This window comes from Rattus norvegicus, chromosome 7 (assembly GCF_021556685.1).
Source record: "Rattus norvegicus strain SHRSP/BbbUtx chromosome 7, alternate assembly SHRSP_T2T, whole genome shotgun sequence".
Lineage (NCBI taxonomy): Eukaryota > Metazoa > Chordata > Mammalia > Rodentia > Muridae > Rattus > Rattus norvegicus.
In genome coordinates, this window is record NC_141540.1 from 91,123,188 (window position 1) to 91,195,276 (window position 72,089).

The 72,089-nt window shown below is 37.0% G+C and overlaps 1 long non-coding RNA gene across 1 annotated transcript; it reads left to right on the forward strand.

Moving 5' to 3' along the window:
* Nucleotides 1–29,360: 29,360 nt before the first annotated feature.
* On the forward strand, nt 29,361–40,300 carry LOC134479603 (uncharacterized). The gene is made up of 5 exons (XR_015626148.1): nt 29,361–29,406; nt 35,342–35,490; nt 36,550–36,696; nt 38,602–38,798; nt 40,133–40,300. It is a non-coding gene; the product is annotated as an uncharacterized LOC134479603 (long non-coding RNA).
* Nucleotides 40,301–72,089: the final 31,789 nt, after the last annotated feature.

Below are 72,089 nucleotides of genomic sequence, written 5' to 3' on the forward strand. Positions count from 1 at the left end.
AACAGTATGGCTGAGTGTTCAAGCACACTGGTAATTGAGAACAAATGATCAGAATGAACTGACTTGAGCAATGTGACATTCTCTGAAACACAATACAGGCACATAAGTTTGCCAGGGGAAACTGTGGGAAGTGATGTGAACAACAGGTAATTCCAATTGTTAAGGTGTAACATGCTAGCAATATCATTCAACATGAAGGCAGGTATTCCACAGGCGTGCGAATATTATTTAAACATTTCTTCAAATGATTGAGCTTAAGAACAACATCCCTAAAATATACTTTGAAATTACCATTTACTAGGACTACTTTTAAGAGTGTGACTTTACAAATAATTGGTTGTCATTCTTGTTGCTCCAGTTACCCTGCCTTTCAAACTTCTCTCAAACTGAAATTTTATATTTTGGACATCAAAATACTCTCATGGATGAACAATCCTACCAAGATCCCATTTTATGTGTTTGAAAGACCTGTCAGGGTCTAAATTCTTCTTTCTTGACTGTGAATTACTTACTATTTAGGATTTTATGGAAGACATTTTTTTCTGAACATTATATGCAATACCTGAATAGATTTCTCTCTTCAATGAAGGCACATGAAAGAAGTGTGAAATACGAATATAAAAGAGTTTTAATGGAAGTCATCCAAAATTTTCCTGACTTTTGAAGATTTACTGGATTTGAAGCTAAAAAACATGCTGAATGTTACCAACAAATGATATGCAGAATATAGTTTCATACAAAATGAGAAATTGTGAAGGAAAATAGTTCATATGTAGTGTGTGCGATTGTGTGTGTATGTGTGTGTTTGTGTGTCTGTACTTATTTGTCATGATTTTATTTTCTGTTTTATCTATAATAAGGATCATGATTCCAAAGTTTTGGATATTGCTTGAGTATACACCATGAAAAAAATGTATAACGTAAGTGTGTAGCTAAATTTGCATAAGTACATTTTGATAATATATGAACCTCTCTTAAAATAAATTGAAGAATCAAAATTTGAGAAGAAAAGTTACATGGCAATGTATCTTGATTTACTCATTATCTCATGTTTTTAAGTATACTGGCGTTTTAAGCAGCAATTCAATGATAAATATTGAGTCGATAGTATGTTAGCTCCAGTGGAAAGAAAATGAGTAAGCCTAGACCCCTGCCAAAAACACCTTAAACTCATGTGTGTTGAGGTGTACAGGGAGCTAGTGGTCTGTAAAGATAAATGCACAAAGCATAACAAGATAAATATGCTGATGGGGGAGTGATACTGAAGTTGAGTCACCCTGGGGAAATAGTTCTGGAACAGTCTATGAAAACTGGAGGTCTAGCCATACATTCCAAAGGATTTACCTAATGGTCACACAGATGTTAGGTTTTATACAAAGGAGGGCAATAGATGACTATGAAGGAGGCAAAATATGCCAGGAAAAGACTTGGCTTGGGACTTGCCACATTCCTGCCTCTCTATGTCATAGGGGTTTATGTAAGTTCCTTAACTTGCAGAAGCTTCCACAGAAGGTACAGTTCTCTTCAATGACTCTAATTCTCAGTCAAGGTGTTCTTTAATTTTGTGTTTTCTATTTACACCTATAATGCATCAGACTGATTGGTTTTTAATATGATGTGAGTTTCTAGGTTCATTTCTTTCCTTGGGCTTTGTTGCTGTTGCTGCTGTTAGTTTTGTTTTTCATTTGAGTATCACGTCCACTTTAGATATGAAGGGCAAACTGACCTTTGGAAATTAGTGGATTCATCCACTATTGGATTTGTATCTGTCTGTTTTTCTCTAGGAACGTTTCTTTCCTTTCTCTCTAAAACAGCTATATCTACATTTGCCATGCCCTTATAGACCCATTGATATGTGTGTGTGTGAAAAGGGTTAGGACTCAATGTGTTTGGAAATTTTTTTGGATATGATGACTCTGTTTAATCTTCTTAGTTAATTCTTTCATGTTCATTATTCTAAACCACATGGTATTTCCTCCTTCATCTCACTAATACAGTAAATCAGTTGTTCTTGAAGGTAAAACTCTGAAGAAAACACATGCCAAGGAATTTCAAAGAACATATTTCTCCTTAATGAAGGTATACAAATTGTAAATAAACATTATAATTTGATGCCCAATTTGATATGGCATAGAGAAGTGAAAATTAAAAACACAGTGGTATATTAACACATGCTTACAAAATAGTTCAAAGAGACAAACAAACATAAAAAGCTTCAGTAAGTACTAAGAACCCAGAACAGTTGTTCAATCATTTTGCTATTGTTAATGGGAGTGAAAAAGACTTCAGACACTTTGATTGACAGTGTCTCATAAAAAACAAAGGTATAAGAATTTTCTAAAAATAGATGAAATAAAATTTACAATATTTTATACCCATCATTTTTTTATCCACTCATAAAGTTAAAGATAAATCCCTCCTAGAAAATATGAGCAAGAGGAAAGAGAGTGAGGAAGTGAGTGTCTCTGTGTATGTGTATGTCTCTGTGGGGTGAGAGGGAGGGAATAAAGGCATAAGTAGAGCAGCGACCTGTAGGAGGGCTTTGTGTGCTACCTTGAGAATGAGCTTCTACAAATATGCAGAAGGTGTCGAAGGAAATCACTGATTCCCAATAGCTCTTTCCCTGATGCCTTTTCCTATTATGCGTCTTGGATTTTGGGTATTATAAACAATCAGAAAAGGGAATGTTCTACATGGTATGCACTCATTGATAAGTGGCTATTAGCCCAAATGCTTGAATTACCCTAGATGCCTAGAACAAACGAAACTCAAGACGGAAGATCAAAATGTGAATGCTTCACTCCTTCTTTAAAAGGGGAACAAGAATACCCTTGGCAGGGAATAGAGAGGAAAAGATTAAAACAGACACAGAAGGAACACCCATTCAGAGCCTGCCCCACATGTGGCCCATACATATACAGCCACCCAATTAGACAAGATGGATGAAGCAAAGAAGTGCAGGCTGACAGGAGCCGGATGTAGATCGCTCTTGAGAGACACAGCCAGAATACAGCAAATACAGAGGCGAATGCCAGCAGCAAACCACTGAACTGAGAATAGGACCCCTGTTGAAGGAATCAGAGAAAGAACTGGAAGAGCTTGAAGGGGCTCGAGACCCCATATGTACAACAATGCCAAGCAACCAGAGCTTCCAGGGACTAAGCCACTACCTAAAGACTATACATGGACTGACCCTGGTCTCTGACCTCATAGGTAGCAATGAATATCCTAGTAAGAGCACCAGTGGAAGGGGAAGCCCTGGGTCCTGCTAAGACTGAACCCCCAGTGAACTAGACTGTTGGGGGGAGGGCGGCAATGGGGGGAGGGTTGGGAGGGGAACACCCATAGGGAAGGGGAGGGGGAGGGGGTGTTTGCCCGGAAACCGGGAAAGGGAATAACACTCGAAATGTATATAAGAAATACTCAAGTTAATAAAAAAAAGAATAATAAGAAAAGGGAATGTTCAGCATATGTGCTTTGGGTACTGTTTGTATACAATATTTGCCCACATACTACAATTATAATGATAGCATATTCTACGTTCTAGTTTTTGATCTACTGTGGTCCTAAGTTTTGGTAATTCATTCATTCATGCAAGATTTTATTTTATTTTTTGGATATAATAAGCAAAGGCGAGGTTTATTACGGAGATCTATTACGGAGATCTCCGGGCCAACACGTATCCCGCGCAGGAGACATAGGTGTCGACCTCATGCAAGATTTTAAAGAGTTATGAGTTATTATAACTTGATGTCACACCAGTTATGGTTATTAAGTATTCCATTGTGCATTTGACTATATTTTTCTCATTCACTGTGAACAAAACCTTTTTCTTCCAACTGGATGAGTCCCTCTCTCTATCACCTCTTTCTTTGTCCCTGTTTCTATATATCTATATATCTATCTGTCTGTCTGTCTGTCTCTGTGCATCATCTATCATCTACATTATCTATTACCTGTCTACCTAATGTCTATCTAACTCATCTCTATTTTCTCTGTCATCTCCCTTCGTTTTTGATGTCTCAGTCTTTCACATGACCACGAAATCTCCATGGACGCTGTCTCTCTTGGCAGTGAAATAAGAATGCTAAGTATTTCCAGGGTCCTCAATGTCATGGATTTTTCTCCCCTGTGGCCCAGTATCTGGTTAGCTGTGGTGAGAAGTTTTATGTATTAATAGACATATGTGCTTCCTTGTATAAAAAATGTTAGGAAATAAATATTTCTATGTCAATGCTCTTTTTATTTCATCTTATGTAATTTTATTCTTTTTATTGTTTTTGCTAGCTTGAATATATCTGGAAATTACAAAATTACAAAAAGAATGAAAAAATTACTTTATAATTTTATACAAGAATAAATGATTGTTTGACATACTACTAAATACATGATGAGAGTTTTAAAAAATTTTAAAAAATTACTAACTCTGGATTTGGAAGAAAATATTGTCAATTGGTGGGGTTTGACAACAAAAGTGTTATTTTTATTAATGAATCACAAATGCTTCTGAGCAGGTTTGTAGTAAAAGGCTACTTCACAAATGTCTGGAAAGGCATTCTAAAATCCAACTGGATAAGCATTCAGCATGTCAGAGCCAAAAGCCCAAATTCATTGCATATACATTCAATAGCATCAGAGTCAATTAATTTTATTTATTTATTATTCTATTTATTTACATTTCAAATGTGTCCTCCTTCCCAGTCTTTTCTCCCCAAATCTCTCCCTCCCTCCCTCTACCCTTTGCCTCTAAGAGGGAGCTCCTCCATCCATCCACCCATTCCCAGCTCTCCCATCCATCATTCTCTTTCTCTGAGGCAACAAGCCTCCACAGGATCAAGAACATGCCCTCCCACTGATGACAGATATAGCGGTCTTCTGTTACATACATAGCAGAAGGCATGAGCCCACCCATGTATACACTATGGTGGGTGGTTTAGTCCCTGGGAGCTCTGAAGGCTTTGGTTAGTAGATATTGTTTTGTTTTTCTTCCTAAAGGGTTGCAATCCTCCTCGACTACTTCAGTCCTTCCCCTAAGTCTTCCATTATGGTCCCCAGTTTCAGTCCAATGGTTGACTGTAAGTATCTGCATCTGTTTTAATCAGGCGCTGGCAGAGCCTCTCAGAAGACTGCCATATCAGTTTGATCTCTAAAAGCACTTCTTGGCATCAGCAATAGTGTAGGGCATTGGAGTCTGAATGTGGGATGGATCTCAAGGTGGGTCGGTCTTTGAATGGCCCTCCTTCAGTCAATGCTCCACATTTTGTTCCTGCGTAATTAATTTTACTTTTGAGAATATTATGTACAGCCAAGAAAGAATGTCTAAATATTGTTTTTCTTTAAGTACAAACACAGAAAGGATATTAAGTGAATAGACTGGCAATTTTTAAGAAAATAATCTAACATCAAACAATTTCACCACTAAAATCTAATCTGATATTTGAACATTCATTAAATGTGTTAATGGTATCATATACTTATGTATACCAGTGTGCAACTCTATCTCTGATATATTTATAATTTGGTTTGGTCATAATCCATGTTTAACTTTGGGGGATTAAAATACTGAAGTGTTTTATATGTAATAATGAATGTCCTAAAATATTTTATAATTATTATTAAATACTAAAATATACTTTGTATTTAAGGGAAAATGGATTTACTTCTGGTATCATTCTTTGTTGATTCATTTGATGTTGACTCATATTGCCAGCATTATTTTCATCTAAATCACCAATCTGATGAGAAATAGATATATTTTGTAATTGCATCTTATTTTACATCATCTGTTTTATAACATCTATATATCTTTTTCCATATTACACATTCCAACTGCAGCATCTCCTCATACACACACACCTCTCCTAGTTTCCCAACTCCACCTCCCTTTTCCTCCATATCTGCTGTGGCTCCTTCATTTTCCTTCAGAAAAAAGCAGGTCCCCAGTGATATCAACTGAACTCAGAATACCCACATGCTATTAAACTAGGCATATCGCCCTCGTCTGCACCACCACATGGCAGACAAATGTTAGTCATAGCTCCCCCATACACCCACCCTTGAGGTTGGCTCAACCACAGCCCCCACAACCATGGTCACCTCTTCTGTGCTGGCTAGGAGAGGTGCAGGGCCTGCTCTCCCAAGTGCTCTAGATGGTGAGGGGAAGGAAGAGCTCTCCCAACTTCCATAGATTGCAAGGGTTGAGGGAGGGCATCTATCTCTGGCCAACAAGACCACACAGAGGTATGTGAGAGTCGGGAAGCTGGCTCTTTTCCTTGCTGGCTGCAGCACTAGGGTAGTTAGCCAGGGTGGTGATGGAGAGCTTATCCTCCTGGTGTGGGTGCGAGTGAGCTGGTGGTCTGATCAGCTCAGCTACCTCTCAGCACCAGATTTAGGACTTGGAATTGGCCCGCCCCAACATCATCTACTCCATCCATCAATGGCTAGAGCACAAGAAGGCAGCAGTCCTATAGATCCAAAGCAGCAGGATCTCCATGGCACAGAGCAACAGCAGGCTATCTAAGAGAAGTCCAGGCAAAGAGCCATTATTGATAGTATGGCAGAAATTAGAGGACTTGAACCAGACTAATGAGTCATGGCAATGTACATTTGCAAGCAAGGAAGTGTAGATCAAAATGTGGACAAAAGGAGTATCCTCTTGGACACACTGTGACACACTACAGCTTCTATAGTGAGAATTTTTTGCCCTTTTGGGGGTGTGGTTGCAGGGCACTGGGCAGATACAAAGGGGAGAGAGATAAGTTGGATTGGGAGTGGAAGATTTGACTTCAGAAAAAAATCAATTAAAAAATTAAATAATTAATAAAAACAAAAAGTCTAGGCATATAACCTTATATCAATGCTGAATGTGGCAATCCAGTAGGAAGATAAAGATCCCAGGAGCAGACAAAATAGTCAGAGACATTTTTATTGGATATTTTATGTATTTACATTTCAAATGTTATCCCCTTTTCTTCCTCCCATACCCTCTCCTCCCCTCCCCCTGCTTTTATGAAAATGCTTCCACTCCCACCCATTCACTCCCACCTCAATGCCCTGGCATTCCCCTACACTGAAGAAACAGGCCTTCACAGGAACAAGGGCTTCTCCTCCTATTGATGCCAGACAATGCCAACCTCTGCTACATATCCGGTTGGAGTCATGGGTCCCTCCATGTGTACTCTTTGGTTAGGGGTTTAGTCCATGGAGTCTGGGGCGGGGGGGTCTGAGACAGTCTGGTTGGTTGATATTGTTGTTCTTCCTGTGAGGTTGCAAACCTCTTCAGCTCTTTCAGTCCTTTCTCAAACTCTTCCATTGGGGGTCCTCCTGCTCAGTCCGATGGTTAGCAGCAAGCGTCCTCACCTGTATCAGTAGGGCTCTAACAGAGTCTCTTAGGAGACACCCATATCTGGCTGCTGTCAGCAAGCACTTCATGGAATCAGCAATAGTGACTGGGTTTGGTGACTGCACATGGGATGGATCCCCAGGCGGGGCAGTCCCTGGAGGCCTTTCCTTCATGCCCTGCTCCACTCTTTGTTTCTGTCTTTCCTCCCATGAGTATTTTGTTCTCCCTTCTTAGAAGGACTAAAACATCCACATTCTGGTTTTCCATCTTCATTGTTACGAGTCCAACAAAAACTCCAAGCTAAAGAAATACAGCATACATGCACAGGGCCCGGTGCAGATCCATGCAGGCTCCATGATTGCCACTTCAATGACTGTGAGCCCCTACGAGGCCTGCTTAGTTGAGTCTGTGGGCAGTGTTCCCTAGTGTTCCTTGACCACTTGGCTCCTAGAATCCTTTCATCTCCTCTTTAGGTGAGTTTCCTGATCTCTGCCTAATGTTTAGATGCTGCTTTCTGTATTTCGTTATGTGCTTCCCTCAGTTGCTGGAAGAAGGCTAACTGATGAGGACTGGGCTAGCCACTGATATTAATATTAATATTAATATTAATATTGCAGAACATGATTAGGAATTATTTTGTTAATGATTTGCTTTTTTGGTTGGTTGGTTGGTTGTCAATCATGTTTGGTTCTACTCTTGGTCTCGGACCCATCCAGCTTCTAAATTCTGGCCACCTAGATGATGTCAGGCATGGGTTCCCTCATGTAGTGTGGGCCTCACGTTAGAGCAGAATTGATTTTTCACACCACAAACTCTAGACTACCATTGCCACAGCAAATCTTGCAGACAGGGCAGATTTTGACCAGATTTAAATATTTAATTTAAGGGGTTGGGGATTTAGCTCAGTGGTAGAGCGCTTGCCTAGGAAGCGCAAGGCCCTGGGTTCGGTCCCCAGCTCCAAAAAAAAGAACAACAACAACAACAACAACAAAAAAAAAGGTGAGTAAATATTTAATTTAATAAATATGAGAGTTATAAAATTTTCATAATATGGAATACATACATGCAGTTAGAAAATAAGACTCGCATAACAGGATATTCAGTGAACATTATATTATAAATTTATTTCCAGAAATTGCCATTCATGGCCAATTCAACTTTTCATGTTACTAAATAATTTTATGATTTTTAAGTGTGAAGCAGATAGAATATTTTGAATTGGGTTGCATTATTTAGGGTCCAAGGTTCTTAGAAAATTCAGATCTTTTCATTGAATGAAGCAGATCAAATAAACAGATTGTTTCTTCTAAATTGTATCTTTCCACATGAATTAAAACAGCACAAATTTTAGGTTTTTATATAATTCTTGGTTTTTATTAATCTCACTTCTATGAGTACTAATCAAATCTGAAATCTGTGTAATTGTGCATATATCAATACCAGTACAACATGAAGAACAAACAGTATAAATGGGGCTCTTCTCTGCAGCATGTCAGATTTTGCTGTTAAACAAACTTTGTAACACTTTGCAACAGCTTTGGGAAATAAAACCTTGTTCTGTGGGGCTCATATTTACATTTTGTTTTCATGGAGAGTGAAAGTCACCTGGAGGTATTTATTTCCAAAATTTTGTGCTTGACCTAATTTTGATTTTGTAATTGTACAGTTAACTGTGTTGATTCACAAAGGCAGCTTTACACTTAACTTTGGTAAAATACGGTGAATGACAGTACTTATCAAGTCTCCTTAACCTATGGAGAGCTTGGTAGCAGATAAGCAAGTGCTTTAAAACAGGAAGCTTATGGACTCAAGCATTGAAAATACAGCTTGACATTGGAGAAAGCAGGCAGCATGGCCAATGGAGAACACCTTCTCATAGAAGAACTTGTAAAAAAAAAAAACAAAGAAAGAAACAAACAGAAACGTGGAGGTGAAGACGTGTTCCTGCATTTAAAATTTTCTCTACTAGATCTGCCTGAGATTCCATGACTTACAGGGAAAAGTAGACACATGGAAGAGCCTTGATGAGAAAAAAAATACTAAAATATTAGTCCATGGAAAATGTATGTGAGCTGTATTTATTCGGCAGCCCAAGCAATTTCCTCTTCTAATAGTATTTGGAATTCTTCTTATGGAACTTCAGGCCAACAAAGAGAAGGATATAGAAATTAAGTATAAATTCACTTGGTTTGTGAACTGAATAGCTAGAGCCATATGGCTTGCACACATGCACACACACACACACACACACACACACACACAGAAGGTTGTTGGACAATAATACATGCACACACACAATGAGTGTTAATGGAACTGTAATATAAACATGGATAGATAAACAATGATGTTCATCACTGTGAATGATGTTTACAAGATCCATGTTTGGATTAGATTGATGTTTAACTTGGGTTGTCAAAGGAAGGAGGGTAGACTACGATAGAGGTGGTAGGAGAGGACTTTTCTAGTATAAAAGCCTTCTCTATATAGGCCTATGATTTAATTCATCTCTAAAATGCATAGATCTAAGAATCATGGCAATTATATCTAATGTTTGACAGCTAAAAACATGACCAACCGTAATGTTTTATGTTTCAAGATGAAATCAACAAAGATAAATAGATGTATTTACAGCTAAAAGATATAACTGCTATGGAAAAAAAAGTAAGAACGTTAGCTTCTTTCAGTCTGTGGACTGTAGTATGGGTGTACTACATGCATGTTCCTCTTGGTCTGGATTACCTCACTCAGATTGATATTTTCTAGTTACCTTTATTTGCCTACAAAACTCTTGATGTCCTTGTTTTTAATAGCTGAATAGTATTCCATTGTATAAATAGACCACATTTTCTTTATCCATTCTTTAGTTGAGAAACATCTGGGTTGTTTTCAGTTTCTGGCTATTACAAATAAAGCTGCTATGAACGTAGTGCAGCATGTGTCCTTATGGTATGATGGGATATCTTTTGGGTATATGTTCAGGCGCAGTATATCTGGGTCTCAGGTAAATAGAAAGGAAGACCCAAGAGAGGATGCTTGAATCTCATTTAGAAGGGGAAATAAAGTAGTCATAGGAGGCAGAGGAAGAGAAGGAACTGGATGGAAGAGAGGATGGTGAGGGGAATGTGGGAGTCAGGATCAACTCTGGTGAGAGACAGGAGAGAGCGTCAGAGGACCAGGAGAATGAATAGAAATCTGCATCTCCCAAGAGAGGGGATATAGGAAGAATCTCTAGGAAGTGCAGGAGACCTGGGATCTGGGAGGCTTCTAGGAGTCAATGCAGGTGACTTTAGCTGATTTGCATAGCAGCTGGGATATGAAAAGGCTAACTCTTGTAGCCAAGCAGGACTCCCAGTAGAGGGATAAGGACAGCAATCCACCCACAAAACTTTCAACTGAAAGCTTTTCCTGTCTAAAGAAAATGAAGGGACAAATGTGAAGCAAAGTCTGAGTGAACGGTCAACCAATAACCAGCCAAACCTGAGACCCATCTCATAGGCTAGCACCAATCCCTGACACTATTAATTATGATACTTTGTTATGCTTGAAGACAGGAGTCTAGCACAACTGTCCTCTGTGAGGCTCCCTCTAGCAGCTGATTGAAACATGGCAGAGACCCATAGCCAATCATTGGACAGAGGTCAGGGACTCCTATGAAAGTGTTTGAAGGATTGAGGGCCATGAAGGGGATAGGAACTCCACAGTTGACCAACAGAGTCAACTAACCTGGACCCTTGGGCTCTCAGAGACTGATTCACCAACAAAGGACCTACATGGACGGAACCTAGGCCCTGGGCACATATGTTGCAAATGGTCATCTCAATCTTGATGTGGGTCCTGAACAACTGGAATGGGGGCTGTCCCAAAGCTGCGGCCTGTCTGTGAATCCATACACTTAACTCTTTAGGTGGGAGAGGATGGACCTAACCCTGCAAAGACTTGATGTGCCAGGGTCAGGGTATACTCAGTGGGATCCTCTAAGAAGAGAATTGGAGTTAGAATGGGAAGGGTCTATGTGAGGGGGAGTTGGGAGGGGAGGCAGTGATCCAGATGTAAAATGAATGTATGAATGTATGAATGAATGAATGAGTAGGGGAAAAGGTAAGTACTTAAAATACAAAGTCAGCCTAAGTAGCCTTAATAATGATATCTCCATTAGAAATCACATAAACATGCACATAGAGGAACATATAATTCATAAAGTTGCTTCTCAAAAACATATAACTGGAAAAACAAAGGAACTGAATCTTGAGAAAAAGAAGAAAAAGAAAAAAGAGAACCCAATCAAAGAGTCAATACTTGCGAGATCCATTTCCAAATGGGTAAGGAAATGGAGGATTGTAAAGTCAAAGGAAAATTGGAGTTTCAATGATCCTCTATAAAGCATTTATAATGAAATTTCATTTATAATGAAATTTAATAATCTTTCCCTTATTGCAATTTTATAAAATTTAAAGTGAGTAGAAAATTCTTATTTGACTCTAATAGAAAGACTGAGAAATGAAATTTTTTACATTGATACACAAAACCTAACACTATGCAAGAAAAGTGGTTAATGTAGGGCTTTTAGTATTGAATCTAGAATCAGAGTAAATAACTGTGAATACAAGATTATACCCTTCAAATCGAGACATATATAAACACGTACACATGTATACCCATACACATGTATACATGAATATGTATAATGTAGGCTATACCTACATTAATATACCTTTACATACATAGACAACACAGGGAAGAGATTTAGAAACAACTATAAACTCCTGTGCGTGCGTGCGCACACACACACACACACACACACACACACACACACACACACACACGCACACTAGTTTTGTGTACTGAGAACATTAGTCGTAATGGTATCCCAGTAGCAACAAATGGGATTACGAAGGATATTATTCTCTAATGCTATCTTTCTGTAGAAGAACAAGAACCATTTCAGGGAAAAGAAGACTGGTTCTTTAAAAATGTAGCAAGGATAATGCAAATTGCCCCTGAACTTGTTTTTGGTGTCAGAAAGTGCACAAATCCAAAAGAAAAGGATGGAGAGCATCACAGTGCTGCTTAGCAAACCCAGAAGAAACTTAAAAGCCAAAGATTGGACAATTTAAGTAAAAGACTTATTTTTTGTAGTATAATATCAAGCACCAAGTTAATAAAATATTTATGATGTGACTTATCGTGTATATGAATAAGTGAAATATGAAGCAGAAAAGTCTTCCATAAATATCCTACTTTCATATATATATATATATATATATATATATATATATATATGAATTCTGTAGCTTTTGAGTATGAGATGTGCATGCACACCATTTGAGAAAGTAAAGAAGAAAGTGACTCTCTAAGAAATGACACTGATGGGGGTTGTATAATCCAGGTGACAATCAGTGTGATTGGACAGAAGACACTTGGCAAACTCCAGCTACAGAACAACCAAAATCGCACTTAGACCAAAGTCATGAACACATGAAGTCACTAGGAAATTGCCACAAATCAGAGAAACAGAGGTATAAGAAATTAAATGGAAACTAACTTCCTTAATCCTGACTTCCAGGATCCTTCCTGGAAAAAAAATACAACGTAAGGTGGAAATGTGATGAAACTGAATACAGGCTGTGATTCCGTTCACATCTGGGCAGCACTGTGGAATGCACTGTTTTGATAAATGCCGTAGAGTGGTGGTTAGGGAAAGCAGGTGAAGAATCCATTCAGACTCCCCTTAACATTTTCCAACTTTTCTCTAAAACTAATTTTCTTCCAATAAATACTTATAAAAAAAATACCTGGTTAGACAGAAGGAAATTTGGCAAAATTTCACACTTTTACTAGGTTTGAGTTAAAGAAATTTATACCCATGCAAAGATATTCCTGAATGATTCTCCATATTAGAAGTAAAAATATAAAGAATAATTACTTCTTGGGAGGCAGAAGTCACTGACCTAAGAAAGATAGAAGATGGCAAGTCAGGGGAAGCATAAAAATACTTGCTCTCAAGAAACTATAACTTGTCAATTCTCAGAGGAACCACTCAGAATAGTATGAATAAGACTGAAAATTGTAGAGTTTCTAGAAAGCTGGGAATGTGTGGAATCTGCAGATACAAAAAGATTTCTAATCTCTCCACAATTTCATAATTATAAACCAAATAAGAGTGTGGCAAACTTTCAGTTAAGTGTAGAGAAAAGGAACAGAGGGCTAATGTCAGCCTCCCAATAGAGAATTCATCACAGTGACACATGGGAACTTTAGCAGTTCATCAGGTTATTTGGTGATTTTGAATTGTGGCTTTCTTTAGAATGTTTCACATCTCTGTTTATTCACCACAAAATTTATTACAAGACGAGAAACTGTAGCCATGAATTAGATAATCTGTACTGTGCTCCTGGTTGGTCATGCTTTTAGCCATGCACCAGAGCAACCAATTCCTAAGAAGAAACTGAGTATACAACTTTCATAGAAGTATACTCATCTAGCTTGGAATATGTCATTCTAAATATAGATGAGACAGTAATGTGATAGATTAATGTGTCTATTGATCCATGGGATGTAAAACCACGACAAGAAGTTTGGTAAAGTAGAGCATGTCTAGACCTGGAGACTCGGTGGGCACACACCTGAGGCTTAGATGACTACCAGCTCCCTGCCAGACTCTTGACTTGGAACACGTGCCATGCTTCTCAGATAAAAGAGATGTGACCACAGGTCATGTAGGCTCGAAACAGAGTTCTCATTGCTAATGAGGTACCTAGAGGCCGGGAGGACTTAGTCAATAAGTTTCCCTTCCCATACACTCCTCCCTGCAAAAGGTATTTAATCTCAAGCCCGTGCTGAGAAGTGGGGTATCATTTTATGTATCCATTTTCTGTCCTGACAATAAACCATTGACTGTCTCTTTTCATCAAGATCCGCTGTGGGGAGTCATGAAGAAGGTCTTCGCCTATGGAGGTGCTGCCTAATCTCCTGGTAGAACTTCTCTGTGATCCCAGCTATAACCACCACCAAGTGTGCATCCAAGGACTATCCCAGCTGGAACAAACCAGAGCTCCCCAATTCCCCCGGCCCCTGGCTAGATGCTGTCCCCAGTCGACTGGACCTCCAACTCCATTTCTGTTCTTCTGCAACTCCCAGCAGCGCCTAGATACCCAAGAGCCTGAGAACACCACTCACTAACCTCTTCACAGGCCCAGGCACTTCTGAACCAGCTCTGTCTTTCCCACACCTCATAGTGCATTTTCCCACCCCTGGAGCAGTTTAGGTGGGCAATTATATCTTATCAATTGAATCAAAGGTTATTGTGTTGTATGTTCTTTCATGTAGGGATTTAATTGTAAGAGAGTGTGAGGCGACTAGAGACACTGGGCCGCCATGGAATTGGGATGTGTGCTTCTGACAAGAGATCTACCAGATATCTTCAGGCACTGTGGTGCCAGATTAGAGCAGGTAAAAAGACTGATTTTTTTTTAAATAATTCCCTATGATGGAGCAGATGTGGCCCTACAACCCTACGAAGATCCATGAATTCTTTAACAACATTTTCTGAGAATTACACAAAAAACTAAAAGGATTGTTAAGGTCTAGGTCTCTGTAGTGGTAAATAGGATACTGATAGGTCAGAGTGTACGTTTAACTTTTCAGGTAACCGTCACAGAGTTTTTGAATGTTTTATAATGAACCTGGAAATTCCAGTAAGGGGAGGGTTGTGTAGAAGGTATCAGTTAGCTTCTGAGAGTTCTGGTGAAGTCTAAACACTTTATTAGATTCACTGAAAAAAATGACTTGTAGTTCTTCCATGAAGAATGAAGTGCAGTGCACAAAAAAACCATCATACACTCCATTGTCCACTGGCTTCCCTGGAAAGAAGTTGAGTTACTCTAGCAACTACATAGAGAGTTCATTGCAATAACTCAATAGATTACACCCTTATTTATTCGTTTTCATATTTATATTTGCATCATGTTGAAATGAATGATCTTTGTATGTCTCTTTCAACCCTAATGTCAGTCTCTTTGGAACAACTATGGTCGGGGACATGCAACATTAACAATGCCGAAGGGGCTGACAGTGAAAGTTGTTCAATGGACTGTCCTCATTAAGTATAGTATGATCCTATCTTAGTGTTTCCACTGTTGCAACAAAACACCAACAAATAAACCAAGTTGGGAAGGAAAGGGTTTATTCGGCTTACAAATCTATGTTACTGTTCATCACTGAAGGAAGTCAGTACAAGAACTCAAACCGGGCAAGAACTGGGACAAAGGATATAGAGGCCATGGAGAGGTGCTCTTGCTTGCTTCCCCTGGCTTGCTCAGCTTGCTTTTCTATAGAGGCCAGGACTACCAGCCCAGGAAGGCACCACCCACAATGAACTGAAGCCTCCTGTTCCCTCATTGTTCACTAATTGATAAAAGTGACTTACAGCAGGATCTCGTGGAAGCATTTCTTTAACAGAGGCTTCTTTTCTGATGATTCTAGCTTATGTCACGTTGACACACTAAAGCAACCAGTACAGGGCCCTTTATCAAAAGAATAGGTTGAATTCTGTGTAAATTTGTGGAACAGCATTCTAAGGGTGTGGCAAAGAGCTCATGAGAAAAAGGTTCTCTATAAACTTTCCTAAAATGACAATACAGGAAGTAGATTTAGATAGTTATATCTACCAGAACAGTGGTACCATATTCTAGTAATTGCTTTTCTAAACTAATTCTCTCCTTTTAAGAAGAGGTAGCCTTAATCTACCTAACATCCCTGGAAAGACATGTACCTAATTTTTATAAACTTCATATTTACCTAATCAATACTCATTGTGTCAGACACTTGCCTGCAGTTTGGTGTTGCTTTGTCACTTTAAGCATGCCAGACTGATGCTGTATGACAGGCTATTCCTTCATTTCTCTCTGGTGCTTACAACAGTGCAACGGAACTCAATAACTCTCTATGCAAAATAGCACAATGGACGGGATATCAAAATTCAGGCGAAACATTTAAATTGTGGGGTGTAAGTGGCAAACTTTGTTTTCACTGTTGCTTGAATGATTTTTCTTATCATACCTTTCCTATTTCCTTTGCAGAGAATTATGTCAGTAATTCTACAGTGGAATAAAAAGCACTTATGGAGATTCTCCTAACTAAGGCTATGAGTTTTATTTTTTAATTGAGTAACTAAAACAATAATTAGTTTTAAATATCACCTTTTGTGCAATACAGGAAATAAATAAATGGTAAGTAATTTTAATACAGTAGAGACAGGGAGCAGGGGGATATTTTTCTTGTTTCACTATTATAATCTAGTGCATCCTCATAGGTCTACTCTATATATGACCTACGATGCCAGTCATTATAGGATCAACATAGTCACTTGTGCACTTGTTAAAAAACTATGTATGTAAATTGAATGACATGCTTAAGGAAATCATTAACTGAAGTCAAGAGTCAGAGGCAGATGCATGTGGGAGCTTCAGGTTCATAAAGTGCATAGTAATCTCCTAGCCAGACAGATTTGAGAACCTGTCTCAATTTTTTCCTCATTGAGGACTGAATTTTATTTAGTTCAGGGGCTTAGAACTTCTTTGGCATGGACAAAACCTTGGGATTAATTCACAAAATAAAATGTTGAGCCCCCCCCCCCCCCGTAAGCCAAGCAATCATCATGTCCCTGGCAGTAGAGTAATGAATAGAGTAGTCAACTTTTGATTCAAGTGTAACTGACAACCTCATTTAAGCATGCATTTAGTGTAATGGTATATTAGTAAGATACAAGAATGACAGATAAATTGGATATCGACAACATCTAAGAAGAAAACAATCGCATAGATGCGCGTAAGTACACACTTGAGCTGAAAAGAAGCAAATAGACTTCAGTAAAAGAATCATAGAGTTCTATTTGAATTGTATGCATCATGGAAAAATTCTACCCTTATAGAAAAGAACAGAGGGTCTAGAGTGGATTCTCAATAGCTATTCCTCTTCTAAATAGAAGTTAAATAGAGAAAAGTTTTAATAATCCCTATAAAGTCTTGAATTAATTTCTCATGGCTATGCTGAAACAGTTAACAAAAATAACTTAGGGAAGGTTTGTTTGGGCTGTGTTTTACAGTAAAACACTGTGTCAAGTTACAAAAGCCATGGGGCTAGGGAAATGGGGGGCCTGCTTACCTTGACTCTGTAGTCTTGTGCTTTTTTTATTCAAAATGGAACTACAGGCCAGGGTGTAATACATGTTCAAGATGTATCTTTACTATTTAATTAAAGCTCTTTGCAAACACCACAATAGATATATTCAGAAGCATGTGCCTTAAGTACTTTAAATTTAATCAGATTGAATATAAAAATGAGCCACTCCAAGTATAATGGCCGTTTTTTTTAAATTGGAAGAAAATATTTCAAAGAGATATAGTGTTTATTCTTCAAAAATGTAGGAAATGGGAAAATAAGCCATTTACTTGGAGAATTCATAAATGAAATATTTTATCTTTTATTTTGTTTTTTAATTTAAATTTACTTACTTTACCTAATAAATAAAAATGATTCATGTCTACGAAGAGATATGGAGAAAAAGTTTGGGGCAGACACTAAAGGAATGGCCATTTAGAGCCTGCCCCACCTGGAGATCCAGGCAATATACATACAGCCACCAAACCCAGACAATATTGCTGATGCCAAGAAGTTCATGCTGACAGGAACCTGACATAGCTATCTCCTCAGAGGCTCCGCTAGAGCATGATAAATATGGAGGCTGATGCTAGCAGCCAACTATTGAACTGAGAATGAGGTTCTTTTTGGAGGAGTTAGAAAAAGGATTGAAGGAGCTGAAGGGGTTTGCCACCCCATAAGAACAACAGTACCAACCAACCAGAGCTCCTGGGGACTAAACCACCATCCAAAGAGGACACATGTACAAACCCATTGGTCCAGCTGCAAATGTAACAGAGGATGGCCTTGTTGTGCACCAATGGGAGGAGAGGCCTTTGGTCCTACCAAGGCTGGTCCCTCAATGTAGGGGAATGTCAGGGCAGGGAGGCAGGAAGGTGTGGGTGGTTGGATGGGGGAACACCCTTATAGAAGAAGGGGAGGGAGATGGGATAGGAGACTTATGGATGGGAAACCAGGAAAGGGGATAACAATTGAATTGTAAACTTAAAAATATCCAACAAAAAAGAAGTTAAAAAAGATGATTTATGTAATCAAAATGTTATGTAATGAGTTAAGATTCTTTCATGATAACATATGATTATGCATACCTAAAATACAGTTTTTAAACTAAATACTTTATTTTAATTTGCTTAATGTGATGTTAGTTTTGTCTAAATATCCTCATGTAGTTTATTGAATAATTCAATTTTACTGATGTCTGGGATTAAAAGGAATTTAGTCCTTTCTACTAGTGCATTCACAACTTATAGCTAGATTATTGTTTTACCTCTGAGTATATACTCCACTTAAAATTTGGGGTATTTTATCTAACCAAAAAATTACAACATAGGCAGTTGTGACTATTTTCAATTTGCAAATCTGTACTTAACCAACTTAAATTTTCCAACTTTATGACAACTGAGGCACATTCTGTAGATGTCAGCTAGACTGCTCCGTGTTAATATGTTCTTAGTGATTACATAATTCTGTTTTTAAAAATATATCTTTTAGTATCATAATTTCAATATAATACTATTTTCACATTAAAGTCCATCTATTTTTAAACTTGAAATTGTGAAATTATTACAAGTCTTACACAGTATGGATGGATTTTGCTATAAAAATTCCAGTTTCCTTTCAAGTGTCAGGTGGTGTTCGATAGATGATGTGTATCTGCCCTGTTTTTCTCATTGAATCTACCTATAAATCCCAAGCTGAATGAGTGAATGGGAAATTTGAGAACTCTAAAACTATATTGTGCCAGCAGGAAGGAAGACAGAAACTAAAATTTTAAGACCCCTCTAGATGGAGGTTTTGTTTTTTTCCCCTCAACTCAGAGACTTCTATAAACCCAGGAATGTGCACTGGATGCAATGAAAAGAGATTCATAAGAATTTCTATTTTTTTTTATATAAAAGCTGCAGGAAGTTTTTTCTATAGAACAGGGAAGCGAAGAGACATTATGTTTTGTGTTTTTCTTCCTATTTGCTTCCTCCCTATTGTGTGTGTATGTGTGTGTGTGTGTGTGTGTGTGCGTGTGGGGGGTGTTATTTATGAAATTCCCCACACAGTCTAATAAATCCAAATACCTGGTTTCCAGCAGGTGGCAGCATTTGAGAAGCTTTTGAAAGTTTTAGAAGGTGAACACTTGCTGGTGGACTTAAGTAACTGCAAGAGACCATAGGGGTTGTATAGCAGGACTCCACTTCCTCTTTCCTCTCTGCTTCCTGAACGTGTGTGCTCTCATCACTGTGACTTTTTTGCATGTTGCCATGTCTTACCACAATGAAGGACTCTATCTCTCTGGATATATGCATCAATATAAACTCTCACTTGATTTTGCCACAATGTTTTATTACCACATTGAAAAACTAACAAAAAATACCACTCTACATCCGGGCCATATAGAAAATTAGAATAAGCACTTTCCTTGCGTCAGGTACTTGCAAGAAACTCTAAAAAAGAGTCAGACCAAATGTTCTATAGCGCATAGGACATGATGAAAATCTCTGTACAATTCTTATTTCTAGTCTTTTGTTTGTTTGTTTCCTGCAGTAACAAAAGGAGAGGCCAAAGAAGGCCATTTAAAATTATAGCAAAAATAGACTATTAAATAAAACATGTTTAACACAAAAAATTTAAAATAAGAATTATTAATAGGTATATCCAGGTCCACACTACCTGCAGAAGCTCCGTGCTTTACCAAGGCTCACAGCAATTCCCAGAAGCCCAGAGAAGCCTGTATCTGCAGAACACCAACACTCCCTCAGAGCCTGCCCAACCTACTCTCAATAGCTCCCCAACTTCTTGTCAACTTATTTAAGTCCACAACTTCACCAGGTCTCTGCTTTACCAGAGGTCATGAGGCACCCAGAACCTGAATTAATCCCCATCCTCCACACTGCCAATATACCCTCAGAGCCTATCCAGCCTACCCACAACCCCTCCTCACAGTGCCATGATATTCAGAACTAACTAAAACTAAATTGAGATTAGTTTGGTTGGGCAAGAGGGCTCAGTGAATAAAATACTTGCTAGAGTTGGAATTCCCTAGAAGATATTAAAAGGAAATCTCCGACCCACGAAGGATAACTAGACCCAAGAAAACACAAGAAAAATATAATCTCATGCCGGTGAAAGCAAAAGAAGGAAAGTGTATATGAGTGTGTGTGCATGCAAACACACACACACACACACACACACACACACACACAAACACACACACAGAGAGATATACACAGATACACAGACAAAAACATACTACTAACAAAAACATCAAAATAGCAAGAATTAACAGTAATCAGTTGGTTATTAATATTCCTCAGTATCAATGAACTCAGTTCCATTAAAAAGTCAAAGGTTAACAGAATGGATGCAAGGATCTATTCATTTGCCACATACAAGAAACACATCACAAATCTAAGATAAGCATTACATAAGAGTAAATCAATGGAAAAAAATTTTCCAAGCAATTGGACCTAAGAAACAGGTGGGTGTAGCCATTGTAATATTTAACAAAATATACTCTAAACCAAAGTTAATCAAAAAAAGCATTAAAAAAAGCATTTAAAGGCACTCCATGCTCATCAAAAGAAATATCCATTAGGATGGTCTTTCAATTCATAACATCTATACCCCAAATGCGAGGTTTGCATGTTTGTAAAGGAAATGCTACTAAATCTTAAATCACACACTGTCCCTCATACATTGATAGAGATCTTAATGCCCCACTCTCATCAATGGACAGGTCTTTCAGACCTAAAGTGAACAGAGAAATACTGGAACTAAGAGATGTTAAGAATCTAATGGAACTAAGATATTGACAGAAGATATTGACAGAACATTTCATCTAAACACAAAGGAATACACCTTCTCAGCACCTCAGAGAAATTCTCCAACATTGACCACATACTCAGTCATGAAGCAAGCCTCAACAAATACAAAATCTCACTACACCCTATCAGACCATGAGAGATTAAAACTGCATTTTAACAACAGAAACATCAGAAAGCCTATAAAATAGAAATTTAACAACTTTCTCCTGAAGGAACACTGCAAGTCAATGCAAAAATAGAGAAATTTAAAACTCCCTATTACTAAATGAAAATAAATTTAAAAAATTCCCAAACTTTTGAGACACAATGAAAGCAGTATTAAGAGGAACATTCATAAAACTCACTGACTATATAAAAAAAATGGAAAGATCTTATGCTAGCAACTTAACAGCACACCTGAAACCTCTAGAACAGAAAGAAGCAAGCTCATGAAAAAGGATTTGATGGCAGAAAATGATCAGACTGAATGCTGAAATCAAATAGAAACAAAGAGAACAATACAAAGAGTCAAGGATACAAAGATTTGGTTGTTTGAGAAAATCAAGAAAATAGAAAACATTTAGCCAAACTAACTAAAAGACAGAGAAATAATATTCAAGTTAGCAAAGTCAGAAACAAAAAGGGAACATAGCAACAGAGAGGAAATCCAAAGAATCGTTAGGTACTATCATTTGTGTATGCTCGGTTTAAGGAGTGACAATATTAGAAGGTGTGGCCCTGTTAGAATAGATGTGGCCTTGTTGGAGTTAGTGTGCCACTGTGGATGTGGGGCTGTAAGATTCTCATCCTAGCTGCCTGGAATTAGTACTTTTATAGCACCTTCAGATGAAGAGGTAGAACTCTCAGCTCCTCCTGCACCAAGAATGCCTGGGTGCTGCTATTTTCCCACCTTCATGATAATCAACTGAACCTCTAAAACTGTAATCCAGCCCCAATTAAATGTTGTCCTTACTAGAGTTGCCTTGACCATGGTGTCTGTTCATAGTAGTAAAATTCTAACTAAGACATTTGATCATACGTTAAAAATCAGTACTACAAAAAGCAGGAAAATCTAAAAGAAATGAATAATTTTCTCAAACAACACTACTTACTGAAGTTAAATCAAGATCTGGTAAACAATTTAAATAGACCGATTTTCCTTATAGAAATAGAAACAGTAACTAAAAAATTCCAAACCCCATAAAAGCACAGAGTCAGATGATTTTAGCACTGAATTTTACCAGACTTTTAAAGACAATCTAGTGCCAATAATCCTTAAATTATTACACAAATTAGAAATAGCAGGAGCATTGCCAAGTTCATTTTCTGAGGCCCCAGTCACCCTAGCACCCAAACCATACAAAGACTCAACATAGAAACACAATTACAAGACAAATTTTTTTCATGAACATAAATGCAAACATACTCAACAAAATACTTGCAAACTGAATTCATTAACACATCAAAAAGATCATCCACCACGATCAAGTAGGCTTCATCCCCGAGATGCAGGGATGGTCAAACATATAAAAATCAGTCAATTGTAATCTACCAAATAAACAAACTAAAAGAAAATAAGCCAAATAATGATCTCAATAAAATTTAAAATTCCTTTCTGACAAAATCCAAAATCTCTTCATAGTAAAAGTCCTGGAGAAAATAGGAATACAATAGACATACCTAAACACGATAAAAAAATTATAGCAAGCATATAGACAACTTCAAATTAAATGGAAAGCAACACAAAGCAATCCACAAAAATCAGGATCAACTTCCAGTTTGCACCTAGGCCCAGAGCAGGCCCTGGGTTACAGTCCTCCATACTCCAGCCATGAATAGAGACAGTTTGACACCCAGGAGTTTGGACACACACAGGCTCACAAATACAGCTTAACCTTCAGGAATTCTGACACATCCAAGCTTAAAGGTTCACAGGAGGAACAGGCCACAGTCAGAGACAGAGACACCAAGGCCAGCTAACATCAGAAATAGCCAGATGGCAAGAAGAAAGCTTGAGAAAATGAGCAACAGAAACCAAGGCTACTTGACAACATCAGATCCCTGTTCTTTCACCACAGCAAGCCCTGGATATCCAAGTACACCTGACAAACAAGATTCAGGTCTAAAATCCCATGTCATGAATATGACAGAGGAATTTAAGGAGGACACAAACAACTCACTTAAAAAGTACAGGAGAACACAGGTAAACAAGTAGAAGCCCTTAAAGAAGAAATGCAAATATCCCATTTAAAAATAAACAGAAAAACACAACTAAACAAGTGAAAGAATTGTACAAAACCATCCAGGATCAAAAAATGGAAATACAAACAATGAAGAAATTACAAAGGGAAACAACCCTGTAGAGGAAAACCTAGAAAAGAGATCAGGAGTCATAGATTCAAAAACAACACCAACAGAATAAAAGAGATAAAGGAGAGAATCTCAAGCGTAGAAGATACCACAGAAAACATTGACACAACAATCAAAGAAAAATGCAAAATGCAAGAAGCTCCTAACCCAAAACATCCAGGAAATCAGGACACAATGAGAAGACCAAACCTAAGGATAATAGGTATAGAAGAGAATAAAGACTCCCAACTTAAGGGTCAGTAAACATCTTCAACAAAATTATAGAAGACACCACCTTTCCTAACCTAAAGAAAGAGATGCCCATAAACATACAAGAAGCCTACAGAACTCCAAATAGATTGGACCAGAAAAGAAATTCTTCCTGTCACATAATAATCAAAACACCAAATGCACAGAACAAAGAAAGAATATTAAAAGTGGTGTGGGAAAAAGGTCAAAAATCATATAAAGGCAGACCTATCAGAATTACATCAGACTTTTCAATAGAAATTCTAAAAGGCAGATCTTGGGAGATGTCCTAAAGACCCTGGGAGAACAAAAATGCCAGTCCAGACTATTTTGCCCTGCAAAATTCTCAATTACCATAGAAGACTAAACAAAGATATTCTATGACAACACCAAATTTAAAAATTATATTTAACATATCCAGTCCTACAAAGGATAATAGAAAGAAAACTCGAACACAAGGAGGGAAATTACAAGGAAAAAACAAGAAATAAAACTTCTGACAAGAAACAAAAAAGAAGATAACCAGGCAAACATAATTTTACCTCAAACAACATTGGTCCTTATTTCTTAACATTAATGGACTCAATAATCCAAGTAAAAGACATAGACTAACAAACTGGATACATAATCACAACACAACATTTTGCTGCTTACAGGGAACACACCTCAGTGACAATGGCAGAAACTACCTCAGAGTGAAAAACTGTGAAAAAAAATTTAAGCAAATAGTGTCAAGAAACAAGCTGTAGTGCTATTCTAATATCCAATAAAATTGACTTTCCATTAATAGTTTTCAAAAAAAGAGAAGGAATACTCCTCAAAGAAGAAATCTACCAGGATGAACACTAACTTTTAAACATCTATGCTCCATATTAAAGGGCACACACATTTGTAAAAGAAACCTTATTGCAGCACAAAGCCCACATTGAAGCTCACTTAATAATGGAGATAGATTTCAACACCCACTCTCATCAATGGATAGATCATGGAAACAGAAACTAAACAGATACAATGAAACTAACAGAAGTTAAGAACCAAATGGATTTAACAGATATCTATAGAACATTTCTTTCAAGAATAAAATGAAATAACTTCTTCTCAGAACCTCATGATACTTTCTCCAAAATTGACTATATAATCAGTCAAAAACTCAACTAATACAAGATAATTGATACAATCCCATGCCTCCTATCAGATCACCACTGATGAAGGCTGGTCTTCAATAACAACAAAAACAACAGAGATCACACATTAAAATGGAAGCTGAACAACTATCTACTCAATGATAACCTGGTCAGGGAAGAAAGAAAGAAAGAAAATAAAGACTCTTTAGAATTTAATGAAAATGAAGGCACAACATACCTAAACTTATGGAACACAAGAAAAGCAGTGTTAAACGGAAAACTCACAGCTCTCAGTGCCTCCATAAAGAAATTGGAAACAGCATATACACGCAACTTAACAGCTCATCTGAAAACTCTAGAACAAAAAGAATCAAATATATTTAAGAGGAGTAGACAAGAGATAATAAAACTCAGAGCTGAAATCAACAAAGAAGAAACCAAGAGAACTATACAAAGATTCAAAAAAAGAAAAACGACAAAAAAACAAAACCAAAAACAACCAAAAAAACAGGAGTTAGTTCTTTGAAAAAGATCAACAAGACTGATAAACCCTTAGACAGCCTAACCAGAGGGTATACAGACAGTATTCAAGTTAACAAAATCAGAAATGAAAAGGGAGACTTAACAACAGAAACTGAAGAAATTAAAAAAAGAAAATCATCATATGCTACTACAACAGTCCATACTCAACAAAACTGGAAAATCTAGATTAAAATGATGATTTATCAGACAGATATGAGGTAACCATCAACCATTAGCTCCAGCCATTGATTTTGCATTTACCTGGAAAACCCCTTCCCACTCTCCAAGGTTCATATGTCGCCCTTGTCCACCACAAATAAAGTGTATGCCAGGTGTTTTACTGATGATCATCCGAGAGTTGTTCTGTTGTTTCTTCTAAAAGTGCTGTAACACTAAAATACTTGGTGAAGCCCTCCCCACCCCACACTCACTCCAGCTGGACTAGGATCCTGCAGATCCCAGCTTTTTCAGACTGTGCTTCTTCTGTGCATCCTCATGTCCAGTGGTACCTGGACAACAGAGGACGCAGAATCACAGCTGGTCCCCAACATGTGATACTACAGACTGCTTGCTGAAAATATTGTGACTCAGTTAAGAGACAGAAAGTCCTCCAATATAGCAAGCTACCAAACTCTATTTTAAAATAACAACAACAACAACAACAACAACAAAACCAGGGAACATAAATTCCCACTAATTTGTTAATAAAACATAATTTGTAATCAACACACTAAGGAACACAGCAATCTTTGAGAGTAAACGGCTTACCAAATATATACTTTCTTTTCTGTTACTGTGGGAATAAAAATAACTACTGCAATTTAAAGGAGAATAAAGAAGTCAGTTTATGGGTCGGTTCCAGGTCCATCCCCTCAGGGAACTTAAGGCAGCAAGAGCCAGAGGCAGTAGGTCAAGTGGCAGGCACATTCCGAAGTCAGAGAGAATCAAGTGCAAGCTGCTGCTTACATCCCTTCCTCCATTGATGCAGTCAAGGATCCCTTCCAGGGAATGTTGCCACCCACGGTATGTGATTTCTCTATGTCAGAGAATTTAATCAAGATAATCACGCACAAGCATGTTCATAGAACCTTCTCCTTGAGTCTAGATTTCATTAAATTAATGGTTACATTTATTCACCATATCAGACAGCTATAAAGCAATATGATTTCTATATCACTTTCAAAATACAGAAGAATATTTATTTCTCCAACACCCATAAAGCAAGACTGGAAATACATTATGCAAGAAAACTGAATATAAAAACGCGTTATAAAAACTAAATGTGAATTCCCCAAAATAAAAATAAACATGTTTTCCAGTGCATTAAGTTTACAATCTGCTCATTATTACCTCCAATGTAAAAATTATAATATTTTGTCCCAGTAAAACTAGACTCAGAAATAATCGTTACGAGTTCTGTATCAAACATCTCAAATTGTACAAATGGTATATATGTCTCACTCCCTCAGTGTCTTCAACAGTAAAAATACAGATCACAATAAGGTAGATACCAAGCACTTTATAGATATACGTATTAAAAAGACACAAAATTATATCTCCCGCATATTAGATCTGCAGCTAATTATCACTTTAAGCAAGCTCTATTTTACTGATAATACGCAAAATGTATTAAGTATATAAAAGATGTATCACCGACTGGCTTTTTTCATAATAGTTTACCGTGGTTATATATTAGTCTATATTTCCTCCATTTAATGTACCAAATGTAAAACTTACACTAGCACAATTTCATTCAATTTCTGTCTCTTATGCACAAAATATCACATATGAAGAATAAAGACCCCCATTAATCAAGTTGAATGTAACAAACTTGGTTCGTCACTTTTCTCACAGGTAATTCACCTTTATGAGGAATCCCAGCACATTTTCCTCATTTATAAAAATAAGGTCATGATTATTAATGTAAAATTGTATGAAGCAATATGCTTATAAATTTGGCAATTATACCTATACATGTTAAATGAAAACTGAATGAACATAATACTCTTACAAATATTTTCTTTAAAAAAATAGAACAAAAGCAAGAAGTTCTATCATACTGAGGTTTTGTTTCCTAGAGGACACAAATATTAGGTAAAATATGATAATTCGTGAGATGTTATGAAGTAGTCAATCAGAGAGGCTTCCAGTGGTGGGAAGAAATCTGAAGAAAGGAAAAAATCTCTTCCATTTTATTAATTGATCACTCCATTTTAGAAATGTATGATGAGAAGGCAGAAGCTATTTGAAATTTGACTGAGTAACAATGAGCTACAACCAAGGAACTTTTAAATTGAAATTTAAATCATTCTAGGTAATATAAATTAAGTCTTGTTTGCACAAATTTACTGACAGTAGATGACAATGTAGGAAAATTTATCCATTTTTACTCTAAAAAGAATCACATGGAATCTTCTTTATAATAGTGCTGCAAAAAGAAAAACTATTTAACTTCAGTAATCACTGTTGAGCAAAATCAGTTTGCAGGCAGCTGTCAAAAGAGAATCTAGAGTTGTGTTAGTTCAGAGTATTCTTCTCCAGAAAATAAGAAGGATGAGGGCCTGAATTTGATTCCAAGTTTATACATGCTAGAAAGAGATAACAGACTTATAACTTAGCTTCTGATTTGTACATAGGTGTACTAGTTTTATCTACACATGCACACATACACAAACACATAAAATAAATAGATAAATTAATAGATGATTGATAGATACAGACATTTAGATTCCATTGTATTCCTATTTTTCCTTTTAATTTTGTTTATCACTTTCTGCTTTTAATTCTCCAAAGATTAATTTATTTAACATATTGTTTTATTTATACATTTATTTACTATTACCAATAGGTATTAAGATTATAAGAATTATATCAGCTGAGAACATTCCTAATAATAATATTTATTTAGAAATAACGTCCAACTATTACTTAAAATAGATCTTGAAATTGAAAGAAAGCTGAAAGAAGAAAGAAAAAGAAAAATATTAGTTAAATTAGAATCTCAAATTTTTAAATGATAAAAAGATTACAGTCCCTTTTAAGATTAAACATCTCTTAATTATACAATTTGTCTACCCATATAATTATTTTTCTATGTATCACTTATCTTTGATCTATGTATACACCCAGACACACACACACACACACACACACACACACACACACACACACACAAAATAGACAGAAATAATGTATAAGTACTTGCCTAAATTGAAACATTTGGCACTCGAAAGAGGAATTAAAATCCCCAAAACCTAAGGAAAATTATAAGCCTCAAGAAAATTAGAATGTTACTAAATTAAAAAGACCCAACCCTACCCCATCTTAAAGTCATAGGATTGAAAACAATTTGACATACTGCTTCTGGGACATAGATTTGGGAAGTTGTTATCCATTCTGGGATGAGCATGTGTATATCAAAGCTACCGTTGAGTCAGTCATACTCATGTAAGTAAATTTTCACCCTCATCTCTTTAAAAGAAAAATAGTTCAGTCATTGAGCCAAGATAAACTTGGGTGCTATTTTTTCTTTGATCTGTCATTGCTGCCTGAGTGGTGCAAGTGGGCACTTATTCACATCTCAGAAGATAAAGTCACACCATAGGTTTCAAGTAGTTTTGGTTAATGCCAAAACTGTGCCAAGTACAAACTGAGAATATGCACTTATATAATCAATACAGCAATAGTTAAATATGTTTGAACTATGCAGAGGAATTTTTGTTCAGCAGCATGGCTGCTCTGGCAAGGGATCGTATCCAAGACCTCCGGTGTCTATTATGACCCAACCAGAATGCTAACATGTCCTAGGTTACAGTAGGATCTGGCTGGAACACAGACATGGCACTTGACACTGCTAATCCCAAACAATGTAAGTCATGTTAGTTTGTAGCGGGAAGCTGACATCTAACTGAGAGACAGACAAACTGACAAATCAGAGAAAGAGTTGCCTGAGTGAGTCAGGGGAGGAATTCAGTTCATAGAATGCATGCAATTCAGTTGACTTCAAGCAGTGAAGTTGAGTTCAGCTGAGCTTAGTACAGTCAATGCAGTTCAGTTTGTGGAATTCAGCGGCAGTTTTTCCAAAAATAACAATTCAGTGGGTAGCAGAGAAAAGCCAGTTTGAATCAGTCATCTTGGAGAACAGTTTTGAGCCAGAATCTCTGAGTTGAACCAACCAGGCTGAGATTAAGGAATGAACTAAAAAGGGTGAACTTATTCAGCAGCAAATCTCTGAAATGAATACATCTGTAAATAAAAAAAATATTTTATACAAATACAGGATTGAACTATCTCAATGCTATGTTAAAGTATTTCCCACTTGAAAATATATTAAAAATGGCTAAGCTCTTAGAAAAGTATAAATACCAGATGTAAAATAAATAATGTTTTTAATAGAAAAATAGAGGTTAACCTCACAAGATTTGTTTCACTGAAGAACAAACAAATCAATGAGTCGAACAGGGAAGAAGTGAGTAAATATCACAGGACTATGTAGCAAGTGACAACGAAGAAGACCCTGAAGTTGAGTTCTGAAAGTCACCACCCAACAGGAGCTTCTCAGGAAATTGGACAGACTTGAAAAGAAAGACAAGAAAAAGTGATAAGATAAAGAAGTTACAGAAGAACAAAAATAAACACCAAAAACGTAAAAACCAATTTTTCTCTTCCCCCTCCTCTTCCTCCTCCTCCTCCTCTTCCTTCTCTTCCTCCTGCTGGGAGACATCAGATAGAGAAGAGGAAGAAAAAGGAAAAAACCAAATGTTCTGATAATAAATCCAGCGACGGTAAAGAGGACAGGTCTAAGAACATGCTTTATGAAGAACTTTCTAGCAGTTATAGTGACAGGGGAAAACCCAGGAAAAATTAAGGCTTCTAAAACACGAGAATTCTGGGGAGAATAGTACATGGGTCCATTATGATTCTGACCGGAAGTCCAGAACTCACCGGCACAGTTCAGAGAAGAAAGGGTCTTACAGAAACGAGGGAATCTGAAGTGCAGAGGAGACTGAGCAAAGCAGGTGAAGCTGAAGCAGGCGTTCTTGCAGTCCTAAAGTAGCACAGGGAGGTGAGGAGCCCGCCCCACCAGAGCCCTAGTGAAGAGCAGAAGGGAAGAAAGGGGACCGGAAGCCATGGTGACGATGGCCATAGAAGAGAGTGTGCACACTGAGCACTCAGGAGATAGACAGAGAGGTTCAACAGAGCTCCGGGGCAACCACCTGGGCATCAACATCTTTGGCAAGGGCTAATGTGCACATTGTTATCTAATAAAAAAGAGTCAATTCACTTTCCATGTCTGTAAACTGTTGGTTCAAATATTAAAAAGAACCTGTGTGCCACAAGCTTAAATTTTCAGATCTTTGCAGGAAATTTATTTAGGGTATAAAAGTGTTTTGGTTTTTGGGTTTTTGTTGTTGTTTTCCTTGTTGGTAGTTGTTTCTTCTGCTTTATTCCAGATTTAAAATATGTAAGTAATCACATATCTGTGATTTTGTTGTTGTTGAAACACCATTAAAACGGTGATAGAAAAAAAAAATGTCCGTGTGTAGAAGACAACTTCTTCCCTTTCAAAGACCACTTAAATCTTACTGTTCTAGAGGGAGAATCCTTTATGTAATGTTTCAAGAAAGACATTTAGGACAGGTGAACAACTCAGTTCATGGTAAATATATTAATCTGGAATGTGGATAGGACAGTCTGTTGTGTGCACATGCTTAATTCAGTGGATCTAGAGAAGCCAAGTCATCAGTGTCCATGTGGACTAAAGCCACCCGTGTCAGGTTGGGTCTGGTCAGTGCCTCTGGCAAGCTCCTTCCAGATATGATCTTTTCCCCCAACAAAAGGCTCAAAACTGCTCCTGAGGACAGCTTCTGCATTTCTAAGGTTAATATGATGACATCTGTAAAAGACAAACTTCGCTAGGAACTTTAAAAGAAAGTAGTTAATAATGAGAAACTTCTGAGAATTTGAGATTATAAGGAGGAATTTGTGTGTAATTTCAAGTTACCTAATTTTCCTCACCAAAGTTAATCCTGAACACACACCATAACCAATATGAAATATCTAAGTGATTCTTGTGAATTTTTTATATAGCAGTTGACCTATATGTGGCTGCTGTACAGTGACACATTTATATTTTTTCAAGGGAAAGAACAAATTGACCCTTCCAAGCTGTTTATTCAACTGCTGGCATAACTGCTAATAGAGTCTTGGGCCCACTTTGCCTCATCGCCTGCTTTTCATCACTGCCAAGTTTATGGAACTAGATGAATGGTGGGAAGAGATCATGAGACCCATGGTTTCAACATCGTTACACCGTATCTTTCCTTACTTAGTTAAAATCTCCTTCCAGATTCCAATCTTCCCGTCCATAAACGACATAAAGTCTCAAGGTCCTTTATTACTCCTTCGTTGGAACCCTCGGGAGAAGAAGAAACCTCTAAGCTTACTGCACAATGATTTCCCATAATGAGCAGCAGCTTTGTCCTGGAGTGAAGGTTTTCCTGCCGCCTCAAATCTTCTGTCAGTTTTCTTCACAGACACCAACTAAAAGCCCCATGACAGAATTTTAAAGCAGTAAAGTGCTCTAGCAATGATTAACAAAGCCATGATTTCCCCCAGGGGAAATATCCCTCTGAGCTAGAAAACAGACAGAACCAGTCCATTAACATTCATTTGGGGGTGGGGACTTTTGTCACTTCATATAAATAGTAAGAGAGGTTTGGAGGGAGTAAAAAATTTCAGACATTAAATGCTAATGCTTTTTCATTTAACAGTCATACTAGTGACTACATGATAAGTAAAATAATAACACTGAACACAAGAAAGTCTATCTCAGAAAATAACTCAAGTCCCACCTTTGGGACCATTGAGCCGCATCTCCAGAAGTGAAGATACAGCACTGTTAGCTTCTCCTTATGATTCACTGGATTTTATTGGCAGATACCAATGGAGGTTGCTCTCCTGCATGTACAGTTAAGGGGACGACAGATGCCAGTGAATTATATTGTTGTTTTTAAAATCATATTATAATGATATTTGAATATAACTTCATTATTAGAAAAGCACTATATAAATACTTTTTCCTGCATGAACCTGTCTTTATTAATATCAATGAGACTGGAAGCTTGCATGGGGAAAAGGCTTTGTGAGTGAAATGTAAATCTTACCCACCATCTTCATTTCCATTTTATTTTCCAAAAGTCAAGGAGGAAATGGAGAAATGATTTGGTGGCTTACTAAATAAAGTGGAAATCAGACTTTCTTGAGTATATTTTTTAAAAAAAAATCCTATGTATAACGAATTGGAAGATGTGTGAAATAAATTAACATCGAGGAAAGAAAAAGGTTGTTTTAAAGTTTTTAGACACTGCTTTCTGGCTATGGAAGAATGTCATCAATCTGCTTGGAGGTTTTGTTTTAGAAAACTCGCCAGCCTTAAGTTGTTAAGTCTAAATTAAATGTATAAATATAACAATCTGTCACCAGTTGTATTGGTCAGTGTTACCCAAAGAGAAAGAACTAATAAGGTTAGGTATATAAATAAATGATATACACAATAAAGATAGATAAAGATGGTGCATATAGAGGTATACATATAAGCTAAATAGTTATAAATAAAATATGTGTAATAAAAATGACATAAAGAAACACACATATGTATATTGAATATACATTTATATATAGCATTTTCAGCAAATGGTGCTGGTTCAACTGGAGGTCAGCATGTAGAAGAATGCAGATTGATCCATCCTTATCACTCTGTACAAAGCTTAAGTCCAAGTGAATCAAGGACCTCTACATCAAACCAGGATACACTCAAACTAACAGAAGAAAAAGTGGGGAAGAATCTCGAACACATGGGCACTGGAGAAAATTTCCTGAACAAAACATCAATGGCTTATGCTCTAAGATCAAGAATCGACAAATGGGATCTCATAAAACTGCAAAGCTTCTGTAAGGCAAAGGATACTGTTGTTAGGACAAAATGGCAACCAATAGATTGGAAAAAGATCTTTACCAATCCTACAACAGATAGAGGACTTATATCCAAAATATACAAAGAACTCAAGAAGTTAGACTGCAGGGAGACAAATAACCCTATTAAAAATGGGGTTCAGAGCTAAACAAAGAATTCAGAGCTGAGGAATGTCAAATGGCTGAGAAACATCTAAAGAAATGTTCAACATCTTTAGTCATAAGGGAAATGCAAATCAAAACAACCCTGAGATTCCACTGCACACCAGTCAGAATGGCTAAGATCAAAAACTTCGGTGACAGCAGATGCTGACGAGGATGTGGAGAAAGAGGAACACTCCTCCATTGTTGGTGGGATTGCTGACTGGTACAACCACTCTGGAAATCAGTCTGGAGGTTCCTCAGAAAATTGGACATTCCACTACCTGAGGACCCAGCTATACCTCTCTTGGGCATTTACCCAAACGATGCTCAAAGGTCAGCCCAAAATATTAGTCCAAAAGTTCTAATTACCCAAGATACAATCCACAGATCAAGGACTACCAAAGTGCAGATGCTTCACTACTTCTTAAAAGGGAGAACAAAAATATGTATAGGAGGGGATAGGATATATATATATATATATATATATATATATATATATATATATATATATATATATATATATCTTCACCAAAACTAGATAAGATTGATGAAGCTAAGAAGTGCATACTGATGCTGACAGGAGCCAGATAGAGCTATCTCCTGAGAGGCACAGCCAGAGCACATCAAATACAGAGGCAAATAGAAGCAGCAAACCTGAGAGCCATTGAGAACAGGATCCCCGTTGGAGGAATTAGGGAAAGGGCTCCATCTTTGAATGGAAAGAAAAGGTTTTGTTACCATACGTGTGAGGCGGCAGGCTGTGAAAGGTACCCTGATTCCTGGTTGAGATAGGTCGACTGCAGGAGATCCTAAAAGGGATGGCAGGCACATTCCCAGTCTCCCAGGATATCAGGGCCTCATGTAGCTGTGCCCTCCAAAGATCCCTGCAGGGAGGTTTGAGACAGACCTTTCATGCAGGGCAATGCCCAAGCCCCTCCTCCACAGGTGAGGATGTGACCACAGGTCTTAGGCTCAAGACAGATCAGTCATAGAAACAGGACTACAGTTTCAAATATGTAGATGAGGTCTTCCCAAGCTCCCAGGCCAAACCAATAGGAAATACCTGCTGTCAGACATTGACCCATCCAAAACTGTATTTAAGTATCAGGTTCAGAATTCAAGGTTTGTAGGAATTATTCCATTGTCTGAGCGCTTGTCATAAAGCTGTAACCCTGCAGCTCGGGGAAGAGATCTGCTCTCCCGAAATCTCTGCCCAGAAGTTCCCCTGCACCCCTTGCGGACTCCGAAGCTGCAGCAGTGGAAGGGAGCAGAACCAGCTGCTGCAGTGGGCTGAAACAGTTCCCCCTCCCTGACCCACTCGCCTGATCCCAAGCACCTAGCTGGGTGAGGGATCGCCATGAAGAGCTCCCCAACCCCACCCCGTGCCAGAGCCCTATAACCATAAACTTATATATATAATTAAATCTTCATTATAGTATAATGTATTCATCATACCTTCATACATTTACACAATATTTTGGTCACATACACACCCTCGCCCTCATGTCCCTCTCCTACTCTAATTCCCTTTCCTTTTCACAACTAACTCATCTAGTTTATAGCATTATTTTTGTGATAGAATGAGATTTACTAAGGTGGTTCACATGAATATCAATGCCTGAAGAATTGCTCCACCACTGGAAAAAAGTCTCTCCAAAACTCATTAATCATTATCTTCATATAAGCTCTTAGGAATTGTCTGAGTTCGGAGTTTCCTTCCCATTTTGAAATCACCATCCTGTCAGAGCTGGTCTTGTGCGGTATTGCATGGGTAATCAGAGCTGCTGTGGGCTTCACATCTTAATGCTTTCAATATATTTCACCAGTGACACAGGTTGGTATCAACACCTGCACTTTTCAGGACCTTTCCAACCTAATATTACAAAATATTAGCCACTAAGTCAAAGTATTGCATGTCAACACACTAGGTGTGCATGTTATATGATGCTTTCTAGCCTGCAAAATCTAGCATTTGCATAGACGTGGAAGAACCATGTTGAAACTGCAAAACATGATAAAGCAGTTTCATGAAGACAAATACAGCATAATCTTACTCATATGATGTTTTGGAATGTTTTGTGATGTTTTAACTCACAAAAGTATATGTAAATCACAGACTCTATATTAAATATGATATAAGACAATGAGAAAATACTGGGCACATTTATAAGGGAACTTTCCAATGTCATCTGTCTCACCACGTTGACCAGTCAGCTAGTTTGTTCTTATATAAGTTAGGTGGCTTCTCTCTCTCAAAGATGTAATATTTGATGGAATCCTATTGATAATTCTATTTCAGTAGAATAATTTTTGAGATTAATAACTCTGGTTGAAAACCAGTGTGATTAATAATTTCTAATGCTAATTAGACTTGCTTAAGGGGAATCCAAATGAATGGCATCATAGTTAGCTTCAGTTGTTAACGTGACACAGCTTAGAACAGGACTTCAATTAAGGAATTACTTTGATGAGACTTGTTGGTACCCAGAATGTAGGACATTTTCTTGATTGCTAGTTGGTGTACAATGAACCAGCCCAACATGAATAGTGTCATCCCCAGGCCGAAATGCTGGCCTTCGTAAGAATGATGCCTGTCCAAGCCAGGGGAACCAAGCCAGCAAACAGAGTACCCACACAGTCTCTTTTAATTATTGCCTGCAGTTTTGTTTTGGCTTCTCTTGGTGATGGACTATAACCTGCAATCCAAACAAAACCTTTCCTCTCCTAAATCGTCCATGTCAATCTGTTTGTTTGAATAGTAAAATGGCTCCATAGCTTCATATATTTAAATGTTTGGTTCCCAGTTAGTGGATGTGTTTGTTAGGAACTGGAAAGTATGACATCGTTGGGCGGTAGCTGTGACCTTGTTAAAGGAAGTGCTTCTCTGTGACAGATTTTTAGGATCCAAAAGTCCACACATAAAAAACCCAGCCTCACCTGTTCTGCTAGTGTCCTACAAAATGTCACTTCCCAGCACCATACCTGACTGCCTACCTCTATGCTTCCTACCATGATGTTCACCAACAAAGCTTCTGAAACTGTAAGCAAACCCCCTATGAAATGTCTCATTTTATAAGTTGTCTTGGTCATGGTGTTTTCTCTCAGGAATAGAACAGTAATTGAAACAGTTGGGGGTTGATAGAGCAACAGAGAAGCAAACTAGAACAGACATTTAAATATTATTTCCATATAATGTGATGAGGTAGTTACAAGATAGATTGCCAGTGAATTCAAATTCTTTTTTTTTAATCTTTATTAAATTGGGCATGTCTTATTTACATTTCAAATGTAATTCCCGTTCCCTGTTTCCAGGCCAAGATCCCCCTAGTCCCTCCCCCTCTCCTTCTATATGGGTGTTCCCCTCCCCATCCTCCCCCAATTACTGCCATCTCCCCAAGAATCCCGTTCACTGGCAGTCCAGCATTGAGAGAACCAAGGGCTTCCTCTTCCACTGGTGCTCTTAACTAGGCCATTCATTGCTACCTATGCAGTTGGAGCCTAGGGTCAGTCCATGTATAGTCTTTGGGTAGTGGCTTAGTCCCTAGAAGCTCTGGTTAGTTGGCATTGTTGTTTATATGGGGTCTCAAGCCCCTTCAAGCTCTTCCAGTCCTTTCTCTGATTCCTTCAACGGGGGTCCCGTTCTCAGTTCAGTGGTTTGTTGCTGGATTGAAAGAGCTGAAGAGGCTTTCAACCCCATAAGAACAACAACCAACCAGAGCTCCCAGGGACTAAACCACTACCCAAAGCTCTGCATGGACTGACAAATGGCTTCGGCCACATATGTAGCAGAGGATGGCCTTGTTGGGTACCAATAGAAGGAGAAGCCCTTGGTCCTCCCAAAGCTGGACCCCCCAGTGTAGGAAAATGTTGAAGAGTGGGAAGGGGGGTGCATGGAGAGGGGAACAGCCTTATAGAAGAAGGGGTGGGGAACAGGATAGGAGGCTTATGTCTGGGAAACTGGGAAGGGAATAACATTTGAACTGTAAATAAAAAAAAATCCAAAAAAAAAAAAAAGATGGAGCTCCAGTAGTATCAAATTGGGACATGTGGTTGAGGGTTGCAGAAGATATTCGGATGCCTGTTTTTTTTTTTTTCATTCTTTCCTCTATTCTCTGTACTTTGCATCCACCTCTTCTCTCCTTCCCTCTCACAGCACAGACAACAGGTTCTTTCCACTCTAAATTTCTTTTCTGATTGACTGTGTAATGAGCCAAATGGACGATGGAATAGAATCTACACAAGTGCAATACAAGTTAAATATTTCGTCCTTATAAACTCTTTAATTTAGTTTGTCACAGTGACAAAACCAAAACACAACACTGATGGAACCCTGAGGGGGCGTGAATGCAGATGATCCTCCCCAAATTGATATTTTTGATTAATGCTTTGATTAATAGCCCAGTGATGTTATAAATATCATGATCACATGGGACTTCGAATATTTTCACAGCTCAATTTTTCCCCCTGTGGAAGTTTCACTATGAATTCACTAAATAATATGCAAATGTTCAACTTCTCCACATTGTCCTGCATGTCAAAAGAGAGCAACCTTACTAATGTGAGACAATATATCATTGTACATTGGCATTACCAGAAGAATAGCAAGAAGAATAATATCAGTGACTCGTTTGTATATTGCTGGCTAGTTGAATATTTTTGCTTTGTTTTTGAAAAATATCTGTCCAAGTTCTTGAAATGTATTGCTGAATTATTATGGACTTTGGATATCAGCCATCTGCCAGAGAAGAGGTTGGAACATATTTCTTCCATTCTGTATGGGCTCTTTTAACCCCATTGATTCTTTCTTTTGTGGTTAAGTAACTTTGAACTTGATGTATTCTCTCTTGTCTATTTCATATTTTTAAATTTCTTGCCTGTACATTGGTCTTCTACCAGTGAAACTGTTGAGTCGATCAATGTAAAACTCTTTCCTTTTTTATTTCAGATACTTTATAGTTTGATATCTTGCATCTTCAAACCGTCTTGAATTTTGTGTATCATACAGAATAAAGTTTCATTCCTTTGCATGTGAGCATCCAGTTTCCCAGTATTATTGTTAAGAAAACTCATCTTGGCCACTGTGCATTCCTGGCATCACTATTGAAGATCAGATCACCTCATTTGCATGTAGTTACTTCTGAGGTCAGTATCTCACTGAGCATCTCTGTATTCTTCACTTTATGCCAGAATCACACTGCCACATCTGGCAGAAAGGTACTAAATGCAGCAGCTTTAGTCTGTTTGCTGTAGTGATCTTGGGTTTTTCAGGGATGTTAAGGAGAGAAATTGTTCAAAATTTCCAATTATGGTATATTTGAAGTTTTACTAGAATCAGGGTTAGATATGTGTGCCATGAGTTCTATGGAAAACATCTATATTTAAAATGTAAAGATATGTAATTAGACTTTCTTTCACTCAAATTTTGTGTGTGTGTCTGTCTGTCTGTCTGTCTCTATGTGTGTGTGTGTGTGTGTATGCATGCAAGTGTGTATGTATGCACATTCTGGTGGTAAAAATGAAGGCAAGAAAGACAAAAAGGTGGAGGAGGAGAAAAAGAAGTAAGAGGACAGGAAAATAAAAGAAAAAAGATGAGAATAAAGTTGAGAGATACAATAAACCTATTTTAATTAATAGCAGATAAATGGGTTGATGGCCATAACTGTAGTAATGTTATCACATGTTATATGTCCAAATTTTTAATAGTATAAATATAAATTATGATCAAGCTGTTTTCACATCAAAAAACACTTCAATATTTGTTTAAAAAATAAGAGTTTGGGAGTAAGAGAGATGTTTCAAAGACTGAGTATACATTTTTCTTCCAGAGAACATGTATTCTATTACTAACACCCATATCAGGCAGCAGTTTACAACTGTCTGTATATCCTGCTCCAGGAGAGCATACATGAAATTTTATCCTCCTCAGGTACCTGTACAGTCTATGTACAGCATACATACATACATACATACATACATACATACATACATACATACATACACACTAATATACAATGAAAAATAAAAAGTAAATCCCTAAAATATAAATTAAATCATAATATAGCCCAGAAGTGAAATATCTGCCCAGCATAGGGAAGGTTGTAGGTTCAATTCCTGGTCCTGCAACTCACTTCAAAAATACAAAGTTAAAAGTTATCAAAATTTTCAACATTGTGTTTCAGTTCACTTCAATCTATTATTGCAATAATTGTCAATGGATCTTCCATGTTTATTTATTGTGCAATATTTTCTTTTGCCATCAAAAAAAATAAACTACTGAGAGTTTCCCATTAGTGATAAAGTTTGAAAGAAATTTGTAATATAGTAGTTGATAGTAAGTTGTTTATAGGGTACATATATAGTATAGTTGTTATAGGTTATCGTGATGACCTCTTTTTCAGACCATCCACAACAAAGTGTTGAACATAAAATTGTTCATTTTAACTTTTTGTTTGTTTTTGTTTTGTTTACTTCACTAGCCACATAACTTCTATGGAAGACTGCTTGCTGCTAATAAACCCTATAAACTGTTTATCACAAGACATCAGTATTCTGTTCTTTTTTATGCATTCCTCATACTGCAAGATTCTCACTGTCATTTGACTCCTGTGTGACTGTATTACATATTAAACAAGACATGAAACATTTTTATATTGTGTTTCTTGAGTTAGAAAAAGATAATGTTCTATAGATAATAGGTATGGGCAGAAATTAAGACATTTCAGCCTTTCCAGTGTGATATCCTTAGGTGTCCCCAGCCTAGTATGGCCCAAGTATTTCATGGATTTTTATTATTTATGTATTTCTCCAATGGGATAAAATATTACTGATAAATTGATGAAGAAAAATTCAAAATATACTGTCATGAGATCAGAGTGACATCAAACTTCATGATTTCGCCACAGGAAAGGCATAATTTAGAAAAGATTTATTGTTATTTTAATATTCAATGGTTGCAGTTTTAGTCTAGGTGGTGATGTGCTAGTCTAGAAAATTTAATTGTCAACAAATATCCCAACCTTTTCTTCAGTTCTCCTTTTCTGACCCCAGTTCTTCTTTCTGCATTCCCTCATTCAATCTGTGTATTTCTCAATTCTAACAATAAATTCAATATCTCTAGTTATAGAACCATTGATGGTAGTACATGAACAACACTGTACTGTCCAATTAAGACATACGATACAGTAATTGTACTCTGGAACTCCAGCATTGCTCTGACCTTTCTATAGCACTACTCCCAAGAGAGAAATAGACATTCAGCTGGCAGAGGCAACCAGACTATTTTCAGTACACAGTACTAATTTTGAGCAATTACTATGATTAATGTTTTTAAAACAAAATTGTGAGGTTTCCCCAATGACTAGATCTGAAATGTTTATCTTATAATAATGCTGTGCTATTATATTAATATGAAATGGAGTAAGAAGACTAAAGAAGCAAAGAAAGCCAAAGCATAAGTTGAAGACAAAAACCTTGCTTTAAACTTCATTACCTCACTATAGTAAAATTTACTGTATTGAAATGTAGGTAATTCTATTTGAGAATTTATATTTCTCTACAATTTCCTGAGGCTTGACCTCTATTTCCATATTTAAGACTGTGTGAAAGGAAAAGATCTCTCTTCTATCACACAAGTGCACATTTATATATTAACACAGCTGCAGCAGGGTCATTATGGAATCAGACACATAGTAATAGATCTGTGATAATTACAGACACTAAAGAATGAGGAACATGTTTCTGCAAATTATCTTGAATCAATACAATTCAAGATATTTGAACTTAATATCTGGTTCATCAGTGTGGTATTTGTAAACTAAATATTCTAAATTAGTGAACTTCTTACACAAACCCCTGTATGTATGTGAAGAATTTTTAAAAATGTGATTGGCTTGAGGAATTTGTGGGCAGTTTTTCAGAAAATCAAATATGTAGAAGCAAGAAACCAAAACTGGTCTGTCTAGAAACCTAATCAAAGCATCCATGAAAGACATTTTTGTTTTACTCTCTCATACGGGCACTACTTCTGCTACACAAATTAAGGAAAAACTGTTTATCTAGCCCAAATCACTTCATAGAAAATTGCCTGTAGGTTAAAAATATTTTATGCATCAAACAAATGGTCATAATGGTGATAGCAATTTACATATGCTTCTAGAATTCCACACTGAGGGAATGGTAGCATATGCCTGTAAGCTCAGCATTTGGAAGGCTTAGATAAGCAGATCCGGAATTCATGTCTAGAAAACCAATTGGGGCTTTGACTTTTTACTATATATTTATTAATGGCAAATGTGACATTTAATACAAAATGTTTTATATTTTACATAGAATTTGAAATCAAATATAAGATAAAACATGTATAAAATAAACTTTAACAGCATGTAGATGAGGAATAACACTTAATTTGCAGTCTTCACTTCATCATCCTGATTATTTTAAAAGACAACCTTATTTCTGAGGTAGAACACGACTAGAAGAGAGGAAGCCTGGGATGAAATTTCTATCTCTAACTCTTAGATTATGGTCTAAGTAAGAATATAAACACAAAGTCAAAACATGTCTTCTTGTCTGGTTGGAGCTTCCTAAAAGAATAACGCTATCAATACCTTCAAAATCCATATTTTTAATATATATTTTAGTAATCTTTTAGGAATTTCAAATATGCTTGTAATATTTTGACTGTTTTCACTCCTTCTTCTCCTTAATTTTCCCCATATCCATTTAATTCCCTTCCCATTCATTATTGTTTATATATGTATGTGCTTGTATGTGTGTATATTTTCATTAACATACAAGTATGTCACCTTCCCCTTTCCCTTTTCCCCTTCTAGCTCCTCTCAGGAACTTCCCTCCTACCCTCTCAATACCCCATCTCCCACCCTTTTAACTGATAGTATCCTTCTCTTTGATTATTATCATTATAGTATTTGCAACAAGTTTATACATATAACCCAGTGAGTTCATTTTTATTGTTTTTATATTTGATTGCAAGGCTGACCACTTTGTGTTTTATAGTCATTAAGAGAGCTCATCACTGGTAAAGGTTAGTTTTTTTCTCTCCTTGCAATCATTAGTTTCCTGTTGTTCATTGTGTAGATGTGAGAACCCATGAAAATTTCACCTTTTAAAGTTGACATCATTTTTATCTTGCTATTGTTCTGGTCTTGGTAGTACAGCCATTTTTGGAACATTGTTTCACAGACTTCCCGGTATTTTGGTTCTTCCTGTCTTTCTGTGCCTAATAACTCAGGATAAAAGGAAAGGATGATCATTTTCATGTCAATGTTTGGTTATAAAATAGGCCAACTGAAAAATAAGTACATATATAAAACTTTGTAAAGTTAATATTGTGATATAGCTATTAAAATAGATGCTAATAAATCACTTGACCCAAAATCATTTTATCCTAAAGTATACTAATGGTTCATATTTACTAAAATTATCAATATTTTCAATAACTATAGTAGTTATAATGACAAATGCCTTTCCTAGGTTCTGGGACTTAAAATCTTGGTCCACAAATCAATCAGACACTGTTTTGAGATTTTGGGATAGTTGAAGTAAACATGGCACCAGGGATCATCTTACAGGTTTCAAAGTCTCTCACCATTCTGCTTCTGTCTCTTGTACAAGTACTGGGTACTTATAGAAAATCAAAATGCCTCAAGGTGTAGGCATTCAGCATCCAGTTCCACCCATTACTCCTATCTATTTCAACTGCCTTAGATTCTTACCATCTGGAATTATAAGTTACAATTTACTGTCAGTTCCATTAGTTGCTTTGGTGATGGTATTTTATCACATTGACAAATTGTAATTTTTATCATTATAGCTTAAACAATTTGCTTCTGAATAAATAGCAGCATGTGTAGTATCAGTGATCTTCACATATTAGTAAGTTATTTATTATTCTCTCAACATTGGAAAAGACATAACCTTAATAATGGGGACAAACACATTTTCAGATATAGAATTTATTATTAGCTTTGGATAAAACTTCAAAGGTTGTATGCAAGGGGATAATGTAAAAATTTCCTTAATCTATTAAGGGATATTAATTTTTAATCTCTATTCCATGTATAGTTTTATATTTTTGTATATTTATATATTTATAATTTGAAAAGGCTCATCTTATACTTCTATCAGGTATAAGGAAAAATAGAATAGCTGGATTCTGTAGCACTACAAAAAAAGTATATAATTCATCCACAAATATTCTAATAAATTTGGAAGTATTTTTCACTTTTTTTTATTAACTTGAGTATTTCTTATATACATTTCGAGTGTTATTCCCTTTCCCGGTATCTGGGCAAACATCCCCCTCCCCCCTCCCCTTCCTTATGAGTGTTCCCCTCCCAACCCTCTCCCCATCTTTCTACAAATCCAGCACTACAAAGGATAATAAATGGTAAAGCCCAACATAAGGAGTATTTTTCACTTTTATGCATATTTTCTAGAGTAAAATTCTGTTTAGGAATTATAAATGTTACTATATATACCTATATATATATATATAAATTTGTGATCATATACATGTAACTCATAATGATAACTATAGGACCATTTTCAAACTTATAGGCAACAAAAATTATGCAGATAATTTTATACAAATAAAATTTTAGTTCATTTTTATAGTCTATGAATTAGAGATGTATAATAGAGGAATTAATGAAGTATCACAAATTTATAAAAACTTATTAGTTCAATATTCTATGGGGAGATCAGAGGATAGAGGCAGCAACAAGAAGAAATGCTACAATAAAATTCTTTCTCAGTTATGGCAAACAATTTCAATAGAAATGAAACGTAAAATTGCTATGTTTATATTGCATTATATACATTTTAAAATAAGTACTGTTTCTTTGAAAATGAAGTGCTTGCAATATACTGGAAAGCTATGCAAACTTCTAATAAAAGACATTATGGATGTCAAATTAAACAAAATTAAACTTGTTTTTGCCAATTAGTTTAAGAGATTATTTTCTAGAATTGTCCAGGCCTCTATTTCACTTCTTCGTCTTGCATACATTGAAGGATAATAAAATTACACTCTCTTTATGAAATTATTGTTCAGAATAAGTAGGCACTGCCTGTAAATGTACACCCAAATTCCTGTCACAAAATATGTCTTCCATTAATATTAGCCATCGTTTTACAAGGGAGGAGAATTAATATCAGCTCTTATGTTTTCTTACTTCATGTATAACTGTTTACTTCCATAGACAGTGTGTATAGAAATTTACTAAGCATTTTTATCTAAAGGGAAAAGAATGGATAATGGGACAATTACAGGACATTAGACTTAATTATGGGCTTTTTAATGGGTATTCCTTTCTAGATAACTATCTTTATACTTTGCCATGATATAAATCAATGCTCCCCAACTATTTAACACCATTAACCTACATTATCATAACCACCTTATGTTTGTCAAATGCTGCTTTAATTCAATAAAATTAGAAATCAAAACTCAATCCAAAGAGGGAAAGTTTCAGTTAATTTTAGCCCTGAATGAACCTTTGATTAAGCCCACTGTAATGTTGGAGTGCTCCCCCTCCTTCTGTTATAAATAAAAGAACAGTCTTCAGAGTCCTGGCACAATATGACAGTAGCTTGAGAGTGCTTGTGTAACTTTTCTGCATCTATCTTTCATGTGTTTCTCCAGCTAAAGTGAAACAAGCCCTTATCCGGTGACTCAAAGCACCAGGATCAGAAACAAAGCTTGTTTAAGCACCTGCACTGAAACCATTCATAAAATATTTTAACGGTATACAACACATCCTGGTGAGTTTCATGATGATATTGTCACTCAGGTACAGCCATAGTCACTCACTCACCCTGCTATCATTTTCCTTCCCCTTGCTGCTAGTCTCTTCTGAGACAGAGATGGTCTTCATTGTACTTTCACATCACATATATGACACAAAGCCCAATGTATATGTATCTATAAAGATATAATTATAGGTTAGCAAAGTAGAAAACCCACAATAATTGTCTTTTCCATTTACAGGATCAACGTATCTGCTATAAGCTTTTCTATAAGTAGCGTTAATATTTATTTATTCCCATAAGTTTTGGGAGTTTTTTGTGAAACAATATTAAATGTGATTATTAAAGACATTAAGTTAAATACACTAGAATAATCACATTTTCTTATTGTATATTCACGCATAGTGAATTATAGAAATCTTAAATCTTTATTATACTTATTTTGGGGGGTTGTCTTTTATTATTAATCATTCCATTTGTTTACATCTCAAATGATATCCTACTTCCTGGTTACCCCCTTTACCAACTTCCCATCTCACATTAGACCTCCCTCTCCTCTTTGCCTGTATGAGGGTGCTCCCCCATCCACACAGAAATGTTCCTATTCAAAGGAAGAAAAGGGACAAAAAATGGAACAGGAACAGAAGCTAAAGGAACGGTCAATTTATTATACTTATAACATTTATTTTATACATGAAAGTACATAAATTTCATTTATTTCTTTAGTCTAAACTTAATTCCTTCCTATGCATGGAGTACAATGGGTGTCTACGCTGACTCTTTCCCATCTGTGAATTCACCTTGTCAAACACCATTTGCTGTCAAGGTTTGTTGCAATGTTACTCAACTTTCAACTTTGCGCAGTTTTTACAAATGTAAATGATGGAGTTTGTGCAGAAAACAGCAATGGGAAGAATCCTCAAGGCACTGAACGATTTTAGGGTTCACTATTCTCACATCTAGATAAGTATCTAAAAGAATTTAAATCAAGATTTCAGAAGCTGTTATTATTCCCTGTTGAGTGCAGCATTATTTTCAATAGTAGGCATGCTGGCTAAGGTTAAGGCTATTTTCTTTTTTTTTTTTTTTTTTAATTAACTTGAGTATTTCTTATATACATTTCAAGTGTTATTCCCTTTCCCGGTTTCCGGGCAAAATCCCCCTCCCCCCTCCCCTTCCTTATGGGTGTTCCCCTCCCAACCCTCCCCCCATTGCCGCCCTCCCCCCATAGTCTAGTTCACTGGGGGTTCAGTCTTAGCAGGACCCAGGGCTTCCCCTTCCACTGGTGCTCTTACTAGGATATTCATTGCTACCTATGGGGTCAGAGTCCAGGGTCAGTCCATGTATAGTCTTTAGGTAGTGGCTTAGTCCCTGGAAGCTCTGGTTGCTTGACATTGTTGTACTTTTGGGGTCTCGAGCCCCTTCAAGCTCTTCCAGTTCTTTCTCTGATTCCTTCAACGGGGGACCTATTCTCAGTTCAGTGGTTTGCTGCTGGCATTCGCCTCTGTATTTGCTGTATTCTGGCTGTGTCTCTCAGGAGTGATCTACATCCGGCTCCTGTCAGTCTGCACTTCTTTGCTTCATCCATCTTGTCTAATTGGGTGGCTGTATATGTATGGGCCACATGTGGGGCAGGCTCTGAATGGGTGTTCCTTCAGTCTCTGTTTTAATCTTGGCTTCTCCCTTCCCTGCCAAGGGTATTCTTTTTCCTCATTTAAAGAAGGAGTGAAGCATTCACATTTTGATCATCCATCTTGAGTTTCGTTTGTTCTAGGGATCTAGGGTAATTCAAGCATTTGGGCTAATAGCCACTTATCAATGAGTGCATACCATGTATGTCTTTCTGTGATTGGGTTAGCTCACTCAGGATGATATTTTCCAGTTCCAACCATTTGCCTACGAATTTCATAAACTCGTTGTTTTTGATAGCTGAGTAATATTCCATTGTGTAGATGTACCACATTTTCTGTATCCATTCCTCTGTTGAAGGGCATCTGGGTTCTTTCCAGCTTCTGGCTATTATAAATAAGGCTGCGATGAACATAGTGGAGCACGTGTCTCTTTTATATGTTGAGGCATCTTTTGGGTATATGCCCAAGAGAGGTATAGCTGGATCCTCAGGCAGTTCAATGTCCAATTTTCTGAGGAACCTCCAGACTGATTTCCAGAATGGTTTTACCAGTCTGCAATCCCAACAACAATGGAGGAGTGCTCCTCTTTCTCCACATCCTCGCCAGCATCTGCTGTCACCTGAGTTTTTGATCTTAGCCATTCTCACTGGTGTGAGGTGAAATCTCAGGGTTGTTTTGATTTGCATTTCCCTTATGACTAAAGATGTTGAACATTTCTTTAGGTGTTTCTCAGCCATTCGGCATTCCTCAGCTGTGAATTCTTTGTTTAGCTCTGAACCCCATTTTTTAATAGGGTTATTTGTTTCCCTGCGGTCTAACTTCTTGAGTTCTTTGTATATTTTGGATATAAGGCCTCTATCTGTTGTAGGATTGGTAAAGATCTTTTCCCAATCTGTTGGTTGCCGTTTTGTCCTAACCACCGTGTCCTTTGCCTTACAGAAGCTTTGCAGTTTTATGAGATCCCATTTGTCGATTCTTGATCTTAGAGCATAAGCCATTGGTGTTTTGTTCAGGAAATTTTTTCCAGTGCCCATGTGTTCCAGATGCTTCCCTAGTTTTTCTTCTATTAGTTTGAGTGTGTCTGGTTTGATGTGGAGGTCCTTGATCCACTTGGACTTAAGCTTTGTACAGGGTGATAAGCATGGATCGATCTGCATTCTTCTACATGTTGCCCTCCAGTTGAACCAGCACCACTTGCTGAAAATGCTATCTTTTTTCCATTGGATGGTTTTGGCTCCTTTGTCAAAAATCAAGTGACCATAGGTGTGTGGGTTCATTTCTGGGTCTTCAATTCTATTCCATTGGTCTATCTGTCTGTCTCTGTACCAATACCATGCAGTTTATATCACTATTGCTCTGTAATACTGCTTGAGTTCAGGGATAGTGATTCCCCCTGAAGTCCTTTTATTGTTGAGGATAGCTTTAGCTATCCTGGGTTTTTTCTTATTCCAGATGAATTTGCAAATTGTTCTGTCTAACTCTTTGAAGAATTGGATTGGTATTTTGATGGGGATTGCATTGAATCTGTAGATTGCTTTTGGTAAAATGGCCATTTTTACCATATTAATCCTGCCAATCCATGAACATGGGAGATCTTTCCATCTTCTGAGGTCTTCTTCAATTTCTTTCCTCAGTGTCTTGAAGTTCTTATTGTACAGATCTTTTACTTGCTTGGTTAAAGTCACACCGAGGTACTTTATATTATTTGGGTCTATTATGAAGGGTGTCGTTTCCCTAATTTCTTTCTCGGCTTGTTTCTCTTTTGTATAGAGGAAGGCAACTGATTTATTTGAGTTAATTTTATACCCAGCCACTTTGCTGAAGTTGTTTATCAGCTTTAGTAGTTCTCTGGTGGAACTTTTGGGATCACTTAAATATACTATCATGTCATCCGCAAATAGTGATATTTTGACCTCTTCTTTTCCGATCTGTATCCCCTTGATCTCCTTTTGTTGTCTGATTGCTCTGGCTAGAACTTCAAGAACTATATTGAATAAGTAGGGAGAGAGTGGGCAGCCTTGTCTAGTCCCTGATTTTAGTGGGATTGCTTCAAGTTTCTCTCCATTTAGGTTAATGTTAGCAACTGGTTTGCTGTATATGGCTTTTACTATGTTTAGGTATGGGCCTTGAATTCCTATTCTTTCCAGGACTTTTATCATGAAGGGGTGTTGAATTTTGTCAAATGCCTTCTCAGCATCTAATGAAATGATCATGTGGTTCTTTTCTTTCACTTTGTTTATATGATGGATCACGTTGATGGTTTTCCGTATATTAAACCATCCCTGCATGCCTGGGATGAAGCCTACTTGATCATGGTGGATGATTGTTTTGATGTGCTCTTGAATTCGGTTTGCCAGAATTTTATTGAGTATTTTTGCGTCGATATTCATAAGGGAAATTGGTCTGAAGTTCTCTTTCTTTGTTGTGTCTTTGTGTGATTTAGGTATAAGAGTAATTGTGGCTTCGTAGAAGGAATTCGGTAGTGCTCCATCTGTTTCAATTTTGTGGAATAGTTTGGATAATATTGGTATTAGGTCTTCTATGAAGGTTTGATAGAATTCTGCACTAAACCCGTCTGGACCTGGGCTCTTTTTGGTTGGGAGACCTTTAATGACTGCTTCTATTTCCTTAGGAGTTATGGGGTTGTTTAACTGGTTTATCTGTTCCTGATTTAACTTCGATACCTGGTATCTGTCTAGGAAATTGTCCATTTCCTGAAGATTTTCAAATTTTGTTGAATATAGGTTTTTATAGTAAGATCTGATGATTTTTTGAATTTCCTCTGAATCTGTAGTTATGTCTCCCTTTTCATTTCTGATTTTGTTAATTTGGACGCACTCTCTGTGTCCTCTCGTTAGTCTGGCTAAGGGTTTATCTATCTTGTTGATTTTCTCAAAGAACCAACTTTTGGTTCTGTTGATTCTTTCTATGGTCCTTTTTGTTTCTACTTGGTTGATTTCAGCTCTGAGTTTGATTATTTCCTGCCTTCTACTCCTCCTGGGTGTATTTGCTTCTTTTTGTTCTAGAGCTTTTAGGTGTGCTGTCAAGCTGCTGACATATGCTCTTTCCTGTTTCTTTCTGCAGGCACTCAGCGCTATGAGTTTTCCTCTTAGCACAGCTTTCATTGTGTCCCATAAGTTTGGGTATGTTGTATCTTCATTTTCATTAAATTCTAAAAAGTTTTTAATTTCTTTCTTTATTTCTTCCTTGACCAGGTTATCATTGAGTAGAGCATTGTTCAATTTCCACGTATATGTGGGCATTCTTTCCTTATTGTTATTGAAGACCAGTTTTAGGCCGTGGTGGTCCGATAGCACACATGGGATTATCTCTATCTTTCTGTACCTGTTGAGGCCCGTTTTTTGACCAATTATATGGTCAATTTTGGAGAAAGTACCATGAGGAGCTGAGAAGAAGGTATATCCGTTTGCTTTAGGATAGAATGTTCTATAAATATCCGTTATGTCCATTTGGCTCATGACTTCTCTTAGTCTGTCGACATCTCTGTTTAATTTCTGTTTCCATGATCTGTCCATTGATGAGAGTGGTGTGTTGAAATCTCCCACTATTATTGTGTGAGGTGCAATGTGTGTTTTGAGCTTTACTAAGGTTTCTTTTACGTATGTAGGTGCCCTTGTATTTGGGGCATAGATATTTAGGATTGAGAGTTCATCTTGGTGGATTTTTCCTTTGATGAATATGAAGTGTCCTTCCTTATCTTTTTTGATGACTTTTAGTTGGAAATTGATTTTATTTGATATTAGAATGGCTACTCCAGCTTGCTTCTTCTGACCATTTGCTTGGAAAGTTGTTTTCCAGCCTTTCACTCTGAGGTAGTGTCTGTCTTTGTCTCTGAGGTGTGTTTCCTGTAGGCAGCAGAATGCAGGGTCCTCATTGCATATCCAGTTTGTTAATCTATGTCTTTTTATTGGGGAGTTGAGGCCATTGATATTGAGAGATATTAAGGAATAGTGATTATTGCTTCCCTTTATATTCATATTTGTATGTGAGGTTATGTTTGTGTGCTTTCATTCTCTTTGTTTTGTTGCCAAGACGATTAGTTTCTTGCTTCTTCTAGGGTATAGCTTGCCTCCTTATGTTGGGCTTTACCATTTATTATCCTTTGTAGTGCTGGATTTGTAGAAAGATATTGTGTAAATTTGGTTTTGTCATGGAATATCTTGGTTTCTCCATCAATGTTAATTGAGAGTTTTGCTGGATACAGTAACCTGGGCTGGCATTTGTGTTCTCTTAGGGTCTGTATGACATCAGTCCAGGATCTTCTGGCCTTCATAGTTTCTGGCGAGAAGTCTGGTGTGATTCTGATAGGTCTCCCTTTATATGTTATTTGACCTTTTTCCCTTACTGCTTTTAATATTCTTTCTTTATTTTGTGCGTTTGGTGTTTTGACAATTATGTGACGGGAGGTGTTTCTTTTCTGGTCCAATCTATTTGGAGTTCTGTAGGCTTCTTGTATGTCTATGGGTATCTCTTTTTTTAGGTTAGGGAAGTTTTCTTCTATGATTTTGTTGAAGATATTTACTGGTCCTTTGAGCTGGGAGTCTTCACTCTCTTCTATACCTATCATCCTTAGGTTTGATCTTCTCATTGAGTCCTGGATTTCCTGTATGTTTTGGACCAGTAGCTTTTTCCGCTTTACATTATCTTTGACAGTTGAGTCAATGATTTCTATGGAATCTTCTGCTCCTGAGATTCTCTCTTCCATCTCTTGAATTCTGTTGGTGAGGCTTGTATCTACAGCTCCTTGTCTCTTCTTTTGGTTTTCTATATCCAGGGTTGTTTCCATGTGTTCTTTCTTGATTGCTTCTATTTCCATTTTTAATTCCTTCAACTGTTTGATTGTGTTTTCCTGGAATTCTTTCAGGGATTTTTTCGATTCCTCTCTGTAGGCTTCTACTTGTTCTCTAAGGGAGTTCTTCACGTCTTTCTTGAAGTCCTCCAGCATCATGATCAAATATGATTTTGAAAATAGATCTTGCTTTTCTGGTGTGTTTGGATATTCCATGTTTGTTTTGATGGGAGAATTGGGCTCCGATGGTGCCATGTAGTCTTGGTTTCTGTTGCTTGGGTTCCTGCGCTTGCCTCTCGCCATCAGATTATCTCTAGTGTTACTTTGTTCTGCTATTTCTGACAGTGGCTAGACTGTCCTATAAGCCTGTGTGACAGGAGTGCTGTAGACCTGTTTTCCTCTCTTTCAGTCAGTTATGGGGACAGAGTGTTCTGCTTTCTGGCGTGTAGTTTTTCCTCTCTACAGGTCTTCAGCTGTTCCTGTGGGCCTGTGTCTTGAGTTCACCAGGCAGCTTTCTTGCAGCAGAAAATTTGGTCTTACCTGTGGTCCCGAGGCTCAGGTTCGCTCGTGGGGTGCTGCCCATGGGCTCTCTGCAGTGGCAGCAACCAGGAAGACCTGTGCCGCCCCTTCCAGGAGCTTCAGTGCACCAGGTTTCCAGATGGTCTTTGGCTTTTTCCTCTGGCGTCCGAGATGTGTGTGCAGGGAGCAGTCACTTCTGGTTTCCCAGGCTTGTCTGCCTCTCTGAAGGTTTAGCTCTCCCTCCCACGGGATTTGGGTGCAGAGAACTGTTTATCCGGTCTGTTTCTTTCAGGTTCCGGCGGTGTCCAAGGCTATTTTCTTATGTTCAGCCACAGAGAGGCTAACAACCTGAATAGTTCAAGTTCCTAGATTCATCATCCTCTCTGACCTCTGCAGTTAGCAGGCATGAGCATAGTACACATATATGCATGCAGAGCAATATACATGCACATAAATAAGGCAAATAAACATATTTTTAAAATTATTCTTTCTGTTCATAAGATCTGACAAGTTAAGTAAAGCTCACTTGGTATTCTTGGTATTGGATATATTAACATACAGACAAAGAAGAAGTTATTTGATAGGGGAAGGTATTAAAAATGGCTAGTGCTGGGAGAGTTTTACTTTCAGAGTATTTATCTCACTTCTTAATTAATTTATATTACTAAAAGATGTGGTAACTGAATGTACAACATAGATTACCAACTCAGAAATCAAATAAGGATTTTCTCTACAACTCCGCCATTTACCAGCTTTAAGTGCCGTGCAAGAACAGGAACATTAGTCAGAATAACTAGTGTCAAGTGGCACAATAGCCAGCCCCCAATACACTGCATACGGAGGCCAGCATGGCAAGCTGTGTGTCTCAGTTATTCAGAGCCGATGTAACTGGACTATTGCAACCTGTCTTTAAGGTCCAATGGAGAGTACAAAATGTGATCATTTCTAACATGATCTAATATTTGCCTCTTTTCACTTATAAGAACTACATAGCAGACTTAGCCTAAATTCGTACAAATGAATTAAAAAATCAATATTCTTTTTGTACAAGAAAATATGAAATAATGAACTGAACAGAGGTTATTACTGTTCCATCTCTAGCCTTCGTTATTCTCTTTCATGCAGATTTTAATACCATGTTTACATAGGTGTTAGGACTAAACAGAATGATGAACTCCATTTACACCTCAGTATTTTAAAAGGAGTTTTTTTTGAGAATTATTCAAAATGTTTTTCTTTTTTCTTTTTGTCTTTTCGTGTCTAAGTAGTGAAATTAAGTAGACAAAGCACACATTCCTGTAATCACAGCAACTCAGCAGAGGGAAATAGGGCTTCACTGGTTGAACATCTACTAGAGATAGTCAGTACGTCCACAGCTTTGCTGAGAAATTTCATAAGCATACCTTTTTTAGAAAATATAGTAACAAAAATAAAATATTTAGAATATAACTCAATGATAGAATGCTGGTCTAATGTTGGCTTCAATCCCCACTACAGAAATAAAGAAAAAGAAGCAAGGTAAAATGGTAGGAAATTTAAAAACAAAACTCATTAAAATGGAAGATATTTAAGTTATAGAATTTACGGAAAAGTGATTATATTCAGCTACTAATAAATATTTTTTATTTAAAAGTCCTTTGAAGTGAGTAGATAAGATTATTTTAATTTTTTCCTTTTATTTTTTTTAGAGTTCAGTCATTGCTCCCCTCCCAGTCTGCACTCCCACAGTTCCTCATCCCATTCCTCCTAACTCCTGTCTCCAAGAAGATGCCTGCCTCTTCCAGGCTTCCCCACTCTCTGGGACTTCAAGTCTCTAGAGGGTTAAGCTTCTCCCATTGAGGCCCAACCAGGCACTCCTCTACTGTATATGTGTTGGGGTCCTTGGACCAGTGTCTGAGAGACCTCAGGTATCTGGGTTAGTTAAGACTGCTGGTCTTCATATGGGGTTTTCCTCCTCCTCAGTGTCTTCCAGCGTTTCCCTAATTCAATCACAGGGGTGTCAGACTTCAGTCCAAGATTGGGTGTAAGCATCTGTCTCAATCAGCAGTTTGTTTAGCCTCTCAGAAGACCGTCGTGCTAGGCTCCTGTCTGTAAGTACACCATAGCATCAGTAACAGTGTCAGACCTTGGAGCCTCCCCTTGAGATGAACTCCAAGTTAGGCTTGTCACTGGACCTCCTTTACCTCAGTCCCTTCTGCATTTTTGTCTCTGCAGTTCTTTTAGGCAGGAACAATTCTGGGTCAGAGTTTTTGGCTATTTAATGGCAATCTCATCCTTCCAGTTGATGCCTTTTCTTTCTACTGGAGGTGGACTCCACAAGTTCCCTCTCTCCACTGTTGGGCTTTTCATCTAAGGTCCCTCTCATTGAGTCCTGAGAGTCTCTCACCTCCCAGGTCTCTGGTACTTTCTAGAGGGACCCATCACTACCCACTCCCTGAGGTTGCACATTTCCATTCATTGGGCTGGGCCTCAGTGCTTCTCTCCTGTCTGCCTCCCATACCTGATCAAGTTCCCCTTTTCACCTCCCCCTCCCCCTCCGAACCAGGTCCCTCCCTTCCTCTACTTCCCATGATAGTGCTCTCCTCCCTCCCAAGTGGGATTGGAGCATCTTCCTTTGGGCCCTTCCGCTTATTAACTTTCTTACGTTCTGTGGATTGTATCCTAAATATTCTGTAATTTTTGACTAATATCCACTTATTACTGAGTACATACAATGCAGTTCTTTTTGGATCTGAGTTACCTTACTCAGGATAGTATTTTCTAATTCGATTCATTTGCCTGCAATACTCATGATGGCCTTGTTCTTAATAGATGAATAGAATTCCGTTGTGTAAACGAATCACATTTTCTATATCCTTTCTTCCATTGTGGGCTGTTTGGGCTGTTTCTAGCTTCTGGCTTTCACAGATGAGGCCTCTATGAACATAATGGAACATGTGTGCCTGTGGTATGGTGGGGCATCTTTTGGGTATATGCCCAAGAGTGATATAGCTAGATCTTAAGGTAGATCTATTTTTATTTTTCTACACATCGTCACCAACGTATGCTGTCACCTGATCTCAGCCATTCTAATTGGCACCTAGCCAGTTATATTCATAACTATGATTGTCTTAACTTTTAAATAGTTTTTTCCAGGAAGAGATTAAAGTAAATTTATTTTTATATATTCTTTATTAACTGTATGATCAAAATGTGCAATTACAGAGAGTAAGAAGAAAATATTCCTGCCTATTCTTTATTATACAATCAGAAACCAATTAAAATGTTTCTTTACCTTACTAATTATATTTCATTGGCACATTCTACAATGAGATGTGATTATTTTTTATCTTCACAGAAAAAAAACACAGATTAGAACTGACAACAGCTAAGTCATTACATTAAAAAAGCATGAGAAAAGCTATTTGAATTTTCTGTAATTGATTTTTCCGTAATCTGGTAAACACCCAAGAGTAATTGTTTCTTTGTACAAAGTCATAATTTCATAGATATTAAATAACAATAGCCAACATCATTTTATTGATCCTTTATGTTTGTGTGCACTTCTCCTGTTTGAAATCATGCTCATTAAGATTTCTCTTGGTGATAACACTCCCAGTAAACCAACCTTGCCTTCCAGTCTACCTCTTTTCTCCAACCACCAAACATTCCCGTGTCCAATATTTAACTGTTTGTCTGCTCTCAGGACTCTGTTCATTGTTCATGTTCTCTGAGTGTTGTTGTAATCATGGGATAGTTAAGAATAATGCTTTTAGATGACTTAGGTTGGAGAAAAAATAATAAAGAAGGATTTTTGACATTTGGGCTCTCATTTGGCATAGGGAAACAATCTTCCTTATGTCTACAGTCCAACTGAATAGACATGAATCTCCCAATGCAGTCTCCTTAATGTATAGTAGCATTATGCTCTCAATTGAAAATATTTGAGTAAAAGCATATAGTAAATATAAAAAAAACACGACAGCTTTTCCAACTCTACAAAGTTAAATGACTGGACTCTTATAAAAGATTGAACAGGAGCTATCTCTTTGTTAAATATGAGAACTTTTCACACAGATAAACTGCAACGATAGTGTTTTCAAATGACAGAAGCAAACATTCAGCAACTTATTTTCTAAAGTATTCAATATGTTGGTAATCAAATAAAGACTTGGGTACCTTGGACATTTATCCTGGTAAGCATGCAGCTGGCATGGAGTTTTCTATTACTCATCCCCATCACATTTATATTTTTAGGTAGAAAAGGATCAAAACTCCCAGTTCCTAGAATGAAATCTACTAAATGCTTGTTCTTTTATGTCATTGTAAGTTAAAAGATCAAAGAGACTATACCTCCGATAAATTATGTACCATCTGTATTTATTAGACTGTCACTGAAATAAAACACACAAGAGATCTTGATATTTTTCATAAATACTTCTAAATTTAGTTAATAGACTTTTTCCCTGTTGCATCACTACCATAAACACAGGAAATCAGAAGTACTGATTGTGTAAAATATTGACTTCTCTGAGTGAAATCAGTTTTCTTGTTCAAATGTAAATATCTGTTCTCACTTTCCACACAAATTTTAGGCATCAGCATAGAAACAAGTCTGCAGAAAGAAGGTATATCTATAAAACAAGAGCTTAATATCTATTGTACGATCCATGTGAATTCAATTAGCTTAGGGATTAGTATGACCTGAGTATGTTCAATGAACCATCAGGGTATTGGTAATCACCTTTCAAATTGGTTGGCTGCAGAGACCTTTTAGTGCTATGCAGTGGTAGTCCCTCAGTCTAATTTAATAACAAAGCTTCATGGTAGAGATTTTTTTTCTGAAAATCATTTCAAATTTTACTCTGGAAGACAGGCGGAAATCCTGAAGCTACAATCCTGAAACTACCTGCACTGGTCACTTTTGAGTATGCTTACAGCAGTGATTTTAGACAGATTTCCAATCCTCTATTTATGTATTCCTCATATTTTGGACTTCTTTAAACTTTCCCATTATTGCCCTTTCTGAAGCATTATATTTTACCACAGAAAACTATATAAATCAAAATATTAGGAAATAATTAATGACAAGTGTTTTCAACAATTATCTGTAGATTTTGTTCTTTTCACTATTTTTTAGTGTAACAGAGTTAGATATCTCAGAGAACATTGCTAAACGTAGGAAGGTAAGGATTGTAACAGGTATTTATGATGAGTCTAAAATAAAATGTATTACAAGTTTAGAGACTATTTTTCTTCTTTCTCCTTTTCTTTCTCCTTGTCATTTTAAGAAAACCGAAAACAGTGAAAAGAGGAGAATAATTAATCTTAGAATACTAAGTTGTCGCGAAGTAGCAGTAGTAAGACCTTATCCACTATTTTTATGGCAAAGTGATTATTGATCACATTACCATATATTTCAAATGTAGGAAGAATTTTCAAGGATTTAACTAGAATAACGAGTGTTCAGTATAATAGTCTTGTTTAGCTTGATATTACAGATATTATAAATGATCTGTAAGTATTGAAATATTTCATTGAATCTGATTAACATATGTTTCATTTTATCTTTGTATGTCAATTTTAAAATTAACTTAGATCCATAAATGAGATTTATATAGAAAAATAGATAATAAATAGGAGGTAGATAATCATAGATTAGATAGGCAGGTAGGTAGATTATAGATAGATGATAGATGCTTGCATGTACACAAACATACATATATACATAATACATAAACCTTTACATATACATGGAGATGATAATTAGATAAGGGAAGGTTGTAAGGTATAACTATTCCTTAATCAAGTACATGGGCTCTACTTTTACCAAGTATTTAGAATTTATGGGTGTTATCAACATCTTTACAACCTCTGTGAAGGTTTTATGGTTACCTTCTGAAGTTCACAGGGATTGTGTTCCTGCCTTTTTACAAATAATGGGGACCTAGGTTGATGATACTTCATTGTTATAGACAGAATATGCAAATTTACCATAGGGAAGAGAAGTAGAAGCCTAATCAGTGCTTTGGTCTTAAGAATAATAAGAAATGGTAAGTTGACCAGGAACCCAAGAAATAAAATATACACAAAAAAGAATAAAGATGATGCTTAACATGTGTAATCAGCAAAATTCAAGCCATGGTTAAAAAGCACAGCTTTATTAGCCTTAATGAAGCTATGGAATCTTATCTATGTTGTTTCCCAGAATCTGCTGGAACGAAAAGACATATGAATCTCTTTTACTTTGACTTAACAGAAATGGTTAGTTTTCTGCTTGGTACTCCAGCCAAAAATGTATTAACCAAAGAAATGCTTTCCTAGGGAAAGACAACACCCAAAATTAGAAATGAGTCAACACTTCCCAGGCAAAGAATGGCAACTTCTGTCTTTTATGAGACTGACATTTTAATTACAGAAAACAAGCAGATTATTCCTGACATGTTGATCTATTCCCTCAGAAAATGATATCAGCTCACTATAATACATTCAGAAGTGAAAATCTGTAGCCATTTGACTTCATATAGCAACCCATCCCTTTATTGCCCTCAGCCTTTGTCGACTCTCTCATTTTATCACAGGTAGACTGGAAACAAAACTAACCTGACAACACACAGAATGTAAATATAGCATCATGCTTCCTGTTTTCGTATCTCAATAAACAACTATATACATTCTCTTTAGCCATAAACCTCTATAGTGAATCAATGAGTCATAAACTCTCTTCAATTTCACTATAGGATAGTGAGATAGTTCAGGACCATCACAGGGACAAGAGAGAAACAGATTCTCAACTTCTAATCCATAACTTCTTGCTCATTCAAAATAAAACTCTCCTAACCTATACTCCAATTTCTACAGTGTGTGAAATGTGTCCTTCTTCTATCTTCCCATAGTTTTTAATCATTTGAACATTGTAAACACTACATTTTGATCATATGTATCTCACTGCAACTCCTCCAATATCCTGAATCTCTCCTACCTTCTCAACTCTGTGTCTTTGCATTTAAAAACCCACAAATCCAGTTCCTATTGCTCATTGACTTTTGGGTTCCCTTTCCACTCTTGCGCAGGCATGACATCTGTATACAGAATGAAAGATGATGATGCGATGTTTTCACACCGGCATCTGAGACCATCTGAACCTCACCCAAGGATGAGTTTTCCTTTAAAAAGCTATAATAATGCCCAATTAAAAATAGACTCTAGCAGACTCTATAAAAATTCAGACTTAGGCCAAATGAAAGGTATTTTAACCTCTTTACCCCTGAGTTCCTTGAGCTCTTAATCAGTGCTGTCCCCTTCTCTACCTAAATCATTTTCTCCTCCATCAAGTTGTGAGTCTGAATATTTTTTGACTTAATTTTATTTCCAAAACAGAGTCAGATTTCCCTAATTTCCAGTGCTAATGTTATGCCTTGTAAAATGTGCATCCAGTGAACATAAAAGCAGTGCTTACAGTTCTGAAATAACACACATGTCTATCAACACGTGAGAATTGTTACCAATTCTAGTGATTGCATGTTTAGCATTCCTTACATTAACTTGCATTTTCTTAATTATCATTAGCAGTTATCAGTGAAGTAAAAGTGGTGGATGTAAATCTTCTGATGCTTAATCAACTGTCTGGAAGACACGATCTTAACGAAACCTGACACTTCCTTCTCCAGAATGCACCAACTGTCAAAATCTCCTCGATTATAGGTGTAGAGTATCAACTCCTGTCCCACTCCAAACTAAAATGTTGGCTTTCTTGATTTTGTTTAGATCTTGTGCAGGCAACCACCGCTGCTGTAATTTCACAGATATAGTGGTCCTATCCTGTGTAGAAGACAATGTTTCACTCTGAGTTTATGGTCCTTGGACACCTGGATTCTCATTCCCTTAGTAGTACTTCCTCATAGTCTCGGAACTGAGAGGAATCATATATATGTCCCATAGGTTGCAGAGAAATCCATTGTCACTTTCTCTCTCCTCTCTCTCTCTCTCTCTCTCTCTCTCTCTCTCTCTCTCTCTCTCTCTTTCTCTCTCTCTCTCTCTCTCATCAGTTGTGATAACTGTGATATCCTGTGTTAATCACTTTTAATAACTTTGCATTGCATAAAGAATCTTCTCTGATGAAGTCTGTTGACTGTACTAAATTGTGCCAAACTGCATGACTAATTATGTACCAATAAGAAATTTTGAATTTGTGTTACCTATTAAAAAACAAGGGTTTTTTGTTAAATTCCTGTTGTTTTAGAATGAATATGATACTGGTTATTCCATAGCATTATAAAATAAAAATATTAATATAAGCAACAAGAAAAATAATAGTGGTAATCCTGTTTCTTTTGTTTTACTTCATTCTCAGTGTGTGTGCCTTGAGTATGTATCTGTATGTGCGTCTTTGTGTGTATGCATGTGCGTACCTGTGTTTATATGACTGTGTTTGTTGTTTTTTGTATGTACATGTGTGTTTATGTGTACATTTATTTGTGTGTCTGTGTGTGTTCCTGTGTTTGTGTGTCTGTGTGTATGAGACTGTGATTGTGGGTGTCTGTGTGTGTTATTGTATATATGTGTGATTATGTTTGTGTGTATGCGACTGTGTGTGTGTCTATATTACTGTGTGTGTCTGTGCGTGTGTGTGTGTGTGTGTGTGTGTGTGTGTGTGTGTGTGTGTGTCTATGTCACTAGACGCACGTTGAGGACAACTTACTAGAGCCCATTTGCTTTTCCTGCCATGTGGCTGCACAGAATCAACCTCATTTTCAGACCAGGACATAAGTTTAGTTTCCTACTCAGCAGACACATTAGTCCCTTTTACATCTTCTAAAGTCTCTGAATTTTTGAGGAGAAAGATTAGAATAAGACATTCCTATAAGTTTGAGGTTTTGCATTTATAAACTTGAGTCTGTTTGTTTCATGTTTATTAGGCAACAAGTATTCTGAACTTGCTGGAGACCTGGAAGACAAAATGTTTTTCTTCTTGGGTCTACCAAGGCACAGATATGATTTGAAAATAACATGAGATATAGTTTTGTTTAAGGTTTTACTATTCACATATTTTAAGATTTTCTTAGGTTAAAAAGTAACATGGCAGATTTTTTCCTTCAAATTAATTTATATTTTAACATTATATTTCAGTGTGTGAAGAACACTCAATCATGGCATAATTTATTATTTATATAGTACAAAATTTGAAAATATTTTATTTAAAACAATATATATATTAATAATGATTTTAGCAAAGATTTATGTCACATAAGAATAAGGCAATTCAAGAATGCATTTTCTGAATTTCTGAATAATACGTTGTGAAAACTGGCCTTTAACACAAATGTCAGCAATGGTTTGATAAGTCTGCCAGATCCTATTTATTTAACAAATAAATTATGCAATCCATCAAATTAAGCATTGATAAATTTCAATAAAGAAGTATAAACATAATTTTGAACAAAGGGTAGTTTGTGAATTAAGAGCAAAAATGTAAAAATAAAACTATAAAACATTGATTTCTTATATTTCTGATTATAATCTTGAGGAAAACTAATAAATAAATTGAAAGGAAAATGGGGAATAAAGTGAATTTATTCATTATTATTTCAGGCTATCTGTGTACTCAATTTCAGAATATATATTTATAGCCTCAAAAGGAACATCCAAAATGTTGCTATTGTCTTCTAGTTATGCAAAAAAGTGACAAAAATCTATTTAATTCCCTACAGAATATGGGAGCATATACTTTGCCTTTTTATATAAATACTTATAAAATGAACAAGTGCCTTGTTTGTATTCTACTTAATGTCCTGAGTTTTGCCCTATTTTTTTTCATTTTGTACTTGTATTGGAGTTTTTGACAGTTAAAATGGTCCACAAAGAACAATGTCTTTTATTTCTTTAAACAAGGGACACTTGCGATATAGATTGTGATACAATCACATGCATTAGAGATAAATTCCATTAGGAAAGCAGTTAGTGTTATGAATTTGAGTTCAAAGTCAGTATCTACATCGAGAAATAGAGATATGCCACACAAAAATATGCACAAAACTTAATGTATATGCTGATTAGTAAACAATAAAAACAGACCTCAGGTGGTTGTGTGTTTCTAGGAGCAACAGTTCAGTGCTGGCTAGTTCAGTGTTTACAGAAACACTGTAGAAAATAACTACTGTGAGTAAGAAAATTTGCTGTACTCTGCTGTAACACAGGATGATAAAGATCTGTGATCATCTGACATACTATTCACGACAATATTTAAAAGGGTATGATTTTAGATACATTTTTTTGTCTTGTACTCAAGAGAACGAAATCAAATCAAAAGAGGCCCAGAGACAGGAAAGAAAAATATGGAACAAGAATATGTCTCTAGGGAAACAAGGACAAGAGAAAAAGGATTTTTGAGCTATCTATCTTTGTAAATAACTTTCAGAAATAGTGCTAGGTTTTCCACTTCAATAAAATTCCCTGGGAATTTCCGAAAGAGCACTATGCTGTCACAGGATTCATCATCAGCTTAACATGGGCTTCAAAATAACTAAATTAGAAATGTGTTATTATGTACAAAATATATTATTTTTCACTAGGGTACATTTTCTTCCTGATTTTACAAATAGTAATGCAAGCTGTCAGTATTATTCAGAAGTCATTTAGTGCCTACCATCAAATTGAAGGTCGCATACATGTCTGTTGAATGGTATGTATTCATACCATTCATTTATACACAGATATTAGCTGTTTAGTAAATCACCAAACACAGACACTATTACAGATGCCAAGAAATGCTTGCTGACAAGACCTTGATATAGCTGTGTCCTGAAAGACTCTGCCAGAACATGACAAATCAGAGGCGGATGCTCACAGGCAATCATTGAACTGAGAATGGGGTTCCCAATGAAGTAGTTAGAGAAATAACTGAAGGAGATGAAGCAGTTTGCAATGCCATAAGAAGATCAACAATATCAACCAACCACACCCCTCCAGAGCTCGCAGAAACTAAACCACCATCCCAAGAGTACATAGGGATGGGCCTATGACTCCAGCTGCATATCTAGCAGAAAATTGCCTTGCAGGTCATCAATGGGAGGAGAGGCCCTTGGTCCTGTGAAGGCTCAATGCCCCAGTGTAGGGGAATCAAGGGTGGGGTGGTGGGATGGAGTGGGTAGGATGGTGGGAGGGAGTGGATGGAGGGAACACTCTCACAGAAGCAGGGGGAGTGAGGATGGGATAGCAGGTTTCTGGAAGAGACACCGAGAAAGAGGATAACATTTAAAATGTAAATTAAAAAATCCAATCTGTTGCTGTGAGAGTGTTCCCTCCCACCATCCTACCCACTCCATCCCACCACCCCACCCTTGACTGGGAAAAGATCTTTACCAATCCTACAACAGATAGAGGCCTTATATCCAAAATATACAAAGAACTCAAAAAGTTGGACCGCAGGGAGACAAATAACCCTATTAAAAAATGGGGTTCAGAGCTAAACAAAGAATTCACAGCTGAGGAATGCCAAATGGCTGAGAAACACCTAAAGAAATGTTCAACATCTTTAGTCATAAGGGAAATGCAAATCAAAACAACCCTGAGATTTCACCTCACACCAGTGAGAATGGCTAAGATCAAAAACTCAGGTGACAGCAGATGCTGGAGAGGATGCGGAGAAAGAGGAACACTCCTCCATTGTTGGTGGGATTGCAAACTGGTACAACCATTCTGGAAATCAGTCTGGAGGTTCCTCAGAAAATTGGACATTGAACTGCCTGAGGATCCAGCTATACCTCTCTTGGGCATAAACCCAAAAGATGCCCCAACATATAAAAAAGACACGTGCTCCACTATGTTCATCGCAGCCTTATTTATAATAGCCAGAAGCTGGAAAGAACCCAGATGCCCTTCAACAGAGGAATGGATACAGAAAATGTGGTACATCTACACAATGGAATATTACTCAGCTATCAAAAACAACGGCTTTATGAAATTAGTAGGCAAATGGTTGGAACTGGAAAATATCATCCTGAGTGAGCTAACCCAATCACAGAAAAACATACATAGTATGCACTCACTGATAAGTGGCTATTAGCCCAAATGCTGGAATTACCCTAGATGCCTAGAACAAATGAAACTTAAGACGGATGATCAAAATGTGACTGCTTCACTCCTTCTTTAAAAGGGGAACAAGAATACACTTGGCAGGGAATAGAGAGGCAAAGACTAAAACAGACACAGAAGGAACACCCATTCAGAGCCTGCCCCACATGTGGCCCATACATATACAGCCATCCAATTAGACAAGGTGGATGAAGCAAAGAAGTGCAGGCTGACAGGAGACGGATGTATATCTCTCCTGAGAGACACAGCCAGAATACAGCAAATACAGAGGCGAATGCCAGCAGCAAACTACTGAACTGAGAATGGGAATCAGAGAAAGAACTGGAAGAGCTTGAAGGGGCTCGAGACCCCATATGTACAATAATGCCAAGCAACCAGAGCTTCCAGGGACTAAGCCACTACCCAAAGACTATACATGGACTGACCCTGGACTCTGACCTCATAGGTAGCAATGAATATCCTAGTAAGAGCACCAGTGGAAGGGGAAGCCCTGGGTCCTGCTAAGACTGAACCCCCAGTGAACTAGACTGTGGGGGGGAGGGCGGCAATGGGGGGAGGGTTAGGAGGGGAACACCCATAGCAAAGGGGAGGGGGGAGGGGAATGTTTGCACGGAAACAGGGAAAGGGAATAACACTCGAAATGTATATAAGAAATACTCAAGTTAATAAAAAAAAGAAAAGAAAAAAAATCCAGTAAAAGGAAAAAATGAAAAAAAATGATGGAAGAATAAATATATGTTTTAATGGAAGAATAAATATACATTTTGATGAAAGAATAAATATATATTTTGTTACAAACAGAAATTAAGGCAATGTCCCTGCAGAAAGTTAATGGAAGCTGTTTCATTGATTCTTTTTATTGCATGTTTTCTAATTTCTATTTTATTAATTTCAGTTGTCATTTAGATTGTCTCATTTTGTGTACTTTTGGAGGATGTTCTTGTTTCTTGTTGTCCAAGCCTTTTAGATATCATTAAGTTATTAAGTTGAGATCCTTTGAATATTTAGATGTAAACATTTAGTATCATAAACTTGTATTCTTGAGTAAGAAAAAAAGCTGAAAGAAAACAAAAAAACAACAAAAAATAAGAAAGTAACATTCTGCAGATACAGAAACATTAGTAACGAGGAGGAATCTGAAGCAGAGGAATGCATGGATATCTCCAGAAAGGGAAAATAGATTTTGTAAGCTGACTGGGGACTGGTGAGGACAGGCATGGGAAAGATCAGATTGGAAGATGTGATGAAGGGAGAGAGTGGTGGGGAGAGAAATGGCTGGATTTGGGGAGCATTTTTGAAGTAATGTGGAAACCTCATGCAGTGGAAATTTCTTGGGATCTATGAGGTTGACCCTACAAGCTCTCCTAGTAAGCAATTTAGGATATGGATTCTGCACTGGCTATATCTTGTAGACAAGCAAGGCTCTCAGTTACAGAACAAGGGTGCATTTAATTCACTCAATTGATCCTTTGCTGAGGAATATAAATATATGAAATATATTTATTGAGGAATAATATATCTAATGCTATTTTTATATTTATAAATTGGTGCCTCGTCTTGGAATCCTGCTTCCTCTGGCAGCAGGTAGGAGTGGATGCAGAGACCCACAACCAGACATTATGGAGAGAGAGAGAGAGAGAGAGAGAGGGAGAGAGAGAGAGAGAGAGAGAGAGTCTAAATCGGAGATAACCATTGGGTCTCCCTGCTCAGAGCTCAGGTAATCCATCAGAAGGGAGATGGAGAGTAAGTAGATGTAGGGGAGAAGGAAGTGGGGTGGATCAATAATGAGTGGGGGAATGATAAAGAGTGGTATTGAAGTATAGTATGGAAGGAGATACTTCAACAAAAAAATAAACTATGCATTATTAAGAAGTGAATTTTATGTAGTTTGGATTCTGAAATTAGGATACATACCTATAAAAAGAAAAGGTTATAATGAGAATATAACAGTCCTAAGGTAGTCAATTAGGAAAGTTATTTAAGGCATGATGTGTTATACAAAGAGATTACCAACCCATGTGTGATGCTTAAAGCTTCTATGAATACCTATATATTATTACAAATATGAATATGCCTCAAGTATCCGAACAAAAGCTCTTAGGTCATATCAATTGTTTCTTCCTAAACCAAGTTAGAGAGAAAAACCAAGTGTATCCAGAAAATGATAATCACCCCCAGAAAGAGCTGTTTTACTACACACACACACACACACACACACACACACACACACGCACGCACACACACACACACATATATATGTATATATTTACATTTCAAATGTTATTTCCTTCCCAGTTTCCTATCCATAAGCCCTCATCCCCTCCCCCTCCCCCATACGGGTATTTCCCCCATTCATCTCCCTTACTGCCCCCAATATTCCCCTCACTGGGGGTCCAACCTTGGCTGGACCAAGGGCTTCCCCTTCCACTGGTGCCCCAACACGGTTATTCTCTGCTACATATGCAGTTGGAGCCCTGGGTCAGTCCATGTATATAGTCTTTCGGTAGTGGTTTAGTCTCTGAAAGTGCTGGTTGGTTGGCTTTGCTGTTTTTATGGGGTTGCAAGCTCCTTTAACACTTTCAAATCTTCCTCTAATTCCCCCAAGGGAATCCTGTTTTCAGTTCAGTGGTTTGCTGCTAGCATTGACCTCTGTATTTGACATCTCTTGATGTGTCTCTCAGAAGAGATCTATATCCAGTCCCTTTCAGCATGCATTTTTTAGCTTCATCAATCTTATCTAGTTTTGGTGGCTGTATATATGGGCCACATGTGGGGCTCGCTCTGAATGGCCATTCCTTAGTCGCTGCTCTAAACTTTGCTTCCATATCCCCTCCTATGGATATTTTTCCCCTTTTAAGGAGTGGGAGCATCCGCATTTTGGTCATCCTTCTTGAGCTTCCTGTGGTCTGTGGATTGCGTTTTGGGTAATTTGAGCTTTTTGGCTAATATCCACTTATCAGTGAGTGCATACAAAGTGTCTTTTTCTGTGATTGGGTTACCTCACTCAGGATGATATTTTCTAGTTCATGCCATTTGCCTATGAATTTTAAGAAGTCATTGTTTTTGATAGCTGAGTAGTACTCCATTGTGTAGATTTACCATATTCTTTGAATCCATTCCTCTGTTGAAAGGCATCTGGGTTCTTTCCAACTTCTGGCTATTATAAATAAGGCTGCTATGAACATAGTGGAGCATGTGTCTTTGTTGTATGTTGGAGCATCTTTTGGGTATATGCCCAGGAGAGGTATAGCTGGGTTCTCAGGTAGTGGAATGTCCAATTTTCTGAGAAACCTCCAGAGTGATTTCGAGAGTGTTTGTACCAGGTTGCAATCCCACCAACAATGGAGGAGTGTTCCCCTTTCTCCACATCCTCACCAGCATCTGCTGTCACCTGCAAAATCAACCACGTAGAAACAAAAGGATGATACAAAGAATCCACAAAACCAGGAGCTCCTTCTTTGAGAAAATCAACAAGGTAGATAAACCCTTAGCCAGACTAACCAGAGGTCACAGAGAGTGTATGTAAATTAACAAAATCAGATATGAAAAGGGAGACATAACAATCAAATCTGAAGAAATATCAGATCCTACAACAAAAGCCTATATTCAACAAAACTGGAAAATCTGGAGGAAATGGATAATTTTCTAGACATATACTAGGGACCAAAGTTATATAGGGACAAATAAACCATCTAAACATCTCCATAACTCCTAAAGAAATAGAAGCAGTTAATAAAAGTCTTCCAACCAAAAAGAGCCCAGAACCAGATGGATTTAGTGCAGAATTCTATCAGACCTTCATGGAAGACCTCATGCCAATACTGTCCAAACTATTTCACAAAATTGAAACAGAGAGAGAGCTGCCAAATTCCTTCTATGAAGTCACAATTACTCTTATACCTAAACCACACAAAGACCCAACAAAGAAAGAGAATTTTGGACCAATTTCCCTTATGAATACTGATGCAAAAATACTCAATAAAATTCTTGCAAACTGAATCCAAGAACATATCAAAATGATCATCTCTCATGATCAAGTATGCTTCATCCCAGGGATGTAGGGATGGTTTAACATACAGAAATCCATCCATGTAATCCAGTACATACAAACTCAAAGATAAGAAGCACATCTGATTAGATACTAAGAAAGCATTTGACAAAATTCAAACCCCTTTATGATAAAAGTCCTGGAAAGATCAGGAATTCAAGGCCCATATCTAAACCTAGTAAAAGCAATATACAGCAAACCAGTAGCTAACATCAAACTAAGTGGAGAGAAACTTGAAGCAATCCCACTAAAATCAGAGACTACATAATGCTGCCCACTCTCTCCCTACTTATTCAATATAGTACTCGAAGTCCTAGCCAGAACAATCAGACAAGGAAGAGGTCAAAAGGATACAAATTGAAAGAGAAGAAATCAAAATATCACTATTTTCAGATGATATGATTGTGTACTTAAATGACCTCAAAATTTCCATCAGAGAACCACGTAACCTGATAACCAACTTCAGCAAAGTGTCGGGGTATAACATTAACTGTTTTATTCTTTAATTACAGGTTTAGTTATCTCAATATTTTCATTCCTTTAAAACATCAAATGGTTTGGTAAATGACCAGAGATGATTTCCCTTGCAACTCTAGTTACAGAGAAAACAATAGGCCAATCATGAGTATTAAAGGAACGGTGGGGCTTGATGGGAAATTAAAAGTAAAAAATTGTAAGAATTAAGATTGGGATATATTATAAAGTAAAAATGATTAAAGAGGTTCAAAATAATCTTTATTCACAAGACAGAAAGATACTGGTTATTTCTTGCTATCTGTGGTGAAGTAATTTTCCCTTGGGCCACATTCAGCTTTTATCCTGTAGTGGTATGGGAAGCTTTATTGAGATGTACCCATGGTTATTTATTTAGGCCCAGTTACAAGACTATTTGGCATACAAATGCAAATATCTAATACAGTCATTTTTAACAAAATTATTCACTGACCCTCTTTACAACAATATGTCCTACCAAAATTAGCATGAGTTTATATATTCTGCTTTGCTTGATTGGCCTTGGTAGATGTATTCCACATTTTCATAATATTCAATAAACCTCATAAAGCAAAACATCAACCTGATTACTACTAAAAGCTTCCTTAGTTTTTCACTGAGCATATATAAGATCATTGTGCATTTCATTTTGTTCTTTCTCTTTAAAAATAAGCTGATTTTTAATATGTATGATATTATCAACAAAATTAGAGTAAGATATACTATAAAGAGTATGATATATATAATGAGAAAAAGGATTTTATATATATATATATGCATATATATTGTAATGTAACTATACAGTTTATTTTCATTTGTCCACCATGATCTTAGATATGTAGTTTAAAATGACAATGTTAATATAGCCTCCAGCCTAAATTTGTTGTTTGCCTTGTATTAATTTTGCTGTGGCTTCCATTTGTTGCCCAGTATATAATATGTTACTTTCATGAAATATTATTTCATTTTATACAGAGGAATTGATAGATATGCTTTCATTTTACAGTTATTATTTTTTGAAGCTATACAATTATTATATAAAATATCAGTTTTCAGGGCATGAAATTGTTATGCTTTTATGAATAAATACAACATCCTTCATAGAAACAAATCAAGCTTTCAGAATAATATCAACTAAATTACATAAAATAAGTGCAGGAAAAAATACAACTTAACAGGCTGATGTTTTGCAAAATACAATATTATACTGGCACACAAAAATATTATAATATAACATATGTAAGAAAAGCACAGACCACAATGAATGTGGTTTATTCTGGAGTCTCAAAACTAAACCAACAGCTAATGATATGAAATGAAGTCAGAACCTTGCTGAACAAGAGAAATTCTACTTTATGTTTGTTTTGTGTTATCTCTTTGAAATTAAATGAAGAATATGAAGATGTCTCACATATTTTCAAAAGACTTTGTCTGTAATTGCACACTTGATTGTGGCATACAACTAAGAAAGAATACAGGGTAATCAGTTTTACACATTCTAAAGGGGAATTTATAAAAAACTGTATTGAAGAACTTACTAGAATTTGGGCAGACCTTCTCTGGCTTGCACGCCCATCTCTTTAAGTAGCCATAAGAAAAAGACTCAGATTCTCATGTCTAAGAGAAAGATTATTTTGTCACATAGACGAAGTCTCTGTCCCAGACAGAGCAAATTGAATTCAAAGGGATCATTAAGCAATGGATAAACCAAGTATGTTCTTAGTTTTTCTGACAGCTCAACACAAGCTAACATCATCTCCAACAAGGGAACCACAATTAAAAAAATGCCTCCCTGAAATTGGACAACAGGCAAGTCTATGGCATTTTTCTAGATTATGATTAAAGTTGATGGGGGAGGGGCCAGTCCATCGTGGGTGGTGTCAGCTATTGGCTGGTGGTCCTGGGTTCTATAAGAAAGCAGGCTGAGCAAGACATGGGGACCAAGCAAGTAATCTTACATGGCTTCTGCATCCAAAATTACCTCTAGCCTCATGTCCTATTTGAGTTCCTGTCCTCACTTCCTTTGATGATAAACAGCATTGGAAGCATAAGCAAAATAAACCCTTTGGTCATGGTGCTTCATTACAGCAATAGTATTCCCAAACAAGATACCTATCAAATTGTAGACCTTTCAGAAGTGTGCTCTTTTCTGAGATTTGCTTTGCTAATTACACTTTTGCTTAAACTGTACCTATCTGTAGAATTCTTTCTTTACAGAGGACAAGATCCATGACAGTGAAATGACTCAGTTGATCGAGTTTTATGCTGCCAGCCTAGTGACTCGAGTCTTATCTCAAGGAGCCATATGTTAGAAAACGTGGAAACAACTTATATTAGTTGTTTTACGACCCTACCATTTGCATTATGACATGTACACACACACACACGAGAGAGAGAGAGAGAGAGAGAGAGAGAGAGAGAGAGAGAGAGAGAGAGAGAGAGAGTCAGAGAGACCGAGAAGATGGAGACAGACAAGAGAGATGGGGCAGGGCAGATATAGAGAAGTAGAGAGAGACAGAAATGTGTAATAAAATGAGGAGAAACATTGGCTTTACAATAGTCTTAGTATACAAGATGTAGGAGACTTATATATTATTGACTAGAACTCAGTCATACACTCTTATAAAATTCAAGGAAGAGTGGGGAAGCTCAGGTGTGTTCTCAGAAGAGAAACAAAGTGGAGTTGGGGTACATCTAGCTATTTTATAAAGCACGATCTTGTGCCCATGAAGGAAGAACAGTGATGGAGTGTAACACATTCTGCTGGGTGAAAAGGATTCAGAAATAATTTCAAAATCATGCTGACTACACGGTTTCACTTCCTATGACAGTAAAATGTGTAGTGTTTGTGCAAGTCTCGATGCTTACAAACATTCTAGAAGTCACTATTTCTAAAGCTCTAGAAGCACCATAGCCAGATATTTTCCTCTCCTTCCTAGAGTGTCTGATGGTGTTATAAACTTTTAAGATCATAGTGTCACTGGGGAAATTCACCTCTAAACAACACTGGGGACAGGCTATCTTGATTTGGTTAAAGTCATGTCTTAAGAAGTCTCTTGACAGAGAGGAGGAGAATTTCTTGGAAGAGTACC